This window comes from Podarcis raffonei, chromosome 12, assembly GCF_027172205.1.
Source record: "Podarcis raffonei isolate rPodRaf1 chromosome 12, rPodRaf1.pri, whole genome shotgun sequence".
Lineage (NCBI taxonomy): Eukaryota > Metazoa > Chordata > Lepidosauria > Squamata > Lacertidae > Podarcis > Podarcis raffonei.
Window position 1 is genome coordinate 60421347 of NC_070613.1, and position 71691 is coordinate 60493037.

Consider the following 71691-nt stretch of genomic DNA (forward strand, 5'->3'; position numbering starts at 1 on the left):
CTGATAATCTGAGGAATATAATTGACATTTTGGAAAAGCTAGAAGTGAATATAAACACTAAAGCAGTTCTGATATTTGTGGATGCGGAGAAAGCCTTTGACAATATTTCTTGGAGCTTTATGAAAAAGAATTTACAGGGTATGGGGGTAGGCCATGGCTTTGAGAATGGTATAGGTGCAATATATTCTGAACAAACGGCCAAATTAATTGTAAATAATGTGGTTATGGAACAATTTAAGATAGAAAAAGGGACACGACAGGGATGCCCAATTTCCCCTTTGCTTTTTATATCGGTCCTGGAGGTCTTGCTGAATATGATCATAAGGGACCGGATGGTTAAAGGTATATAGGTCGGAGCTAAACAGTATAAATTGAGAGCATTTGCAGATGACCTAGTCTTGACACTACAGGAGCCAGAATCTAGTACTAAAAGAGTTTTAGAATTAATTCAAGAATTTGGTCAGGTTGCAGGGTTCAAATTGAATAAGTTAAAAACTAAGGTTCTTGAGAAAAATTTAACACCGATTGAAAGAGAGAAGTTTCAGAATGAAACAGGATTGACTGTGGTTAAGAAAGTGAAATACTTGGGGATTAACATGACAGCAAAAAATGGGAACTTATTTAAAGATAATTATGAAAAATGTTGGACGGAAGTGAAAAAAGACTTAGAAATTTGGTCAAATTTGAAGCTTTCCTTGTTGGGTCGAATTGCAGCTATAAAGATGAATGTACTGCCTAGAATGCTGTTTTTGTTTCAAACACTGCAAATTTTGGACAAAATGGATTGTTTCAAGAAGTGGCAGAAAGACATTTCTAAATTCGTCTGGCAGGGCAAGAAGCCCAGAATAAAATTCAAGATATTAACTGATGTAAAGGAAAGGGGTGGATTTGCCCTGCCAGACCTTAAACTTTACTATGAATCAGCAGCATTCTGCTGGCTGAAAGAGTGGCTGCTTTTTGAGAACACAGACATTTTGGATTTAGAAGGTTTCAATAATGTGTTTGGGTGGCATGCATATTTGTGGTACGACAAGGTTAAAGCACATAAGGCATTTAAAAACCATATTGTCAGGAAAGCATTGTTTAACGTTTGGATAAGATACAGGGATTTACTAGAAAATAAAACCCCAAGGTGGTTGTCACCAATGGAGGCTAAGGCTCAGAAAAAACTTAACATGGAGGCCGAATGGCCAAAATATTGGGAAATTTTGGAGCAAGAAGGGGACAGATTGAAATTACAGAGTTTTGAGAAATTAAAAGATAAAGTGCGAGACTGGCTTCATTATTATCAGATAATGGAAGCTTACAATTTGGATAAGAAAGTTGGCTTCCAGGTGGAAAAATCTAAATTGGAAACAGAACTGTTAGAACCCAAAACCAAGACTTTGTCAAAAATGTACAATTTGTTGTTGAAATGGAATACTCAGGATGAGACGGTTAAATCTGTTATGATTAAATGGGCACAAGACGTTGGACATAATATTATTATTGCTGACTGGGAACAGTTATGGACCACAGGTATGAAGTTTACGGCATGTAATGCCTTAAGAGAGAATATTATGAAAATGATATACAGGTGGTACATGACCCCAGTCAAGCTTGCAAAAATCTATCATTTGCCCGATAATAAATGTTGGAAATGTAAGGAAACAGAAGGTACATTCTTTCACCTTTGGTGGACGTGCCCTAAGATTAAGGCATTCTGGGAAATGATATATAATGAATTGAAAAAGGTATTTAAATATACCTTCTTGAAGAAACCAGAGGCCTTTCTCTTGGGCATGGTCGGCCAATTGGTGTCAAAGAAGGACAGAACGTTTTTTATGTATGCTACAACAGCAGCAAGAATACTTATTGCAAAGTATTGGAAGACGCAAGATTTACCCACTCTGGAAGAATGGCAGATGAAGATGATCGACTGTATGGGATTGGCAGAAATGACTGGCAGAATCCGTGACCAGGGAGAAGAGCCGGTGGAAGAAGATTGGAAGAAATTTAAGGACTATTTACAGAAATATTGTAAAATTAAAGAATGTTGAATGATGTTGGATTGAAATTAAGGGGTTTCCAGCTGTAATGTTATGAGATAAGGATTTGCTGAGTAAATAATTTGAATTGGAATACAAGAAGGGGAGGTATGAGGAGGTCAGGGAAATATGTCATAGAAAATTAAGTATTCAGAATTGTATGTGTTTTTCTTTTGCTTTTTGCTTTTTGTTTGTATAAAATTGGAAACTTAATAAATATCTTTATTAAAAAAAAGAAACCTTGTTGCAGATGTTTCCACACTTTATGCTGCAAAGGGATGGCAATTTTAAATTCTGCTAACTAAATGTTAATCTCACACAAGTAAGAGGAATGATAAATAATAAATAATATTCTAGCCTACCCTCCAGATCTAAACAACAATATGCAGTCCAGTCTTTGGCAAATCCAATTAAATGGCTTTCAGAAACAGGCCCATCTCTCTACCTGTCTTTTTAGAGCTGCTGTCAGCACTGAGCTAAATAACCCAGGTTCATATGGAACATGACTAGAGTTTTTCCAAATGAAAAATCTACATGTAAACAAAATGGAAATTAACATATTTGCTCCCTCTCATGTTTGCATCTTAAATTTTGTTGTGCAACTTTTGGTTCTGGACCCAGTGGGATACACAACTCACCTTCATTCAATTGAGAGAAAAGTGAATTCATTGTCGCATGGAAGGAAATTGCACTTTTGCTGTGGCTTTCGTGCTGCAGTTTTAATGTGACTCTTCTTACAACCTCTGTTTGTTCTCTGGGAACTCTTTCTTCGCCTTGGGACAAAACTCCCTTTCTCAGAGTCTTCTAGTTTTCCCAAGAACAATATAGGTCAAGGGTACCCGTGAGACCTCAGAGGTGGTTTTTTCCCCCACACTGAAGCCTGACAATATCTCTCTGACATGTCCCTCCTCCCAGTTTTATTTCTTCATTGCTCTGTAGTTTTGCTGTTTATGAGAGAGAGATGTTGTGGTTAAAGGGTTTCTATTCTCTCCAAAACTTGTTTGACAGGCACTATTTGGGTCACTCCAGGTGAGTACAGTTTTACCTGAAACACCAAGGTCATTGCATTATCTTGCTTAAAAGTGGTGTTTTCCCCCCCTGTAACATTCTGACAAATTTGCAAGGATGCACAAACACCCTGGCAGCCTTCTCAAGTCTCTTTATTGATAAGAGAGACCTAAGGTAACATATGTTTGAAATACCATGTAATAGCATGAAATATAATAATGGAGTCAGAAATATGTCTTCTGGCAATGAACCCTGAATTTCTGACATTCCAATAAAGATGTTTAGTCTTTTAGCAAAAGCAAAGGTAAACAACTTGGCATCAAAGTTATTCAATGAAATGGGGTGATATGAGCCCATGTGTAAAGAAGGAGGCTTATATGGCTTCCATAAGAGCACTATCTGAGATTCACTCTACATATGTGGTCTGTTATCCCCATACACAAGCTGGTGTAAATAGGGCACTAGTTGTTGTTTTAGCCTTATGAAATTATCTGCATGATTAACTTTTGTGCATTTTGCCATTCAGCTCACAATACTAAATAAACTTGTTGCATCCTTTACCTTTTTACCTCAATATATAAAACATTTAGCACTTCAGCTTGAGGTCTGACTATCCAATATCACATTTCTGGTTTCAGGCCATTTCTCACACATCTGGGAAATGTAGAACATTCCAAAGTCCTGTAAGGAAAGGCTCACTGAGACCACTTTATTGAGCATTCATCCTTATGCATGCCAATTGCACAGAGCTTATGCAGTGGTTAGACTATGTCCTGTCTTTATTGCACATTTGTTTTGGTTTCTTTATGGGGTGATTATTCCACAATGAGCATTCATTCTGAATCCCTCCTGATTTGTTTCTGTGGTTTTATACCTCTTCCTGTTAGTGACCCAGGCATGGTCAAACTTGGCCCTCCATTGCTGGTTGAAAGACTGGCTGCTTCTTGAGAACACAGACATTTTGGATCTTGAAGGTTTTAACAATGTTTTTGGGTGGCATGCATATTTGTGGTACGACAAGGTGAAAGCACACAAAGCTTTTAAAAATCATATTGTCAGGAGAGCACTGTTTAATGTTTGGACTAGATATAAAGATCAATTGGAAAATAAAACTCCAAGGTGGTTGTCACCAATGGAGGCTAAGGCTCAGAGAAAACTTAACATGGAGGCCAAATGGCCAAAATACTGGGAAATTTTGGAACAAGAAGGGGACAGACTGAAATTGCAGAGTTTGGAGAAACTGAAAGATAAAGTGCGAGATTGGCTTCATTATTACCAGATAATGGAGGTTTATAATTTGGACAAGAAAGTTGGTTTCCAGGTGGAAAAATCTAAATTGGAAACAGAATTGCTAGAATCCAAAACTAAGACTTTGTCAAAAATGTATAACTTGCTGCTGAAATGGAATACTCAGGATGAGACGGTTAAATCTGTAATGATTAAATGGGCACAAGACGTTGGACATAATATCATGTTTGCTGACTGGGAACAGTTGTGGACCACCGGGATTAAATTTACGGCATGTAATGCCTTAAGAGAGAATATTATGAAAATGATATACAGGTGGTACATGACCCCAGTCAAGCTTGCAAAAATCTATCATTTGCCCGACAACAAATGTTGGAAATGTAAGGAAAATGAAGGTACATTCTTTCACCTTTGGTGGACGTTCCCTCAGGATTAAGGCTTTCTGGGAAATGATATATAATGAATTGAAAAAGGTATTTAAATATACCTTCTTGAAGAAACCAGAGGCCTTTCTCTTGGGCATGGTTGGCCAAGTGGTGGCAAAGAAGGACAGAACTTTTTTTATGTATGCTACAACAGCTGTTCTCCTTGCTGCCACCCACGTTCTTCCTGTAGTCAGTTGTACATACATTTGTGCATTTCCTTTCTTTTCCTCTCTCCCTTGACTTTGTCTTTTGCTGCTAATGTTGCTCTGCAAAGGCTTGGGGAAGTACAGCAGTGGCGTGTCTGCCTGGCCAGCAGAAGGTCTCTGGTTTAGTCCCCACTGGCAGCATCTCCAGGCAGAGCTTGGAGAGGCTCCTTTGCTGCTGGTCAGTGCCGACAATGCTGAGCTAGATGGACCCAAGCTCTGACTCAGTAGATGGCAGCTTCCTAGAAGGGCTTGTGCTCCCCACTCTGGGGGTGCTGCCTGCCAAGGGGACCAGGAAGCGCCTTGCCCAAGAGCCAGCAGGGAGCAGCTCCTGTGAGGAGCCAAGGGGCACAGGGAGCCCCCTCCTGGCAGCACAGTCCCCTCCCTTCTCTTGCCTTTACCGCATATGTATAGCAACAACATGCCCAATATCTCGAATGGGGTGTGCAAGGGCTGTTACTGTGCAAGCATTTTGGACTGACGCTCACTGGAACATTTGCTTTTTAAAAATAAACAAACTGCACCCCAAAATAGTTCAGTTAGCAAAGGACCCAGCCTCTGCTCCAGTCTATGAAGCTTGACAGTGTTTTGAGTATGTGGGACATGTGAAACGTAACAATTTCTAAAGCAGCCATTGCAGTCAAGTGATATTTTGAGTGGCGGCAGATACACCCCCTTCCCAGGGCGCAAAGGAACCTAGGTAGGGTGAGCTTGCTGCTGTGACAAATTCCCTTTGACCTGGGAGTCTTGCCACTATCAGGGATGGATTTTGGTAATGTGCAGCCCTCAGAGAGGACAAAATCTGCCCCCGCCCCCATTTCTCATTTTTACAATAATTCCTTATTTATTCCTTATTATTTTATAATTATTATTTTGTGTCCCCTTGGGTTAGTGTCCTGTGCGGGGAGCTGCCTGCACCGCCCTAAACCTGGTGCTACCACCATCCTCCACCCATCCCATTTTATTTTGTGCATATAAAATGTGCGCTTTAAAAATAATATTGATGACCTTTAGAATGATGTGGGGGTTCTTGTTGCTGTTTCATGATAGAGAGGCAAGGGAAAGCTGACTGTAGTTGGACATGCATTCTGGTTGCATTCTCATGGAACCCAAGATCATAGAATCATAGAATCATAGAGTTGGAAGAGACCACAAGGGCCATCGAGTCCAACCCCCTGCCAAGCAGGAAACACCATCAGAGCACTCCTGACATATGGTTGTCAAGCCTCTGCTTAAAGACTTCCAAAGAAGGAGACTCCACCACACTCCTTGGCAGCAAATTCCACTGTCGAACAGCTCTTACTGTCAGGAAGTTCTTCCTAATGTTTAGGTGGAATCTTCTTTCCTGCAGTTTGGATCCATTGCTCCGTGTCCGCTTCTCTGGAGCAGCAGAAAACAACCTTTCTCCATCCTCTATGTGACATCCTTTTATATATTTGAACATGGCTATCATATCACCCCTTAACCTCCTCTTCTCCAGGCTAAACATGCCCAGCTCCCTTAGCTGTTCCTCATAAGGCATCGTTTCCAGGCCTCAAAGGCTTTTTTTTTTTTTTGGTTGCCCTCCTCTGGACACGTTCCAGTTTGTCAGTGTCCTTCTTGAACTGATGGATGGGAGAGGCTCATTTGCTGCTGGTCAGTGCCGACAATGTGCTCCCCACTCTGGGAGATGGATGGGAGTGGGGAGATGGATGGGAGTTTCTTGAAGGTGGAATATTGAAGGCCCAAATGCACACAATTCCAGCACAAAGAAAAGTGGAAGGCATCTGGGGAAACCGGTGTGGCTGCATAAGAAGCCGGTGCAGGGGAAACCGGTGTGGCTGCATAAGAAGCTTACAGATGAGCTGAGAAGTAAGAAGGGCATTTACAAGAAATGGAAGAAATGGGAAATGCCAAAGAAGGAGTATACATGAGTAGCCAACAGTTGCAAGGAGAATGTCAGGCAGCTCAAAGCTCAGAATGAGCTCAGGCTTGCAAGAGAGCCTAAAAATAATAATAAATGTTTATTTGGCAATGTTCAAAACAACAAGAAGAAAAAGCAAGTGGTTGGTCCTCTGCATGGAGAAGATGGACAGAGAAATGCTATTGGGTTACAGAGAAAAGGCGGAACTGCTCAACACATACTTTGCCTCTGTCTTCACCCATAAGGAAAGTGATGCCCAACCTGGTGATAACAGAATAAATGATGTAAGGAGGGAGCTGAAGCCCAAGATATAAAAAGAGGTAGTAAGGGAACAACTGGCTACTTGAAATGAATTCAAATCTCCAGGGTCTGGTGAGCTGCATCCAAGGGTACTAAAGGAGTTTGCAGATGTAACCTCAGAACATCTGTCTCTGCTCTTTGTGAATTCTTGGAGAACAGGTGAGATCCCTGCAGAGCGGAGGTGGGCAAATGTTGTCCCCATCTTCAAAAGGGGGGGGGGGGAGAAGACCCAGGTAACTGCCAACAGGCGAACTGGACATCAATTCCAGGAAAGGTGCTAGAACAGAGAATTCAACAGCCGGTCTGTGAGCACTTAGAAAAGGATGCTATGATTACTAAGACCCAGCATGGGTTCCTCAAAAATAAGTCATGCCAGACAAATTTCAATTTTTTCCCGGATGGAGTAAAGTACAAGCTTGATGGATCAGGGGAATACCGTGGACATACCATATATTGATTTCAGTAAGGCTTTTGACAAAATCCCCCATGATATTATTGTAAGGAGGCTAGTAAAATATTGGCTAAGTGAGGTAAATGTTAAGTATAGTAATTTAATTCACTGAAATTATAAACGCTTGTATGCATCACTATGTATTTAAATATGATTGGTTGGTAACTGGATTCTATAGAGTTCTCTAGTGGTTCTCATGTGATTGGCTAACTTTGGTCATATGGGAGGTATCTAGTGAAGCTGAGACTCCATCTTATGTAAGCAAGATGGCTGTGTGTTTGAATCCACTGTGAACACTGCAAGGCTGAATAGAGTTTTGGAGTGCTTTTCTCTGCTTGAAAGAAAGAGCAAAGCTGCAGGAAAAGGTGAAAGTGGAAATCTCTCCTAGCAGCTGCAAGGCATGGCCTAATGGAGACACAGAAGGCTGAGTGCTGAGCTCTGGAAAGAGAGGAAAATATAATAGGACACTGCAAGCCCATGCTTCTATAAGCATGTGATGATAAATATTGCATTTTAATTCATCTATAAGTTTCTGTGAGTAAAGTTTTTGAATGTTAAAGTTTTTGAATGTTAAAGTCTGGACATTGATTTAATTTCCAAAGACGGGCGTCAGTCCTATATATGATTTGAGCTTTTTGCTGCAATTTTGCTACTCTGACTTCAACAGTAACTGTTAGGTGGATTTGTAGCTGGTTGACTGACAGAACAATTAATGGTTCATTGGCCAGAATTTTTTTTTGCAGAGTTCCAAATGAAACATTGCTGTAAGTTTGACACCTGCCCATGAAACATAGGCTCTTTATGTACATTGCCATAGATGGAAAAATTGATTCATACTTTTAGAGGAAGCACTTATCCAACTTACAGATAAGTTCTTGAGATTGTAAAAGTGTTACACAGGTCACATCTTTTAAAATCCAATAAAAAGAAAGCATTTAAACTACCTGTGGCATGCTTCTTGGTTATTTTTGTAGGGAAGATTGAGGCAATTAATAAACAATTAATTAATTAATTAATTGAGGCAATTAATAAACAAATAGTTTAATGTTAATTGAGGTTAAATAATGTTAACTGAAACATAAAATATTATGTGAAGGAGTTTACAACCCTGGAGCAAAATCTGAAGATGAGTCAATAATCCTGTATAAGATTGATATACAATGAATTAGAAAAAAATAATGTTTAAAATATGGTTGCATTTTCTAAAAAAACCTGAAGCTTTTCTTTTAGGAATTCTAGGTGCCAAAATCCCAACAGAGCAGAAAAGACTATTTATGTATGCAACCACAGCTGCCCAGATGTTAATGGTCCAGAGATGGAAAGAAGACAAAGTCTCTACCAGAGAAGAATGGCAGATGAAGTTGATGGATTATGCTGAAATGGCAAAAATGACCAGAAGAATTAGAAATCAGGAAGACCAAAATGTTAATAAAGAATGGGGGAAATACATAATTTACCTTAAAAAGCATTGTAAACAACTAAAATCATTAGCAGGATTGGAATAACACTTGTAGTTTAATGTTGGAATTTTGGATATAATGAAGATGTTAAAGATTTGGATCAATATAAAAGATGCAGGAGGAAATGATTAACAATAGGACCCACAAAGGGGAGGAGGGAAGTTCAGGAGGTTCTTTGAAATCTTGTTTTTATGATGGCGGTTGGATAATTGAATGTAAAATTTTAAAATCTGAAAAACTAAATAATTTTAATAAAACAACAACAACAAACAACAACAATCCTGCATAAGATTGTATTACCAGGAGTATTGTCAGAAGTACTCAGAGATATTTAGAGGCCTAGGATGAATCTCACCTGCGCTAAGGGGCAAAGTAAGTGCTCTAAGTATAGCAGGGATGGGAAATCTATGGTCTTCTAGATGTTGCTGACTTGTAGCTCTCAGCAACCCTGACCATCACTGACAAGGAGAACCACAAATTCCCCTCGTGTATCGAATCTTGATATTGGAAGCCCAGCTGGTTTACAAAGCCCGGACGTACACTCTCAACAGGATGTGCCTTCTCTAGGGTATGGTGTGCTTTTGACTGCCTTTGTTGTTGTTTAGTCGTCTAGTCATGTCCGACTCTTCGTGACCCCATGGACCAGAGCACGCCAGGCACTTCTGTCTTCCACTTACTATCAGTGAAATCTAACTGGTGAGGGTTCTAAAGAGAGCAACCAAGATACATATCTGGTATGGAGAACTGAACGAGTTTGTATAGAAAACATACTAAGGGCAACCATAGTAGCAGCTTTTAAAATATCAAAAGGATCTCCATAATAATGGTGAGCGCAAAGACTTGTTTATGGCAGCCAAGCCCAACTACAAGAGGCCAAGAGTGGAGAAGCGTGTCAACGCCCAGCAGGCATGAGGGCTGCCTGCCGCCCCAAGGCAGCTGATACCTGGACAGCTATTGTTGGGCCAAAGCAAACTGGTCCCACCTCCGGTGGAGGGGAAGGGTCACAGAGAAGTCTGGCTGAGAGGTTCAGAGGGAAGGAGAAGATCCACTGTATGGCTCTTACTCAAAGTGTACTTTCAAATGAGTGGCATATGGCAATCTATACTAGAGAGAGCTAGATTGAATATGCAGATTGGTGGCTTACATGGGATTGTGGTAGAACTTAAATATTTATTTAACTGGGTGTAAACTTGGCGCTTGCAAATTTAAAAAAATGATTAACTCCTTATTTTGCAATGGAACAGAAAAGGTGCAATAAAAATCAGTCCCAGTTACAATGGAAGGAAGATGCAGACATCAATGGCTCAAATGCTCTTTATTTTGCCATTGGATCTTGGACACAATCTACATAATCATCCCAAAGCTTTTCAGACCCCAAAAAGGCTATGAGGGTTTTAAAACAGAACAGAAAACTTTCTTTCTCCATTTGGAGTCAGTACCCAGTGCCTTCTTTGCAAATCTGCTCATTTATTCAATCCCCCAACTCAATACTGGGCACCCAGCGACCTCTGCTGGTGTGTTTTTAGGATGAAGGGAGAGACAAAGAAAGGGAAGGGAGAGACATCAGATGATTAAAACACAGAGACAAATAATTTCCCATCGCTTAAAGCCTCAATAAACGGAAGCCTCCTTGCCCTGTTCTTTTATATGATGATGATATATGATGATATTAGATCTCAATTTTGCTTGGGATTCTGAGATACAGAGGTGTCAACCTAAATAAAATATTGGGGGGGGGGCACAGGTAAGCCCCGCCCCGCATAATTGATGACGAGACGCGGCGCTTGCCCGCAGTTTGAACGGCAATGCCATTCAAGTGATTGAAACGGGAGTCTTGTTGCATATTAATACACTTGCTTCCTGAATAATTGTTTCGGTGCAACTGCATTATGGATATAGACGGCAAGACTGCGAATAACGCCTTAATGAAAGCTCTGCCCAAGCAGGTGGGTATCTTTCCATAAGGCAGACAACACACATTGCTAGATTTAAAAATACTGTACAGGTTAGCAACTCCCCCCCCAAAAAAAAGTATACTTATATTTTATTAAGTTACGGCGGGTGCTGAATAGGAAGCCGGGGGCAATCCCAAAGGGCACGAGCTTCAGCCGCGCGCGGGTCCGGCGAGCGGGCGCTTCCTCGGCCGCCGCGCTGCCCCCCCCAGCCCCGCCCCTCGGGCGGGTCCTGCCAGGGCGCTATATAGGCGGCGCCGGAGGCGGGCGGGCAGCAGATGGACGAGCCGCGCTGTTCGGCGGCAGGGAGCTCTCTGCGGGCGCGCCTGGCTGCCTCTCGCGCTGCCTCGGCGCTCCTTCCGTCCAGCTCCGGCCGCGCCTGACGGTTGGGCCGCCCGAGAGGGAGCCTTGCGGGGCCCCGCCGCGTCGCCCGGGCGCCGGAGAGCCTCGCTCCCCGCGTCCTCCGCCGCGCCGGGTCCCGCGGTCCGTGGGACGGCGATGGTGCGCCGCCTGTGCGCGCTGCTGTGGGCGCCGCTGTGGGCTCTGGCGGCGGCGTCGGGGGCTCCTCCGGGCCCGGTGGTGCGCTGCGAGCCGTGCGACTCCCGGGCGCGGGCGCAGTGCCAGGCGCCGACGGCCCCGTGCGCCGAGTTGGTGCCCGAGCCGGGCTGCGGCTGCTGCCAGACGTGCGCGCTGCCCGAGGGCCGCCCGTGCGGCGTCTACACGGAGCTGTGCGGCGCCGGGCTGCGCTGCCGGCCGCGCCGGGGCGAGCAGAAGCCGCTCCACGCGCTGCTCGACGGCAAGGGGCTCTGCACCAACGTCAGCGGCGCCCCCCAGGAGCCCGCGCCCGGAGCAGGCGGCGGCGAAGTGCGAGCCTTGCTGCTGCGAGGGACCCGCGGGCCAGGTGAGCGGCGGCGCCCAGGGAGCGAGGGAGGGAGGAGCCGCCCGCCCGCCCTCAGCGCGGCTGGCGGGACAGGCGGGCGCTCGTCGGCTTCCCCCGGGGCAGCTTCCCGCGGCGCAGGAATGGAAGGTCCCGTGCGCCGCTCCGGTTCCTCCTCGTGCCGTCAGTTCGTGCTGTGCGCAGCTTCTCGCCGCGGGTCATTTCCTTAGAAATCTGTCTTCTCAGATTCTGCTGATTTCCAGCGGTCTTTCTGGCGCATCGGACGTCGCGTCTGGTCTTGTTTCCTTATTCATTCTAAGCCAGCCGGAGACCTTCATGTTACCGGGTGGCATACAAATGCTATAAATCAAGCCCGCTCCCCTTCAGTCGCATTTTGAAATGCCCCGGCGTCCGGCCTGCCCCGCTCCGGGTGCGGAAACTGCTCGCTGGGAGCGGAGTTGGCGCTTGGCTGGGCGAATTTGGTGCGGACCATTTTCTGCGCAATTTTGGCTCGGCTGTTCGGAGAGCAAGTGAAGTTTGCTTTGCTGTATCGCCCCCTGGCGTTTGATTTGTGCTTGTGTCCACAACAACTCAGTTTCTGATGTATCACCTGTGACCAAAATGCTTGACTTTAAGACAGAAAAGGGCATGATGATGTAATATGACCTTTGACCTTCTCACTTGACACATTTTTTCCTTTGCGAACACTTAGCTCCCAAATGAGAAAAATGTTTAGGTGTTGAATTGCTCTATATTCTGGTCACAATTGTGACTGTATTCTGTTGCAAAATATATATATTACTGAACTGAGCCAGAGCTGACACATTTTTGCAACAGAATACAGTTGCAAAACTGTGTATATATATATATATATATATATATATATATATATATATATATATGTTATCTATGTCTCAAAACCATTCTTTGCACACGCAAAAGATGGAGGGAGGGGACACTGATGGACTGCGTAAGAGCCTTCCCAATTCCCAAATGAACGAATGAATGGTCAGTCTCCTCAACCTCAGGAGACTAAAGCAAGCATAGTCAAGTGTCTTATTTGCAGCCTTCCTAGAAAGTGGAGGGGAGGAGGGAAACGCTGCCTGGAGCAAAAACTGTGCTGTGCAACCCTGTTCATATTCACTTGGAAGTGCAGCTTAATGCTCAACAGACACTTGTGCCCTTGTGAGTTTGCCTAGAATTGCAACTGTTCAGTTCAGTCCTACGTGTTTCCTGTCAGAAATAAGTTCCATTGTTTTCAGTGGGACATACTCTCAGCGGGTTTCGGATTTGCTATAGTAATAATGTATGATACAAATGATGGTGTAAATTGTCATTTTCAAACTAAATTTGGGGGCTTCCAGTGACTTCCTAAGGGGTCAAAAAAGGAGGATTCTCAATTTACAGTTGTTTTGTTTTTTAACAAAACAACTGTAAATTGCCAGAAAAACTTGCAGAAGAAAACCAGTGACTCCAATTACAGTGGTGCCTATAACTGAGCACAGGTGGTCAAGTCATACACAGTTTTTCTCAGAACACAAGGTTGGGATTCAGGATTGGAAAAGTTGCATAGGCTTTAAAAAAAAAAGCATTATAAGAGACTGGTTTGCTGATGATGAAGATCATTTGAGGATTTGTTGCTTGATAGCAGATCGTCTTTGGCTGACCTTTCCTAAATTAAGAAGCTGTTTTTCTGTCTACACTTGAGTTGACTAAGTCCCCAGAGTGTCTTAGCCTTGCATGCAAGGAAGGACTTTAGGCCAAACCATAGCTGAGTGGGAATGTGTGGGCACTCACTGTAGAAATCAAGGCTGCTTTGCTCCTGTGGGGCTACCCTACTTGGAGTTAAGGCCTTTGTGTTGCATGCACAGGTGGCCTTTCAAACCCGAAGACATAGCCAAGGCTCATTCTTGGCTTACTGCATATGGTTTGTCTGGGAGAGGAAAACCACAAGGCTGGGTTTGGACATCACACGGTTTAGCTCTGGGTAGGGTGACAGCAGGATGACCAGGGAGGAGCAAAGTGGCCATTAAAAAAATATATTATATTTTAATTTTACTGTGCATACCTGCACATTTGTGGTATTGTCATGGTTCACGGTTTGGCTAAGCATCACATGCAGACTGGGCCATAAAAACAAAAGTCCATTAGAAAAAAAACCTCCCGAGTCCACAACTGGGCCAAAATATCATGAAAGTGTGGCAAGCTTTAGAGCCCTTCATCAGGTGAGATGTTACACAAAGCAAGGGATGGGGTCAGGAAAAATTAACAAAAATAAACAAAAATTAGAGTGGGTGTTAACAGCCAAGAGGTCATCTTGTATCCTCAGTTCCAAGGTTGAGATGGCAGCATTCCCAACTGCAGCAGAGATTACATATCTAGGATTCTGGGATAAAGAATCAGTGGCTGCTTCTTATCCAAAACAACCCATTCAAGGCAGAATCTACAACCGAGAAAGATAATTTTTCACCATCCAGAGATGGGTGTTGCACTTTGAGGGTTATATATCTTCCAATCAGTTGTTTCGATTGACTTTTTAAAACTTGGTATGCCACCCAACGTTCATTCCTGCCTTTCCTCAAATAAAGACTGTCATGTGCTCGCTTTGGCAGCACATATACTAAAATTGGAACGATACAGAGAAGATTAGCATGGCCCCTGCGCAAGGATGACATGCAAATTCGTTTATTTAATAAATAAATAAAGACTGTCATGCTTCTCTTTACTTCATAGAATCATAGAGTTGGAAGAGACCACAAGGGCCATCGAGTCCAACCCCCTGCCAAGCAGGAAACACCATCAGAGCACTCCTGACATATGGTTGTCAAGCCTTTGCTTAAAGACCTCCAAAGAAGGAGACTCCACCACACTCCTTGGCAGCAAATTCCACTGTCAAACAGCTCTTACTGTCAGGAAGTTCTTCCTAATGTTTAGGTGGAATCTTCTTTCTTGTAGTTTGGATCCATTGCTCCGTGTCCGCTTCTCTGGAGCAGCAGAAAACAACCTTTCGCCCTCCTCTATGTGACATCCTTTTATATATTTGAACATGGCTATCATATCACCCCTTAACCTCCTCTTCTCCAGGCTAATCATGCCCAGCTCCCTTAGCCGTTCCTCATAAGGCATCGTTTCCAGGCCTTTGACCATTTTGGTTGCCCTCCTCTGGACACGTTCCAGTTTGTCCATGTCCTTCTTGAACTGTGGTGCCCAGAACTGGACACAGTACCCCTGGTGAGGTCTGACCAGAGCAGAATACAGTGGCACTCTGACTTCCCTTGATCTAGATGCTATACTCCTATTGATGCAGCCCAGAATTGCATTGGCTTTTTTAGCTGCCGCGTCACACTGTTAGCTCATGTCTAGTTTGTGGTCAACCAAGACTCCTAGATCCTTTTCACATGTAGTGCTCTCAAGCCAGGTGTCACCCATCTTGTATTTGTGCCTCTCATTTTTTTTGCCCAAGTGCAATACTTTACATTTCTCCCTGTTAAAATTCATCTTGTTTGTTTTGGCCCAGTTCTCTAATCTGTCAAGGTCGTTTTGAAGTGTGATCCTGTCCTCTGGGGTGTTAGCCACCGCTCCCAGTTTGGTGTCATCTGCAAATTTGATCAGGATGCCCTTGAGTCCATCATCCAAGTCGTTGATAAAGATGTTGAATAAGACAGAGACAGAACCCTGTGGCACCCCACTAGTCACTCTTCTCCAGGATGAAGAGGAACCCTTTGGGTTCGGTCAGTCAGCCAGTTACAAATCCACTGAGTGGTAGCAAAGTCAAGACCGCATTTTACCAGCTTCTTTACAAGAATATCATGGGGCACCTTGTCAAATGCCTTGCTGAAATCAAGGTAGGCTACATCCACTGTGTTCCCTTCATCTACCAGGCTTGTAATTCTGTCAAAAAACGAGATCAGGTTAGTCTGACATGACTTATTTTTCAGAAATCCATGCTGACTATTGGTGATCACAGCATTCCTTTCTAGGTGCTCACAGACTGTTTGCTTAATGATCTGCTCCAGAATCTTCCCTGGTATTGATGTCAGATTGACTGGGCGGTAATTATTTGGGTCCTCTCTTTCCCCCTTTTTGAAAATAGGGACAACATTTGCCCTCCTCCAGTCTGCCGGGACTTTGCCTGTTCTCCAGGAATTCTCAAAGATGACTGCCAGTGGTTCTGAAATCACATCTGCCAGTTCTCTTAATACTCTTGGATGCAGTTCATCTGGCCCTGGAGACTTGAATACATCTAGATTAGCCAAGTATTCTTGTACTATCTCCTTAGTTATTCTGGGCTGCGTTTCCTCTGCTGAATCATTTGCTCCAAATTCTTCAGGTCGGGCATTGTTTTCTTTATCGGAGAAGACTGAGGCAAAGAAGGCATTGAGGAGTTCAGCCCTTTCTGTGTCCCCTGTTTGCATTTCACCATCTTCTCCTCTGAGTGACCCCACTGTTTCTTTGTTCTTCCTTTTGCTACGAACATACCCATAAAAGCCTTTTTTGTTGCTTTTAACCTCTCTAGCAAGCCTGAGTTCATTCTGTGCTTTAGCTTTTCTGACTTTGTGTCTACACGTGCTGGCTATTTGTTTCAATTCCTCTTTGGTGGTTTCCCCCCTTTTCCATTTTTTGTACACATCCTTTTTTAATCTTAACTCAGTTAAAAGTTCTTTAGATAGCCACCCTGGCTTCTTGAGGCACCTTCCATGTTTCCGTCTCATTGGTATTGCCTGAAGTTGTGCTTTTACTATCTCCCTCTTAACAAGCTCCCAGCCATCATGAACTCCCTTTCCTTTTAGTATTACTGTCCATGGGATCTCACCCAGCACTTCCCTAAGTTTTATGAAGTCGGCTTTCTAAAAGTCGAGAAATTGAGTCCTAGTATGCTTGGCTGCTCCTTTCCGCTGTATAGTAAACTTCAGAAGAGCATGATCACTCGCGCCTAATGATCCTTCCACTTCTACCCCACTAACCGGGTCATCAACATTAGTTAGGACCAGATCTAAAATGGCTTTTCCTCTTGTTGCTTCTCCCACTTTCTGGACAATGAAGTTGTCTGCAAGGCCAGTCAGGAATCTCCCAGGAACCTGTGTCTATCTGACTTTTAGAAGACATCTGAAGGCAGCCCTGTTTAGGGAAGTTTTTAATGTTTGACGTTTTGTTGTGCTTTTAAAATTTTGTTGTGAGCTGCTCAGAGAGGCTGAGGAAACCCAGCCAGATGGGTGGAGTATAAATAATACCGTAAATTATTGTTGTTGTTATTTAAGATTTGGATTACTACCAGACTTTAATTTCTCACAGATGATGAGTAGAAATTGCTTCTTTATCCCAGGATCTAGGTGTTTAACCTGATGCCTGTAGCACCTACCACGGATTTGTTTAGCTTGCAATATCTACCCTGGAACTGAACCTACAAGCAAACCTCATGGCTTACAAGTATCAGCCCAGTTTTTGTACTCTACTTCCATGCCCCTTGCCCGTCCTTTTGAACATCTCACCTGATATGAAGAGTTACAGAAAGGTAGCCGTGTTGGTCTGCCATAGTCAAAACAAAATTTTTTTTTCCTTCCAGTAGCACCTTAAAGACCAACTAAGTTAGTTCTTGGTATGAGCTTTCGTGTGCATGCACACTTCTTCAGATACACTTGTATCTGAAGAAGTGTGCATGCACACGAAAGCTCATACCAAGAACTAACTTAGTTGGTCTTTAAGGTGCTACTGGAAGGTGTATCTGAAGAAGTGTGCCTGAAGAAGTGTGCATGCACACGAAAGCTCATACCAAGAACTAACTTAGTTGGTCTTTAAGGTGCTACTGGAAGGTGTATCTGAAGAAGTGTGCCTGAAGAAGTGTGCATGCACACGAAAGCTCATACCAAGAACTAACTTAGTTGGTCTTTAAGGTGCTACTGGAAGGAAAAAAAATTTTTGTTCTGATATGAAGAGTTCTGGAGAACTCTAAAGCAGGCCATGCATTCTGATTGGGCCTGAGGAAGGTATCACTCCAATGTGGATTTTGGAATTCAACATGACCCATTAACAATTGCACATTTCTGACTCTCACCTTGTGACAATTGAATGAGGAAAATCTTTAAATATGCCACGCTTGCAAACAGCATTGCGCTACATCAGTTTCTTTCATTTCTTGGAGTCCACTCAGGATAATAGGCAGCTATTATTTAATCAGATGTACAAATCAAACCTGAGCCTATTTGTCGGTTAAGAAGAGGAAAAGGTGGATTTTGTGGCCTCATATATCAGCCGTGGGAATGGGCAGGCCGGGCTGGCTCCTTTTTCCACGTTAGGGATACTACTTGCCCTGATTCTTTCACCTTTGATTTCCCTAACGGTGAATAAAAGCAAGACCCCGTCTCTCTGCAGTGGGGCATAGAGGACTCTCACAGTGCAGTGCTACAGACATGGGACTTCATATATGTGGGATTGCAGTTTCAGTGGCCAGAAGTGAGTGGAAAGATTCAGCTCAATAAGTGCAGCTGATGTGATGTGCAGCCTTCCTTCTCAATGGGGCTTATTGGGGGCTGCCATGGTGATCCCTGCAGAAGCAGACTGACTCTCAGGAATGGAATCCCCCCCCCTTTATTCAGGAAGCACTAAGCAAAGGGGGGTCGTTTCTGATACTTAGCGAAAACTCACCTGTTTGCTTGGACTTTCCTGAACCCCTGTCGCTGAGTTGTTCTGGCCTATGTGTGCTGCAATATGTATGACTTTTTAAAAAATGGTTTTATCTTTCTGAACTGCTATGAGATATCTTTGTAATAAAATACTAAGAAATGAAAATACTTACTGAAATGAAAGAAAAATGCAGCACTGAACCATTTTTTTAAATTAAAAAATCAGCAATCAAGCTGAGATTTGCCTAAAGTAAATAGGACCCTCACTGTTCCAGAACCCCTGGGGTTCCTTGGAAGCTTCTCAGAGCTTCCTCCCTGTAAAGGATCCATAATGACAGGCAAGTCTCTCAGGGTGCCAATTTCCCACTGCAATGTTCAGCTTAAGAGAGTATGCATTATCTTCTAGGTCTGGGGTTCCTAAACTCCCCCACCCCCCAGAGCACTTGAAAAGCATAGAGGGTCTGGGTGGATCACTTTAATACTGTTTTCAGTTTGCAATGCATTGTGCTAGATGCTGTATGCTTATTTTTTTAAAGAGTGTGTGGTGGGGGGCTTCTTTTATTGTCTTCCATCACAATGTGGATTTCACAGTGTACGTGTTCTTAACAGACATGTTGTGGACTCCCCAAATGGAGCTCATGTACCATTGTTGTCTTGGGTCACACTGGCTAGTAGCATGGGGCAGCGGTGTGGCTCCGCAAGACTTGCCCTTGTGCCACATAAACTGTGCGCAGCTTGGAATGTGCTGCAGACTCTTTGACACATGCTGGCATATGCTGGGCAGAGCTGGCTAGTGAGGTGGGGGGGTAGCATTTGCCTCAGGTGGCAGAAGTGCAAGAGGGGGCCCCCTGCCCACCCTACCGCTTTGGCTGCCAGAGCACCCTCCTCTCACCGACTTTCTGCAAGGCTGGCATTCTAGTGAGTGGCACAGCCTGGCAGGACACCGCCCCCTCTCCACCAGTGGCAGAAGTGGGGCAGCACGTTATTATTTCACCTCAGGTGGCCCCACAGGACAGCCCATCCCTGCTGCTGGGGGTCTTTGACAGACCATTCCCTGAAAGCAGGAAGTTTGAAACGGCTGCACTAGGACAAGAAAGCTGCATCCTCCTTTTCTGGAGATGAGTGGGGAGAGAGGAAGCATAAAAATTAAACAAATTTATAGTTGGCTTCACAGCATAAACCTCCTGAAGCAGAGTACAGAGTATAAACAAAACAAAACACAAGCTCTAAGAACCATCAGATCTATTTAACTAACTCCAAAACAGCAAAACCATCCGTCCTAACTCCAAAAAGCAAATAAATCATTGTATAAATATATGCATATATTTTGGGGGGCTTTGCTATGGGAGAACCTGGGCAAAGCAATCAGCTCAGCCCCTCGGCAAGTCCCTAGCAGAGCTTCCATCTCAAGGGAGCCAGGAGTCCAAAGAGGAAAGCCTGGCTCCCTCGGGGGGGGGGGGCTCTCCTCTTTTGAGGGCCACCTGCCGTGGGGGCTTCAGCTGAGAGTCCAGCATTGCAGGGGGTGGAACTAGAGGAGCTTCAGGGTCCCTTCCAGCTCTGCAGTTCTAGGATTGTATGGTAACATGCTCAGCAAAAAACTACAGACCAATGTTGTGCCTGTCGAAGGGGAAGCATTCCTCCATCACAACTGGGGGTTTCATGGGTGGATGTTTAGCAAAGCAAGATAGTCATCTGAAGGCAGCCCTCTTTAGGGAAGTGACCTTTTAATGTATTTTTGATCTTTGTTGGAAGCCTCCCAGAGTGGCTGGGGAAACCCAGCCAGATGGGCGGGGTACAAAAAATAAATTATTATTATTATTATTATTATTGTTATTATTATTATTATGCTTGCTGTGTGACGTATTCTTATTTTGGAAATGATGTAGGTGGCACAATTGCCCTCTTCCATTGCCTTGGCCAGAGCCTTCTGGCATTCAGAGATTCCAAAGACAGGGCGAAACATCTCCACCCCACCCCCAAATAAAAGGCTACGTTGCTTAGACAACCCCTTTTTTCCTTTCCAGAGTGATTCTGAGGCAACTATAAAAGGAGATGAAGCTAACTTGGCAACTGTTGCGTAAAATAACAGGGTCTTTTCTCATTCAGTCTCTTCCAAACTTTGGAAAGGCCTATATATGCCTGGGCAGTGGGACATAATTATTTCTAATTATGCTCAAAGTTCAAAGGGGGAGGGGAAATCAGGTTGCTATTTTTATGAATAGTTCATTGCCAGATCACATAAATAAGTTAGTCATGATCCGGTAATAGATATGCAAACTATTTTCTAAAGCGCTCTCTCTCTCTCTCTCTCTCTCTCTCTCTCTCTCTCTCTCTCTCTCTCTATATGTATGCAGATGGGAAATGATAAAGTAACATGGAATGCTTGAAAAAAAATCTAAAAACAAAAATAAGGTTTTTCAACAGAAAATTTGTGCAGACTTTATTAACATACTTTCTGTGTGTATGTTTTAAATTGAATTGTGCAAAATACCCAAATTAACAAACCCCAAACAGCGTGAAGTTTAAACATTGCTGAGGCTTTGAATAAAACCCATAGAAAACAGAATACTCTGCTTCCTCAAATCCGGTTTCTTAAACGTTTATGTTTTGTGTGTGCAGAGTATCAGTAGTAGCTGTGCCAAAACCACCTGCCAGAAGGTGATGCCTTGGCCCCCCTTTTGCCAACCGGCCACATTTTCTGCTGCTCAGGCCTTCAGCTCCACTGCAGAACTTCTTGCCTTGTGTCATTTTGAATAAAGATGTCAGTACACATTTGCTGTGGTTGGTTCTAAAGCCAGGCAGTTCTCTGCTCTTCATTTAATAGTTGTGCATTCCCAGTGTAATTGCCACAGGTGACAGCTGAAATGGAAGCCTGAAGCAAGCTTGAGAGATGCTCCCTTTAAAAACATCCAAGACCAAATGCAACCCGCTGCAGTCACACGAAGACGAAATATTGTGCAGACCTGGAAGCATTGTATCTGTCCCATATTTGAAAGCAATTCTTTGTAATGCTTAGCAAAAGCCAAATCAGCATAATGTCTAAGGATCATAGCAGAACAATGTTCACAGCTTTCAAATACAGTGGTACCTCGGGTTACAGATGCTCCAGGTTACAGACGCTTCAGGTTACAGACTCCACTAACCCAGAAATAGTACCTCAGGTTAAGAACTTTGCTTCAGGATGAGAACAGAAATCGTGCGGCGGCAGCAGGAGGCCCTATTAGTTAAAGTGGTATCTCAGGTTAAGAACAGTTTCAGGTTAAGAACGGACCTCCGGAACGAATTAAGTTCTTAACCCAAGGTACCACTGTAGATTCTAGGTTTATTTAAAGAGAATTAAATATGAAATAATTTAGAACATGGAATAAAGCCCAATGACAGCAGCTGTATAAGCAATTGGTCAGAATATCCATTTAAATAAATATCAACCCATTTGTCATAGATGGTGGGTCACCTTTCGTTATTAGTTTCCTCCTCATTCAGAGGAAAACACATTGTTTTTCATGTTAATCATAAATATAAGCACTCTCACAGTGCATTTTATGCACCATGAATATATGCCTGCAAGGCATGCAAATTTGACAAATTACCTGTATATGCATGCCTTGCAGGGCATAAGCTGCTGACAAACTTCTCATTGGGGTCCAGACTTCAGAAATAATCAAGTCATGACAAAATACGCCCTCTCCTGGTAAGAAGTGGAAATGCTTCAAATTCAGGCAAGGTGATTTGCTAGATGTTAGTGGTTTAAAAATTATGACTGTGAAAACAAATCAATTTAGAGCTTATAGGACAGGTTTCAAACATCTAAATATAAATGAAAGACACACAACTCCTGCAGCCCAATAATAACACTGGCATGATTGGTTGCAAAGTCACTAGGTTCCTTCAGTCATGAAAATACTGAACTCTTTCTGTTCAGGAAATAGATTCTGCCGTCTCTATGATATTGAGGCTGCTGTCTTCAAACCACTTACTCCAAAATAGCTCCACTGACTTCAGCGGAGCCCTCCTGGATAAGTGCCTGGTTTTTAAGCATGGTGGCCTGAGTAGCTGAAACCTTTTTATGTTTATGAAAGCCTCCATAAGCGCAGCTTCGAACGTTCACTTTCACCCCCTTTTTCCTATTGTTTGCCCTCCCCTGTTTTGCCTCCCCCATTGTAAAAAAGTAGGTTGCAGTTTCTTATTTTTGCTATCCTGAATGCTCCGTGCACCATCCTAATGTACCGTGATAATAACCTTCAGAGACATTATCATGTGGAAGTTCTTCCGCTACAATTAATAAACAATGGGCTAACTTTTGAACATTTGTTTTTGTTTAAAGGGAATGCCAGCAATTCGGAAGAAGACCAGAACATCAGCAGCACAGAGAATCAGTCTGTCTCCAACACACAGAGACTGTTGGAACCCAAGTCACATGCTCACCACACCAAAATAGATGTCATTAGGAAAGAGCACGCCAAAAATACCCAACGCTACAAATACGATTCACAAAGCACAGACACACTGAATTTCTCTTCTGAGTCCAAGCAGGAGACTGAATATGTAAGTAATTTTTATTTAACAGAAAAAGCAACATACATGTGTTCCGTAAATATCACTTTAAATGGATGCAGACTCTAGATATTGTTGGTTGTCTGAGCTTGTGTTGTTGCCAGAATTACTAGAACTGAGCCTGACAGCTGCAAGATTTCTGAATTATACAGAACCATTGCAATCACATTTAATCTGTCAACCAGCAGTCACTTCACAGGCAGGTTAGAGTCCCTGTGCCTCTTTTGATCATTGCATACAGCTCCGAACCAGAGGTGACATCAGGTTTTGCCTCGAATGAAATTTTGAGGCAGATGTGGAAGCTTGTTTGGGAGAAATATCAGAGGAATTTTGAGAGCAGAAAAGTGAATTTCATTGGTTGGTTTCCCAAGGGAGTTTTAAATATCCCACAACAAATATTCCTGGAGGTTGTTAGTCATGTGATGCTGAGGGTCTTCCTCCATCTCTCTCACCAGCAGCTGAGGGTTCTGTTGGGAATCCACGGCTGGTGGAGGATATCTCTGCCCAGTAAGCAAAGCTGGTGTAAATCATGGCTTGTCTCATTCCTAACGCAAAACATTAAGGTAAATGAGGTTTGTGTTTAGCCGAAACATCTGAGTCATCCTGAAGGAAGGAAAAGTTTGAGGAAGACAAGTGACGTTTCAAAGAGGATTCTCCACACCACTCCATACTTAAGCTGCCTGGCTAGACAAGATTTTATGGTGGCAATGTCCTGTTCCCCTTACATACACAACAGATTGGCTAATAAATAAAAATTCCTTGCTTTCTGTCTATGTCTGCGAGCCTGTAATCCCAAGCAGCCAGTCATAGCAAGTGCTGTGAATGCAGGACTCAGTATCAACTTTTGGCTAGCTATCAGAAGTTTTCTTCTGCACACAAAGCAGTGTCTAGGTTCGCTAGTGATTGCTCTGCCATGCTGAAAATGCCTCTGGGTGAAAAAAAACCACACATGGAGGATGAAGTGGTCACTGTTTCTTGTTCCTTATGTGTAGGATATGAACAAAGTCTGCAGACCTGCCGGACTGGAGGAAACGGGAGCAGAGAATACCCTGGTTCATGTACTGCTCTTGGCAGGCAAGCGGCAGATCCCCATGCCAACAGCACACAAAATGTTGCTGTGTTTTTCTTGGCTGTGCATCAAAACACTCATGGCTGATCCAGACACAACTTTGTGCTGTTGAAAAGGAAAAAAAATAGGGAGGGACCACTGCAAAAACCTACATAAATGGAAAATGTAGAGAGTCTGATGAAAGTGAAAAGTGGCCTTGCCTGGTTCATTTGTCACAAAATGTAGAAATGTTCCAGTGGGAGCCCAAGGGTGCCTGGCTTTTCGGAGAGCGCTGCTTCTCTTCCACAAGGAGGAAGGAAACACAAAGGTTTGTGTTCACAGGGTAATAGACAGGTTGACTTTATTTCCATGCTATCCCCTTCCGACCAATTCTGAAACTGGGGAACTTCAAGTTCTGACATTGCAATAACTCGTATTTAGAGATGCTGATTTAATTTCGCAATCTATTCTGAGTGCAAACGGCACAAAGGCCATCTTCTGAGCATTTTTCTTTAAAATAAAAAGGGAAACAGCAATAGTGGAAGCAGCAGAAATATTGTTGACAGTATGTCAATGAACAGACCTGGTTTCATTGAGAGATGACAGCCAGGATTTCAAAAACTTGGCCAGTAGGATATAGTCCATCCAGACAGTGGGTGAGAAAAGAGGAAAGTGGTGATTACAAAAGCAAGATCTCATTCATGATGGCTGCTTCCCAGTAACTGCTCCTGCTGTCTGCTGTACAGCTCTGCAGTCCAGCTATGTGACCAGAAGGAAAAGGGCTTGAAGATTTAGAAACTCCTTTGCCTTACTACAGTGGTGCCTCGCAAGACGAAATTAATTCGTTCTGCAAGTTTTTTCTTCTTGCGAGTTTTTCGTCTTGCGAAGCACGGTTTCCCATAGGAATGCATTGAAAATCAATTAATGCGTTCCTATGGAGACCGCCTTCAGACCAGGTCCGGGGACAGTCTGTCACCGGACCTCTTCTGAAGGCTGGCGGGGGGAGAAGGACTTTTCTCCCCACTGCCAGCCTTCAGAACAGCCTTCTGAAGGTTGGCGGTGGGAAGAAAAGCCCTTCTCCCGCCGCCAGCCTTCAGAAGAGTTCCCCAGGGCTGCCTAGGCTGAGGATAGCAGCCTGCTGCCCGGCGCGAGGGGCGCTCTGCTTCAGAGTGCCCCTCGCGCGGGGCAGACATTCGCAGCTTGGGGAGCCCTGCAGGACTTCCCCGCAGGGCTCTCCAAGCTGCGGATAGCAGCCTGCTGCCCCGCACGAGGGGCGCTCTTAAGCAGAGCGCCCCTCGCGTGGGGCAGACATCTGCAGCTTGGGGAGCCCTGCAGGACTTCCCCGCAGGGCTCTCCAAGCTGCGGATAGGGGTAGCTGTTCTGAATGTTGGCGATGGGGAGGAAAAACCCTCCTCCCACCGCAAGCCCCGGGAACAGAGGAGAAGCGCTGCGCTCCTTCTCCTCTGTTCCCGGACCTCCCACCGCAAGCCTTCAGGACAGGTCCGGGAACAGAGGAGAATGCGCGCTGCGCTTCCCCGCTGTCCCCGGAGATTTCCCTATGGGCTTTCGTCTTGCGAAGCAAGCCCATAGGGAAATTCGTCTTGCGAAGCCGCTAAAAATCGGAAAACCCTTCGTCTTGCGGGTTTTTCATTGAGCGAGGCATTCGTCTTGCGGGGCACCACTGTATGTGGTTAAATTCAGATTAATTGAGAAATTGGAATATTTAATTAATAAAGCAACTAATTTTGACCATTTGAAAATAAATTTTTCATGCATTTTACCTCAGAAAAAAGTTACCTGTAAAAAGCTTGTAACGTGACCTACAGTCAATGCCCCTGAATTGCTTTATTTGTAAGGAATTGACGATGTAAAGAATTTTAAAAACATATTCAAAGTTGGGCCAATTGCCTCTTGGAGGCTAATTTGTGAGAAATGTTAAAAGAGTTGATTGATCAGTTGATTGATCCGTTAAGCTGCCAAGTGAAAGCCCAAGTGAGATCTGCTGGAGCACGAACCTCTCAATGCGCTTTCTGCTGGCAACTGCTTTGCCATCATTTCACTACTTCTCCTGAGCATTAATGAGAAAATCTTCATTGAAAGTTTACTGCACTGTGCTACAAAATGTACTAACGAAGTATGTCACAACTTTTCAGCAATCTTATTGCTCCACAATGGATCTTTTGTGAATAGGGGCCCTTTCTGACCTCATCCTAGCAGGGCAGGAACTAGGATGATGCTGTAAGTCAGGATGTAGAACCTGGGATCCTCCTGATGTTGTTGGCCTATGGCTTTGTGATAGTCAACCTTTTGCTGTGTTGCCTGGGGCTGATGGCAGTTGGAGTCGGGCAGTCTCCAGAGAGCCATGAGTTCCCCATTCCTGGGAAACCGTCCCATTGGAAACCCTTCCCACGCAACTCAGGCATTTGACATTATCGTCTCTGTGGCATGAGACAACTAGGCTGCTGCAGGTCCCACATAGCTGAGGGGGTGTCCTGGTCAGAAGGACCCTAAATATGCTGCTAAATAGCCTCAGATGTGCTTGGAGTTCTGGCAAGCGTGCTGACTCGGGTAGGAGATGGGGGGCCCCATCTCCTTGGGGTTGAGACCCCAAGTTCTGTCACTGACCCTGTGTAAGTTGCAGGCTTGCTGTAAATTTTTGGAATATAGCCAGAAGCATTGGATTCCTTGGGAGATGTTCTCTTTGGTCTCCCAGTATAGCTGTTTAATTGATAGTCATAACCCAAGCCCTGCCTGCTCACCTTAGCTTAAAAAGGGATTCTGTCTCATAATCTCCTAAAGCTGCTCTGGAGGTTAGAGCTATCTGCGGGTTGCAAATATCAATGTGGCTCTCCTTGCCACCACTCCCCCCACTCCTCGCAGCATGTTCAGAGGCCTTCCATAAGAGACCAGGGCTTGGCTTGTGCTGCAGGATGGAGAAAGTGTGAAAATCTAGGAGTCTCTTGCAGTTTTGCCTCCTTTGTTACCTTTCCCCGACTGCTTCAGGAGTGGCAAGACACAGGGCTTGGGAGAGAGGTAGAGGGTTTGTGCCTGCCATTCTTTTTTATTCAAACATGGCTACAATAAAGGGGGAGGGAGCAGTGATTTCTTTCAAAGCCAGTGGTCTCCTTTGCCCACAACGTGGTGCCTAGAGCAAATCTGAGAGCCTCTTTGCTCCTCTTCCAGTCATAGAATCATAGAGTTGAAAGAGACCACCAGGGCCATCGAGTCCAACCCCCTGTCAAGCAGGAAACACCATCAGAGCACTCCTGACATATGGTTGTCAAGCCTCTGCTTAAAGATCTCCAAAGAAGGAGACTCCACCACACTCCTTGGCAGCAAATTCCACTGTCAAACAGCTCTTACTGTCAGGAAGTTCTTCCTAATGTTTAGGTGGAATCTTCTTTCTTGTAGTTTGGATCCATTGCTCCGTGTCCGCTTCTCTGGAGCAGCAGAAAACAACCTTTCTCCCTCCTCTATGTGACATCCTTTTATATATTTGAACATGGCTATCATATCACCCCTTAACCTCCTCTTCTCCAGGCTAATCATGCCCAGCTCCCTTAGCCGTTCCTCATAAGGCATCGTTTCCAGGCCTTTGACCATTTTGGTTGCCCTCCTCTGGACACGTTCCAGTTTGTCCATGTCCTTCTTGAACTGTGGTGCCCAGAACTGGACACAGTACCCCTGGTGAGGTCTGACCAGAGCAGAATACAGTGGCACTCTGACTTCCCTTGATCTAGATGCTATACTCCTATTGATGCAGCCCAGAATTGCATTGGCTTTTTTAGCTGCCGCGTCACACTGTTAGCTCATGTCTAGTTTGTGGTCAACCAAGACTCCTAGATCCTTTTCACATGTAGTGCTCTCAAGCCAGGTGTCACCCATCTTGTATTTGTGCCTCTCATTTTTTTTGCCCAAGTGCAATACTTTACATTTCTCCCTGTTAAAATTCATCTTGTTTGTTTTGGCCCAGTTCTCTAATCTGTCAAGGTCGTTTTGAAGTGTGATCCTGTCCTCTGGGGTGTTAGCCACCGCTCCCAGTTTGGTGTCATCTGCAAATTTGATCAGGATGCCCTTGAGTCCATCATCCAAGTCGTTGATAAAGATGTTGAATAAGACAGAGACAGAACCCTGTGGCACCCCACTAGTCACTCTTCTCCAGGATGAAGAGGAACCCTTTGGGTTCGGTCAGTCAGCCAGTTACAAATCCACTGAGTGGTAGCAAAGTCAAGACCGCATTTTACCAGCTTCTTTACAAGAATATCATGGGGCACCTTGTCAAATGCCTTGCTGAAATCAAGTCCTTGAGAGCCAGTGTGGTGTAGTGGTTAAGAGCGGTGGACTCGTAATCTGGTGAACTGGATTCGCATCTCCGCTCCTCCACCTGCAGCTGCTTGGTGACCTTGGGCCAGTCACACTTCTCTGAAGTCTCTCAGCCCCACTCACCTCACAGAGTGTTTGTTTTGGGGGAGAAGGGGAAAGGAGCCGCTTTGAGACTCTTTAAGAGCGGGATATCAAGTCCAAACTCCTCCTCCTCTTCTTCTTCTTCCTCTTCCTCTGCGCTGCCCAAAGCGAAGCTGTGGTTTGGTTTGGTTTGGTTTGGTTTGGTTTGGTTTAGTGTTGTGTCTGAGTCCAGGGTTGGGCTTTTTCTCCCCTGAACAAGCTGTGAGCTGTTAATGAAGAACAGACTCACAGCAGCTTGTGGTTTGTTGGGAGTGAGACGACCACAGCCCCAGGTTCCTACATGATCCTCTGCTCCATCACAACTTAGCTCTTGGGAGTGTGGCAGCAACAGGATGGGAGAGGGAAGCAGCTGAGATTTTGCCTCCAGGTACCTGTGCACTTGCTTATCCTCACTAAGCCGTAGTTTGGCCTGCTTCCATGTAACACTATGCCAATGTGAGAAAGTTTTCACCTGAGCATGTATTCCTTGTTCAGAAAAGTCTGTCAACCTGGATGAAGTTATAGTTGTAGTTCTGGATGAAGTTATAGTTGTAGTTCTGAACCAGATAGTCTCTTGTTCAGATCTGTCAGCCTCGAGCTCATGAGGCAGCCTTAAGCTCAGCACACACAGAGCCCGCCTGCAGGAGATCTACCTCCCAGGGGATTTTGCAGGGTTGATATAACGATCATTGAGACAATGTATCTGAAGCCCTATGCACCATCCAAAGGCACTGGAAATAATCAGTGTTTAATCTGCATTTTACACAAATATTTTTCCTAAAATGAAGAAGCCCCAAAGAGCAAACAAAGGTGTTTTTGTGCCCCCACTAAAGAAGAAAGAAGATGCCTTTTGTGTGTTGTTAAACTAGCATGTGGTGAAACTGCGCTGCAAAATCCCAGGGCAACTTGATCTTAAGTTTCAACCATGATGTGGTATTTTGAATCTTGGCTCAGTGAACTTAATGGGTGTCAGGGACTGGCTGGGTGGCAGCCGGTGGTCCAGGAGGCACCTGAGGAGAAGGGGACTTTGAGCCAGGGAGGAATAGAGGGAGGAGGAAGGGGAGAGGCTTGAGGGAGCCACAGACACTGAAAGAGAAGGAGCAGGGGAGGTTTCTCCTGCCTGCAATACAGTCCTGATTCAGCTCCTTCTCCTCCCCACTCTCAGTGCAGGAAAGAAGAGTCAAGAAAAGTTTAGAACAATTAAGAAAAGCCGAGTCACAGTGAAAAAGCACAGAGGGAGGTATAAATAAGGGGGAAGAGAGGACGGAACTTTAGCTTCTGCAACTGACTTGCTTAGCTGATGGATGTGCTGTGTCTCCTTGGTTACTGGGCAAAAAAGTTAATTACAGTGGTACCTCGGTTTTCACATGTAATCAGTTCTGGAATACCGTTTGAGTTCTGAAACGTTCAAAAACCGAAAACTCAATACGGAAGCCGCGTCGCATGTTTGATTTCTGAGGCATGTTCGAAAACCAAAGCGTTTACTTCTGGGTTTATGGCGTGCGAAAACCGAAATGTTTGTCAACGGAGACGTTCAAAAACTGAGGTACCACTGTACTGTGAAGCCATGCCTGTTTCTGCTTACAGATGGAAGGGCTTTTCTGGCAGCCTGGCAATAGGCAAACATATATTACACTGCAATTAGAATCATGCTAAACATCTTTAAAATATTTGCAGTTGTATATGATAAAACAATAAACACATGTAAAATAAAAAGAAACACCAAAAAGTGAATAACAGCCCCAAATTAAAAAATTGTCCAGTAGCACCCTAGAGACCAACTAAGCTTTTGTGTGCATTATGGGATAGCCACTCGCAGCCTCTCCTGGGCAAGGGGAGCCCTCATCCCCCTGCCCGGGAGAGACTGCCCATGGCTAAGGCTCCCCCAAGAGCCGCACTCCCTTTAAAGAGCGCATGGAAAAAGCCTCGGGAAAAAGCCCCACGCTCCATGCGGCTCTTTAAAGGGAGTGCTGAGCAGAGCCTCCTGCCTGCATTCGCTCCATAAGATGCACACACATTTCCCCTTACTTTTTAGGAGGGGAAAAGTGCAGCTTATAGAGCGAAAAATACGGTAATCTTAGGATTCAAGCAATTGCCCTAAATGTGTAGAACATTTGTTCAGTTTAGATGTAGTGTGGTGTGGTGCAATAGGTGAGTGTGGATCAGGTTTTAATCAGCTACTCTGAAGGGGGCGGAAGCTGGATTTAGATGTCCCCTTCTCCCCACTAAATGTCTTCACAGTGAGGTGGCAGTTTATTTGATTTCTAAATGCAGTTCTCTATGTGGGTACAGTTAGCTTGGGAGCATTTAAATTTTTTTTTTAATACAAGCCTAATTACAATCTGCTGTGTAAAATAGTAGTTAAAGCAGCCAAATTCTTGATAGGCAGATGTGTGAGTCCAGCTGCCTTTATGCGAAGACAAAGTTGGCTCTCTAATATTCTAGAAACCTTCAGCTAAGATGGAGTGGAACTAGGCTTTATTTCACCCGGGTCAAAAACCCACAGTGACACCCCTCTGGAGGCTTCACCCAGGGCTAAGGAAATGTCCTTCCTTAACCCTTTAGTGTTCTTTTGCTATTTTAGTCAAAATTTCATTCTCCATCTTAATACAACACTTAATACCAGTGTTTACCATAGTGTCAAATAGAACGCTAAGAGTATTGGCATATAAGGATTTTCTGATTTGTAAGAATAAATAAGTGATCATTATATTTGTCAGGGTCCTTGTCGCAGAGAAATGGAAGACACATTAAACAACCTAAAGATTCTGAATGTCTTAAGCCCGAGAGGATTGCATATTCCGAATTGTGACAAGAAGGGATTCTACAAGAAAAAACAGGTGAGTGAAATTTCTCAGCCATTTATGTTTTTCCTTCCTTCATCTGTTATAGTCAGTAATTCCAGTAAAATATCACTGAACAATAAATAATTAATCTTCAACCCATGCCATTTTTATCAAATACAGCAGTTTGGGGCACCTGCTGGCATGGCTCCAATGCTACTTGTCAGATGCATGATGTCAATAACAACAGATCAAATTGGAGAAACCTCTGCCAAGTCACAGATGAGCTTGACGCTGGCCCTAGTTTCCAGTACCTTTTCTTTGAAAAAAAGAAGCAGCTCTCTGAAAAAGAAGGGGATGGACAGCAGAATGAGCATATGGCTGTAATAGATCAATGCTTTGAATAGTAATTAGCTGCTTGAGGGTTCCTAGAAAAATTGAGTTGGGTCATGTTACAGACAACAACCTGAGCAACTTCACATATGTATCCTTTACATGCTGCTGAGGAATGCTTCCAAAATCTAGGTCATGTGATCAAGAAAGTGATATGCACTCAGAACATTTACTTCTAAGTAATGCTGGCATCTCAGGCAGTCTGGATTTTGGGCACCTGCCTCATGAGATTATGACCTTTCTTGACAATTGCAGACCACCAGACCTACCCACACCTTGGTTAGTTCAGACATAAACATGCACCACCAAAGAGCCCACCTTGCAGACTTTGTGTCTTGTTTTCTCTTTCAGTTTTGCACTTTTGCCTCTATTTTTTTCTCTGTATGCATGCTGACCCTCACTTACTTGAATTAGGATAGTGCAGAATTTTCATTTAATCAGAACTGTGTTGCAATACTTGAAGGTGCCTTTTGTCCCATATTAACATACCTATTTGTTAAGATCCGCCTGAGAGGCTCTCTTGACTTCTGCAGATTGAAGTGCTTGAGTGACTGCACACAGAGTAAAGCTACCCTTCATTTATACTGGCACCAAACTATTGAGGGTTTTACAGTGGTACCTTGGTTTAAGAACTTAATTCGTTCTGGAGGTCTGTTCTTAACCTGAAACTGTTCTTAACCTGAAGCACCACTTTTGCTAATGGGGCCTCCTGCGCCACTGCTGCACAATTTCTATTCTCATCCTGAAGCAAAGTTCTTAATCCGAGGTACTATTTCTGGGTTAGCGGAGTCTGTAATCTGAAGCATCTGTAACCTGAAGCGTATGTAACCCGAGGTACCACTGTACCTTGAATTTGACCCAATAACAAACTGAAGCTATTGAGGATCTTTGAGGAGGAGTGTAATATACTGAATTTTACTTCTGTCGGCAATCACAGAATCATAAAATCCGCATTGGGGGTCATCTAGTCCAACCCCCTGCAATGTATGAATCTCAGCTAAAGCATCCATGACAGGCGGCCATCAAACCTCTGCTCACAAACATCCAAGGAAGGAGAGTCTACCACCTCTCATGGGAGTTTGTTCCACTGCCAAACAGCTCTTACTGTCAGAAAGTTTTCCCAAACGTTTAGTAGAAATCTCTTTTCTTGTAAATTGAAGCCATTGGTTTGCATCCTACTATCCAGAGCAGGAGAAAACAAGCATGCTCCCTCTTCCATGTGATAGTCCTTAAGATATTTGAAAATGGCTATACTATCTCCTCTCAGTCTCCTCTTCCAGGCTAAACATACCCAACTCTCTTAACCATTCCTCATAAGACTTAGTTTCTAGACCCTTGGTCACCCTTCCTTTGCACATGTTCCAGCTTGCCAATAACCTTCTTAAATAGTGGTGCCCAGAACTGGACACAGTATTCCAGGTGTGGTCTGATCAAGGCAGAATATAGCAGGACTGTGATTTCCCTCAATCTGGATACAAGACTTCTGTTGCTGTAGCCTAGTTGTCCCCAATCTTATATCTGTGCAACTGGTTATTCCTTCCTAAGTGTAGAACCTTAAATTTATCTCTATTAAAATTCATTTTGTTCAATCTGTTAAAGTATCTTCAATCTCAATTCTGTTTTCTGTGGCATTAGCTACCCCTCCCAGTTTGGTGTCGTTTGCAAATTGGATGAGCACCTTCTCAATTTCTTCATCCGAGTCATTTATAAAGATGTTGAGCAGCTATGCATCCAGGACATAACCCTTCAGCACTCCACTTGTCACTTTTTTCCAGGATGGTGAGGAAGCATTAGTAAGCACTCTTTGGGTTTGGTCTGCCAGCCAGCTGCAAATCCACCTAATGGTTATCTCTTCCAGCTCACGTTACCAACTTCTCTGAAAGTGCATCATGGGGAACTTTGTCAAAAGCCTTACTGAAATAAAATACACTATATCCACTGCCTGCTCCTGATCCATCAAGCTTGTAACTCCTTCAAAAAAAGAAAAGAGGTTCACGTGGCTTGATTTATTTTTGAGAAACCCATGCTGGGTCTTGGTAATCACAGCATCCTTTTGTAGGTGCTTTCGTTTAATAATCTGCCCTTTCCTGGTATTGATATCAAGCTGACCAGTCTAGGTCTCCCCCCCCCCCCCCCGGATTTGGAGATGGAGACAACATTTGCCCACCTTCATTCCACAGGGACCTCACCTGTTCTCCAAGAATTCTCAAATATTAGACAGAAGCTCTGAGATTATATCCGCAAGCTCCTTTAGTACCCTTTAAATATTGGAACAGCTGAAGTCTGTCATGACTAATATATCTCTCCTATTTGAATGTTTGATGATCTGATCTAGGAAGACATCGTCCAAGTTTTCAGTCTGGCTTCAAGGTCTATGGCAGGCCCACACAGTAAGGTCATTGTTGTTTCCCTTTCCTATAGTTTTTTACCCAGATACTCTCAATCTGTCTTCCATGCTCCAAGTCATAGATCTCTTCACAAGTTGTATACATCATTTGTGTATAATGCTACTCCTTCCTTCCTGTTTGGTAAATCCTTTTTGAATAGGTTAAACCACTCAATTTCTACATTCCAGTCATGACTCTCATACCAGATTTCAGTAATGCCTATTAGGTCATATTCATCATCCTGTATTAAGAGCTCAAATTTGTCCTGCTTGTTTCCTTTACACTGTGCATTAGTATAGAAATAACTGAAAGCACAAGTTATTCCCTCCAACTGCTAGCTTCTTGTGGTTTTCTGCAGGTTTCTGTAGGATGATCTCAGTTTCCTGTGCATCAGTATAACCATTATCCCCAGTACCAGGTGTTCCCCTGTTGTTGTGCTGCAGCATTCTGGACCATTGTCCAGCTGAAGGGTTGCAGTAATTTAGTCTTGAAGTTACCAATGCTTGGACCATTGTGGTCAAGCTATTCTTCTCCAGCAGACTATGTCTTTCCCCTAAAAAATAATGTCAAAAATTAGGGGGTGTCTTATACATGGGGCCATCTCCCCCCATTTTCTTAAATCTGAGTCCCCCAAAATGGGGGGCATCTTATACATGGGGGCATCTTATAGATGGAAAAATATGGTACTTTGTGATGTGTGACACAGTGATGTCCCAAATCCCTAACCTGTTTTCAGTGTCAAGGTCAGTTCTGAAACGTGTCAGGCAACCATTAGAGAATGAGAATTTTATATGATGATTTCCAAGTTAGGAGACATGGCTTCATGACAGGTGATTCCTAATACCTCCTGTTTTTAGAAATGTAAGTGCTTAAAGCTGATATTGCACGAGGCTTCCTTGCTATTTTGCATGACGCATTGCATTTTAAAAGATAGTTTTGCCACATGAACCGCTGTCTTTCCCATAAATGGTTTCCGAGGCCACACCTCCTGCTTCCAGTTGCCATTTTGCAGCAATGATGCAAATGTGCGATGTCTGCTGTGCTTTCATTAGAAAATATTATTAGTAAAGCATTCTCTGTATGTTTTAGTTGGCCTTTTATGTGGTTTGGGAGTTGGAAATGAAGAAAGTCAACATCAAGCGACCAGCCAACCTGCTGTACCTTCCAAAGAATACGCAGACTTCTATGTTAAAGAACTGCTTCCCCATATGTTGCTCACATGGCTCTGTATTGACTTTCTCTCTGTGTGTGACATCTTTAAAGGCAGTTTCAATCGTCCAAGGCATAAATGCATTTGTGGGGCCTTGATTTCACTTTTCTTCATTGTCCAAGTAGAAGGAGTGCAACACTTGCTTTATATTTACCCCTACAGCTTATCTTGAACAGCTGAGGATTTTCCTCCATTTATATTTGGGGCTGTAGTTCAGGTTTCAAGTACTTAATCTAGATCTTGTTCCTTTTACAGTAACCATGTTCTCCCCTAGCTCTGCTATCTTCTTACAGTAGACCAATATTAGGGCCAGAAATGGATTCTAATAACTGCTGACTTTTAGATTTTCTGAGAAAGCAGTCTTTATTACCAGGCGCAATCTGCCTTAATCACTCTGGGGAGAGAAGTCTGGGCTTCCACTTAAAACATCTTAATCTCCCCCCTCCCTTTTTTTTGTTTCACGGCCATCCTGAAGAAGAGTTTTCTTTAAATCAAAAGTGTTTGTGCTACTTTGTGAATTTTTGTTGGTCCTTGTAAAAAAATTGTTGTTGCTGTTTAGTCGTTTAGTCGTGTCCGACTCTTTGTGACCCCATGGACCAGATGTAAGAAATTAGAACCATATTTTCAGATAGTTCACATTGTCTTCTAATTCTTTACAATGGTCATGATATCATTTTGCAGGGTCTTCTTTCTGGCTTTTAGCAATTTGGAATTGTGCATTTAGCTTCTTTTTATCCAGAAATGAAGAAGCGGGGATGGGATTCCTGCTAGATAGGCAAGGGGCTCGCTCTCTTCGGGGCAGAGGGGACTGGAGAGGTTGGCAAGCAGCTTTCGAAGCCACATGCAAGTGAACTTGAAGATGCTCCAGATTCTTTGCCAAGGGGTGGGAGGTGGGGGCTTACCAAGCAAACAGGGGCCCTTTTCTGCAGTGGTAACTAATGCTGCAGAAGAGCTTCCACAGCTCACAAGCAGAGACTTTTAGTTGCATTTTAAACTAACATTTGACTGTTATAATTTTAATCTGGGCTGTAAACTATGCAGTTTATGTGGTTGCTAGGAAATTTTTGTTTAAAAAATAGTTTTTAAATTTTTATACATTATATTTTTAATATTGCTTTGGTCTTGTTTGTAAGCCACCCAAGAAATATTTCTGGATTGGTGGCCAGATACAACAACTTAACACTATGCAGGCATGCAGTTACCTGTTGATGGTAAAACTCATGGGGTACGAGCTGTGTCCATATGCAGTAGGAGCCCCAGGTGCCCAGGTGCTGACTGACACCCAGGAGGGTGACACCCATCCACCTTCCCTCGTCCCCTTAAAGCATGGGCAGGAGACTGGAAAGCAAGGCAGACAATGGAGATCAGGGTGACAATTGTTGCATTGCAAAACATATTTTTCCAGGGAAAGTCCTTTCAAAAGGAGGCAGATACACTCTTTACAGTGCAATCCTATGCATGTTTCTTTTAAGAAACAGTAAGTTCATCTGCGTCTACTCAGAAGTGAGTTCAGTGTGTTTAAAGTGCCTATATATCAGATGGTAGTCCTGGCCTCTATGCTGTCTACACTTCTCACCCTCTAAAATACAACCTCCTAAAAGATAACAGCATTATTAACAATCTTTTTGCCCACTGCCACAACCAAGGCATAATAAATTAAGAAAAGTTGATCAAATTAATCAACAGTAAGCATAGCTTTTGCCACTTTGGGCTGTTGCCTGATTTATTACCAAGAACAATAACTGAGTACACGTTCCTGGAAATTGGTGCTCGCTGTCTCTCACAGCTATCGTTTGCAGTAACTTCAGACACAGGCTCCATGCAGCAGCAGCTGATGCCTCGCTCCTTATTAGTTTGAACCTTGGATTTATTTCATGGGGTGGGCAGGGGTGGGGGTGGGCATTGAAATTCCAGCAGCTGTGCTGCTCCAGGAGGACTGTTTGCACTCCAGCACTATGGATATGTTCAGATGTCCCCTTGGGGCTCTGTCCTGTCAGACACAGAGCATTTTAAATTTTTTTTGCACAGTCCTCTCCACTGCCAGCTTGTCCACCCCTCCCCCCAATTTCAGTTCATAATTCCTCTGGAACAAGCGTTGTACTGTGTGTTGCTTCATGTCAGGGGGGAGTGTACATCTGTAGCTCTGCCAAAGTCGGGGGTAGAAAAACATTTCAAAAGGGGAGCTGTGGGAGAAAAGCGGCAGGTAGGAAAATGATGCAGCATGTAAAGCAAGCCAGCTTAGAAGGCTTTGCTCTCGCTCAACCTGTTCCTGGGATGTCCCACTTCAGACTGCAAGTAGGGATTTGTATGCTTACATTCCTTCATCCCCCCCAGCACTTCACATGACAAAAACTGTCAGGTAGAGGGCTAAGGTAGAACCCTTCTCCCTGACATGCTAGTTTCCTGTGTGCAGGAAGTTGAATTATATTGTTACAGGCTTGGGGGTCCCTTCCAGACCAGGGAGCCTGTGAATGTAGGATTGTGAGAATCTGTGCGAGGGGAACATGCTGAACCAGTTGGCTGGCTTCTTTATAAGGCATTGACTGGCCTTGCTTGGCCCCTTCAGTGTTCTCATCAGCATCTCCCAGAGTGAGCTGTGTGGCCGTTGTGGCAACGAAGGGATGCTGCTGCTCTCCCAGAAGGAGGTAGGCATTTCCTCACCTGCCCACCCTTGACCTGCCTAGATGCCAGGTCCCTCTAGGATGGGGAGCAATGAGCCAAGGAGTTTTGGTTAATGCTGGAAGTCAAAGACCAAGGGACATGACTTGCTCTGTGCTGGACACAAAGCTGAATTGGGGGCTTCCCTAGAAATCTAATGGAGAAGCAAGACCCACTGAAGTGCTAAAAAGGTGCAAAGAAAACCACATACCCTAAAGACACCACTGGCTCCGCTGAGCTATGTTCCAAGGGAACAACCCCCTGGAGTCGGTCGCCACTTGAGCTTGGAGTGTGAGCAGCAGGACATTGGCCTTCAGGGCAGCCACACAGCAGTCAGAGGTTTCTATAGGCACATCTCCCAGGCGAGCAAGAGGCACCGTTGCAGTTTGAGGAGACTCTGAAAGAGAGGAGATTCCGACTAAACATCAGGAAGAACTTTCTGAGAGGAAGAGCTGTTTTGCAGTGGAAAGGTCTCCCTTGGGAGGTTGCAAACTCTCCTTCCCTGGAGGTTTTTAAGCAGAGGTTGGATGGCCATCTGTCATGGATGCCTTAGTGGAGATTCTTGCATTGCAGGGGTCCCTTCCAGCTCTACAGTTTTGTGATTCTTTGTTGGTGAATCTGCCGAAAATTTAAGTATTCAAGCAATGAATACTTGTTAATCTTGCTTGCTTTAGACACTCTCTGCCCTAACCCTCTGCCCTAGCTACTCATTCTCTGGTGGCAGAAAAACAGGCTCTCTAGTTTGCTCTTTGAGATCACATAGTTTCCTTCCTGCTGTGTTGCCCTATGAGATGCACATCCACAGCAACATAAGATTGCAGAGAAAGCCTTTTGAGCTGATGTACGCAAGTGGTTTCTTCTGTGCTCTGTCCCACCCTGACAATGCCCCTGTCCTTATTTTGGTGCCATGTAGTGGCTTTGCATGCCAGTGATCCACTATGGTCCATTAGGATATCAGTTGCTCCCACACACCCCTCACAAAACACTCACAAATGACAACAGTTATTGAAGAAGTTGTATTTAAACCCACTTGATCCAAAATTCACCTATGTAGCAAAGGGACAAATGAAGAAAAATGGTGACATCTTCTCCCCACCGGCACTCAGCCAATTGTTAACTCTGCCACAGGTTTTCCTCTCGTTCTGGAGCAGGGCTCCATTTCAGCACATAGGATTGTTGCATGCACAGAGTGCCAGCCGGCCAACCCCTTGAGGATCTCTCTGTAGGACAGCCAGCATTGTGCTATTCTAGCATGTGGCATGATGTTTGCTTTTCCTGCCTGAAGGTCTAAGAGAATACACCCTTTATTTTTCTGCTAGAATAAAGCTGTGTTAGTTCATATACTGTAATGATATAAACATGGATAAAGCAAACATTTGGGAGGCAGAGGAGTCTGCCCAGCACAATGTGCAGCTTTTTGATGAACACAAACCCTGGAAGGTTGTGGGTAATGCTGGCTCCATGACAGGAGGCTGCAGCCAGAGAAGGGAAAGAGGGACCCACTGTTGCCAAACTGTCCTTGCTGAGGGATTGTAGACCTAGCAGAAAGTAGGGGTTAAATAGCCCAAAGAGCTCAGCATGCAAATAAACCTCTTGTTTTGTGAGTATCTTCAGGACTTCTTGCAGTTGTCATAGTTCATGTGGATGATGCTTGAGTCTTGCCTCACAACTGGGGGGGGCAGGGCAGCAGTCTCTGCAGGGAAGCTGGTCTCATTTGTGAAATGCATCACTAATTTGGGACACCAGCATATTTTTAAAAGCATCAGTTAGTTTGGTCTCCTTGTCATTCAGTTGCTAGGAGACACCCAGGGACTTTCCTCACTATGCTCCACCTGTGGCCTCATTGGATTTCTGCGTGGACCTTTTCCTTCCCTTTTTTAAAAAAAGTACATACTTGGCTTAAAGTGCACTGCTGGTAAGACCCCAACACTTGCCTTGCCTAGAGGTATCTCTACAGATAAATTAGGCTGTGCAAATTTGTGTCACGAACCTCCATCCCGAGTCCTTTAAGCACCTAGCGGGGCCCCTGAGCAAGAGGCGGCCTACCTCCTTGCTTCTTCCCAGGCACCGTAATACAACTGGCGAAATGGTTGGTTTACCTACCCCTTGACTGTCAGCGCTGAAAGTGTGACTGACATCTGTGAGGAAGAAAGGGAGGCTCTGAGCAGACACTCAGCTTCAGATTCCTTTGCACCTGTAGAGGGCCAATAGGAGACATGCAAAAACTGGAACATCTCATCTGGCTCTCAAAGACCACCATGGTGGGCTTGGCGGAAGCCATAGTCCTTGGTGATGGATAGGTTTTCTTTTTCTTAAGATAATCCTTCTTTGCGAACACCTTTTTGTTTTCTTCATTTTTATTTCTTTAATTTTTAAAAATCTTTTCTGCTTTATTGCTCACAATTGTATCTTTACACCATAACTTTACATCTGTTTCCAAAGTATATTTATATTCATTATTATCATCAACCCTAAATCATCAAATGTTACATACACACGCATAAAAAGAAGGAAAGATGCAATTTTTAAAATCATATTATTCATAAATAAATGACTTCCCGTCCCTTTCCATTTTGTGCTAGTAAACTTATTGCCTATATTTATCTATTTTCTTATTATTTAAGATATTGCCATTTCTATGTGTTTTCCTTTTGATATTTATTATCTACAGAAATTACTCAAAGGCCGCTACCGTTTTCAGATTGGAGCAACTACTTTTTAAATATTCCTTAAAACATTTCCAATTTGAAACAAACTCCTGCTTGGATTTATATTTAATTCTTTCTGATAAATAATCTAACTTCACATATTCTGTCAGTTTCAATGTCCAATCAAATCTGGTGGGCATGTATCCACTTTTCCAAGGTGTAGATATTATAACCCTCGCAGCCGTGGCAGCATACAAAAAGATTTCCCTTTTTCTAACTTATACTTTAATCAACTGTTTTTGTTTAGTTTTTTGTTTTGTTTTTTATATTTTTACTGTATTTATATTCAGTGTTAGCTGCCCTGAGCCTGGGCTGGGCTGGGGAGGGCGGAGTATAAATTATTATTATTATTATTATTATTATTATTATTAATTATCATCATCATCATCATCTCTTTTTTGGAATTTCCAAACCAGTAATGTCCAGTAAAAATGATTCTGGTTTTTTCAGGATATTCACTTTCAATATTCTTTTAAGTTCAAGATAAATATCATTCCAGAATGGTTTAATCTTTTTGCATGTCCACCACATAATGCAATGTAGTTCCATCAGGCTCTCCACATCTCCAGCAATTGTTTGCAAGGTTTTTATACATCTTAGCTAGTTTGCAAGGTGTCAAATGCCAGCGATAGAACATCTTTTGGAGGTTTTCCCTTGTATCTTTATATTGTGGCCAAAATCTTGGGCCCATCTAATCATAGTTGGTTTAACCTCCTTCTCCTTGAATCATAGTTGGTTTAACCTCCTTCTCCTTGACTTCCCAGTCAAGGAGGAGTCGGCATGTTTTCGAGAGAACTTTGGTTTTGGTCTTGATTAAATGTATTTCAAATCTTGAGTTTTCTAGAGCGAAGCCTTTCCCTTTGTCAACTTTAAATCTCTCAAATAATTGGAAATATTGGAACCAGTCAGCAATGTATTCTCTCACTTCTTCAAATTTCTTCAATTTTAACTGGTTCTCCTCTTCTTTCAATAGAACTTGGTATGTCAGCCAATTTCCCTCTGTATTTTTTCTTTTTACCGCTAGTACCTCAGTTGGAGATATCCACCAAGGCACTTTAAGTTCTAAGAGATCTTTATATTTTTCCCAGATCTTGTACAGTGATTTCCTAATAATGTGATTCAGGAAGTATTGGTGTACTTTTACTTTCTCGTATGCTAGGTATGCGTGCCAGCCGTACCTATTGTTGTATCCCTCTAAATCAAGCAGTTCTGGATTTTTGAGTGTACACCATTCTTTTAGCCACGTAAGACAGTTCGCCTCGTAATACAATCTTAAATCTGGCAGAGAAAGGCCCCCTCTGTCTTTAATGTCAATTAAAATCTGATATTTGATTCTGGGCCTCTTCCCCTGCCAGATGAACCTTGAAATAGATATTTGCCATTCCTTGAGGCAGCCCGTCCCACCCAGCACAGGAATCGATTGAAATAGAAAAAGTAATTTAGGTAGTACACTCACTTTTATAACTGAAATTCTTCCTGTAAAAGATAACTTGAGTCCAAATATCCAAGTTTCTTTTGATCTCCTCCCTAGTTTTTACATAATTATCCTGAAACATAAGAGGTTGCTCTTCTTTGGGGTTAGCCAAATACCCAGGCACTTTGCTTTTTGGCAAATTTTCAGGCCAAATGTTTTTTCCAATTCTTCTTTTTCTTGAACTGATATATTTTTAACCAATAATTTTGTTTTTGTTTTGTTCAATTTAAAGCCTGCTACTTCACCAAATTCTTGTATTATTTCAATTATTTTTGATTGACTCTCTTTTGGATTTTCCGTCATTATGAGCAAGTCATCGGTGAAAGCCTTTATTTTATAAGTCCGGTTCCCTAAGGTTATCCCTTTAATTTGACTTCTTATATTTTTTTATTTAAGATTTCCAATACCAAAATAAATAATAGAGGAGATAAAGGGCAGCCTTTGGTTAACCTTTGTTAATTTGGCATTCCTTCATGATATTGCCATTAATGATTATTTTAGCTCACTGTTCAGCATATATAGCACTTATTTCTCTACAAAAAAATTCTCCAAACCTCATTTCTTTCAATAATTCTTTCATTAATTTCCACGAGATATTATCAAACACTTTTCCAGCATCAACTAACATAATCACAGCAGGTTTATCTATTTTAAAGTCCAAGTATTCCAACACATGAATAACACATCTAAGATTTTCCTGCATGTGACGTCCAGGTAGAAATCCAGTCTGATCTCTTAAGTATCAATTCTTGGAGAGTTGTTTTGACCCTGGAGGCTAAGACGTCTGCAAACATTTTGTAGTCATTGTTTAGAAGCGTAATATGATCAGTCTATAATTAGCTATGTTTGTTAAATCAACTTGTTTTGGGATAAGCATAATGTAAATTTCTTCCAGGGACGCGGGTGGTGTTGTGGGTTAAACCACAGAGCCTAGGACTTGCCGATCAGAAGGTCGGCGGTTCGAATCCCTGCGACAGGGTGAGCTCCCATTGCTCGGTCCGAGCTCCTGCCAACCTAGCAGTTCGAAAGTGCAAGTAGATAAATAGGGACCGCTCTGGTGGGAAGGTAAACGGCGTTTCTGTGTGCTGCTCTGGTTTGCCAGAAGCGGCTTAGTCATGCTGGCCACATGACCTGGAAGCTGTACGCTGGCTCCCTTGGCCAAAAAAGCGAGATGAGCGCCGCAACCCCAGAGTCGGTCACGACTGGACCTAATGGTCAGGGGTCCCTTTAGCTTTACCTTTAACTTTCTTCCACGTGTTTGGGAGAGTTCCATTCATCAATATATCATTCATTAAATATTTTAAGGGAAGGAATATAATTTCTTCCATTTTTTTATAATAAATTGCTGGGAGCCTATCTGGGCCAGGAGTTTCCCCTATTTTTGATCTTTGTATTGCTTGTTGAACCTCTAGGGACATGATTGGTGAATTCAATGAAGTAATTTTATCCTCTGGGATCAACGATAATTTGCTTTCTTCTAGGTAATTTTTAATTTTATCTATTCCTTCTGGACCTTCTTTGTATAATTCTTTATAATATTTAACAAATTTATTATTAATTTCATTTTGGTCATCTATCCATTTGTCTTCTATTTTGATTTTGTTGATTATTCTTTCTCTAGCTGCCAAACCAAAAGTTTTCCAGACTTATTCCCAAATTCAAAATGTTTGTGATTCAACCATTTAATTTTCCATTCTAGCTCTTCATTTATCAGCATTGAGAATTGGGTTTGAAGAATTTTGATATTTTGTTTGATATTTTCATCATCTTGATGCTTAAATAATTCTCTTTCTTTTTTCTTCAGTTTCTCCCATACTTCAGGTTTTTTTCCTTCATTTTTCTTTTGTATGCATTCTGTTGGATGAAAAAACCCCTAAACACTGCTTTGCTTGCTTCCCAGACAATTTTCACATTGGTTCCTTGATCGGTTCCTTAAATTCATTTCAAAATACTCTTTTGATGTTTGCTTGGCTTTCTGTAAAATCTTTTCATCTTTTAATAAGCTTTCATTCATGCGCCACCTCCTTAATTTCCTCTCTTTTCCTTTTAACAAAACTTCCACCAAACTGTGATCTGAGATGGTTCTGGGATGAATTTCAGCTTTTTTGACTTCACTCAACATGTTCTTAGTAATCCAGATTCCATCAGTTCTTCCTGCTGAGTTGTTAGGATCAGAAAAGTGGGTGAACTCCTTTTCCATTGGGTGTTTAAACTTCCATGCATCATTCAGACAAATTAAATCTATTAATTGGAAGAAAGTGTTGGGTAATTTATTTCGTTTGCTGTGGTTTTTTTCCTTCTGTCCTAATCCGGTTGGGTAACTCCATTAAAGTTGCCTAAAAGAATAATTTTGTCCTAGATAATCCATTATTTTTTCTTCCATTATTTTCTTCCTTTTTGTTTTCTTTAGAAGAGAAAAAGAGAGAGGATTGTTAGGTCCTGTGGCTTCTGTTCCCTCAAGAGCAGCTTCCTTCTAGTGCAACATGTCTGCCATAGGGCAGGTAGCGCAGGCCGAAGATGCCCACTTTAGGCTGGGCTGTCAGAGTCCGTCAGCATTCCCCAGTGTGGAATAAGGGGGACCGGTGGTCTAACTTCATCTAATGCAGCTTCCTGTGTTCCCAGGTGAAGACTGGCAAAATTCATGCCACGCTCTCTAAATATAACGCTCCTGAACAAACTATGTCAATGCTAAAAAAAACATTTTTTTGGCAGTAAGGTGCTCTCTGAATCCTATGCCATAAAACCTTATCAACATTCAACACAGCCAGATGGGCAGGGTATAAATAAAACAATAATAATGATAATAATAATCAGTTAACATGTGGACAACAACTACAATTTGGCAGAAGGAGGTTTGCCAAGCAACACACGATATGACAGTTCACAGATATTAAAGAGAGAGCTTTCTATCCCCACCTGAGATGCTTCCTAATATGTGTGCTCCAAACATAACCTTTGCTATTTTTAACTTGTAAAGGAGAGTTCAGGAAAATAGTCTTTCTTGCCCACCATCTTTACTAAATTATTATTTCTGAGCAAACCTCTGCTTTTGCTGTTTGGATAAATCATGTCAGGGAATAATGCTTTCTCTAGAAATTATTTTTATTTATTTACAAAGACAGCCCTGTATATTAGGAAAGAGGCATGTAGGCCTTCAATATGAAGTGATAGCTCAGTTGCAGGGGATTATGTATCTGCTCATAAATGTCAGCTGCAAGCCTGGAATTCCTCTGGCAAGCAGATGCAACTAGAGTGGCTTCTGTTGCCACAGTGTCTTGGCCAGGCATGTGCTCCCTTTGTGGCCTATAAAAAAATCGAGTGCCTTTCTTTCCCAAATAAAGGGTCCATATGCAACTCCCTTACTCATGAGGTTACCATAGACTCATTAAAGGTTGATGCAGCTCCATGGTGGTGGACAGCTGTAGTGTGTAATGTTACACACTAATGTGATTTATAAGGCTGCTTCACATTTTAGGGCTGCTATGAATAGCTTTTATGGTGCGATAATTAGAACCTTAACAGTCATTTGGCATTGGAAGTAAACTTTGATTGTATGCCTTCTATGTGGATCATCAAAATTCCACTCATTCCCAGCACTGGCAGCGCTGATAAGATGACAATGTACAACACAGGCTTTGAGTCTCAAACCACATGCTCAGGGGAAATTCTCTGACTTCCTTTGGGCTTGAGGATTCAAACCCTACAGCCCAGTCTTAAAATGCATGACTGTGCCTGTGGCCCCAGGGATCCTTCATCCTCATGCAATGTCCTCAGGGCAATATCCACCCAAAGTTATAACACATTTAAGTTTTGCTGAATTCAAATGGAGCATTGATGACTATCACAAACCTTTCCTACAGAGATCAGTAGGATTTAAAAGTGCATAGACTTGTCTGAATTGTGCCTTCATCATTAAGGTGCCCAGATAAATGGCTCCTCTTATGGGAAATGTGTTTATGCCAGCACACCACTAACAGCACTATCTGCTTTATGAGCAGATTTTGCAAGTGGGACAAGTCTTAAGAGCATAGCTGCCAACATTTTCCTTTTTTTAAGGGAAATTCCCTTATTCCAAATAGGATTCCTCGCAAGAAAATGGAAAAGTTGACAGCTATGCTTAAGAGTGAAGGCAGGCAAAACATTGAAAGAGTACTGGAAGTAGTTAGATATTGCTGATGCCCTCCAGATTCATGCACATTTTTCTGACTTAGGGAAAACACCAAAGAGTTTTTCAAGGTTTTGTGTGTGGGTTAACTGATCTGGGGAAAAGCAGAGCTTTGGTAGGAGCCCAAGGTGCCCCTCACCCAGTAACTGCTTCAGCTTTTTGAAATTGGCCGTCTTAAAGTCCAGAGTGCATGTCTGACTACTATTAAATTTTCCAATTTTTTAAACAAACAAACAAAAACAGAACAAACAAAAACATTAAAAAAAGACATATAGTTCATAAAACATACTTTTCAATAACAAATTTCTCAGACCTCCTCATACTTCTCCTCCTTGTATTCCAATTAAAATTATTTGCTCAGCAAATCCTTCACTTAAAACATTACAGCTTATAATATTACCTTATTTTTCAGACCCTTTTTTCCCATCTATGTTCCTTTATATCATTACAGCTAGAAACCACTCAATTTCAATCCAACACCATTTAGCTTTCCTTAATTTCACAATATTTCTGTAAATAGTCCTTAAATTTTTTCCAATCTTCTTCTGCCGACTCTTCTCCCTGGTCACAGATTCTGCTCGTCATTTCTGCCAATCCCATACAGTCAATCAGTTTCATCTGCCATTCTTCCAGAGTGGGTAGATCTTGCGTCTTCCAATACTTTGCGATGAGTATTCTTGCTGCTGTTGTAGCATACATAAAAAAAGTTCTGTCCTTCTTTGGCACCATTTGGCCGGCCATGCCCAAGAGAAAGGCCTCTGGTTTCTTCAAGAAGGTATATTTAAATACCTTTTTCAATTCATTATATATCATTTCCCAGAAAGCCTTAATCCTGGGACACGTCCACCAAAGGTGAAAGAATGTACCTTCATTTTCCTTACATTTCCAACATTTGTTATCGGGCAGATGATAGATTTTTGCAAGCTTGACTGGGGTCATGTACCACCTATATATCATTTTCATAATATTTTCTCTTAAGGCATTACACGCCGTAAATTTAATCCCGGTGGTCCACAACTGTTCCCAGTCAGCAAACATAATATTATGTCCAATGTCTTGTGCCCACTTAATCATTACAGATTTAACCGTCTCATCCTGAGTATTCCATTTCAGCAGCAAGTTATACATTTTTGACAAAGTCTTAGTTTTGGATTCTAGCAATTCTGTTTCCAATTTTGATTTTTCCACCTGGAAACCAACTTGTCCAAATTGTAAACCTCCATTATCTGGTAATAATGAAGCCAATCTCGCACTTTATCTTTCAGTTTCTCAAAACTCTGCAATTTCAGTCTGTCCCCTTCTTGTTCCAAAATTTCCCAGTATTTTGGCCATTTGGCCTCCATGTTAAGTTTTCTCTGAGCCTTAGCCTCCATTGGTGACAACCACCTTGGAGTTTTATTTTCCAAAAGATCCTTATATCTAGTCCAAACATTAAACTATGCTCTCCTGACAATATGGTTTTTAAAAGCTTTGTGTGCTTTCACCTTGTCGTACCACAAATATGCATGCCACCCAAATACATTGTTAAAACCTTCAAGGTCCAAAATGTCTGTGTTCTCAAGAAGCAGCCAGTCTTTCAACCAGCAGAATGCTGCTGATTCATAATAGAGTTTAAAGTCTGGCAGGGCAAATCCACCTCTTTCCTTTGTATCAGTTAGTATCTTAAATTTTATTCTGGGCTTCTTGCCCTGCCAGACAAATTTAGAAATGTCTTTCTGCCACTTCTTGAAACAGTCCATTTTGTCTAAAATTTGCAAAGTTTGAAACAAAAACAACATTCTGGGCAATACATTCATCTTTATAGCTGCAATTCGACCCAACAAGGAAAGCTTCAAATTCGACCAAATTTCAAAATCTTTTTTCACTTCAGCCCAACATTTTTCATAATTATCTTTAAACAAATTCCCATTTTTAGCTGTCATATTAATCCCCAAATATTTCACTTTCTTAACCACAGTCAGACCTGTTTCATTCTGAAACTTCTCTCTCTCAATCGGTGTTAAGTTTTTCTCAAGAACCTTGGTTTTTAACTTGTTCAATTTAAACCCTGCAACCTGACCAAATTCTTGAATTAATTCTAAAACACTTTTAGTACTAGATTCTGGCTCCTGTAGTGTCAAAACTAGATCATCTGCAAATGCTCTTAATTTGAATTGTTTGGCTCCGACCTGTATCCCTTTAACCATCCGGTCCCTTCTAATCATATTCAGCAGAACCTCCAGGACCGATATAAAGAGCAGAGGGGAAATTGGGCATCCCTGTCGTGTCCCTTTTTCTATCTTGAACTGTTCTGTGACCACATTATTTACAATTAGTTTAGCCGTTTGTTCTGAATATATTGCACCAATACCATTCTCAAAACCATGGCCTACCCCCATACCCTGTAGGTTCTTTTTCATAAAGCTCCAAGAAATGTTGTCAAAGGCTTTCTTCGCGTCCACAAATATCAGAATTGCCTTAGTATTTATGTTCACTTCTAGCTTTTCCAAAATGTCAATTATGTTCCTTAGGTTATCAGAAAGATGTCTACCCGGAAGAAAGCCCGCTTGGTCCTTATGAATCTCCTCAATCAGTACTTTTTCCAGTCTCTTAGCTAAAATGTCAGCAAAGATTTTGTAATCCACATTTAATAGGGATATGGGACGATAGTTCCTAAGTTGAGTCTTTTCAGTGTCTGTTTTTGGTATTAGTGTAATGTAAGCTTCTTTCCACGATTCTGGTGCCCTTTTCCCCTCCAGAATTTCATTGCAAACTTCCTTCAATGGTTGCAATAGCCACTCTTTCAAAAGTCTATAGTAGCAGGAAGACAACCCATCCGGTCCTGGAGATTTGCCTACTTGCATATTTTGAATGGTACCTTCTATCTCCTGGTCAGATATTTTACAGTTTAACATAAGTTTACTTTCTTGTGAATTTTTTTGTAATCCATTTATCTTCAAGAATCGATCTATGTCCATTTCGTTCTGTGGCCCTTGTGCATATAGTTGTTTAAAATACTTCTGGAAGCAGTTTCTAATCTCAATTGGGTTATGTATATCTTTTCCTTCCACTTCCAGATTTGTAATTGTATTTAATTTTTGTCTTTTTTTCAGCTGCCATGCTAGTAGTTTCCCACATTTGTTTGCTGATTCAAATGTCTTCTGTCTCATTTGTTTAATTTCCATTCTATTTCCTGGTTCATCAATTCCATGTATTGTACCTGAAGTAACTTTATTTCTTTCAGGATCTCCGATGACTTTGGCTTTACTCTCAGTTTTTTCTCTCCTTCTTTTATTTTCTCCAGAATTTTATCCTTTTTCTCATTTCGACTTCTCTTCTTTATTGCATTCTGTTGAATCAGAAAGCCTCTCATCACGGCTTTACTGGCATCCCAAATTACTCTTTTTTTCAACATTAGTAGTCAAATTTATTTCAAAATAGTCTCTCAAAGTTTTTTGGGCCTTTTTGTATACTTCTTCATCTCTAAATAGGGTGTCATTCAACCTCCATCTAAAGGAGCCGGGTGTTGTTTGCTTCATCTCCATCTTTACAGCGTTATGGTCTGAGCAGGTTTTAGGGCAGATTTCCACTTTCTTTATCTTTGGTGCCATTCCTCTAGTAATCCAAATTTGGTCAATTCTCGTCCATGTCATCTTGGCTTCAGAGAAGAAAGTTCCCTCTCTCCCCAGGGGGTTCTTAGTTCTCCAAATGTCAATCAAGTCTATATTGTCAGTCAATTCAAAAAAAGTCTTTGGTAATCTACCATCTTTGGTAATTACCTGTCTTTGTGCCTTGTCCATATTTGTAGAGACAACTCCATTCATATCTCCCATTAAGATTATATTATAGTCCATATAGTCCAGAAGAACTTCATGCAACTTCTTAAAAAATTCAGATTTCCCCTCATTCGGTGCATAGACCCCTACAATCAGAAATTTCTCTCCTTGTAGTTGGATTTCAATAGCCAAATATCTTCCTTGTTCATCCTTAAAAATTTGTTTCGGTGTGAGTTTCTCCTTTGCATATATCACAACTCCTCTTTTTTTAACCTTGTCAGATGAAATAAATTCTTGTCCCAATCTCTTATTTATGAGCAACTTCCTGTGGAGCTTCATTACATGTGTTTCCTGTAGGCAAATCAAATCCAATTGTTCTTTTCTTAATATATGAAATACACTTTTCCTCTTTCGGGGGGAATTGAGACCATTACAATTCCAACTTAGAAGTTGCAAAGCCATAGTGAATTACTTACTCCCACCGACTGCACCCAGTTGTTGTTCTTCCTTTGTCGGTAGTGTATCTTTCCCCGGCTCAGAAAGTCCAAATGATAAGTTTGCTATGTCACGAATTTCTTCTGAAACGGTTGGCTCCTCTCCAATCACTCCCTTCTGTAGATTCTCCTCGTGTTCATTCAAAAATTTGTCTTTGTCCTCCACAGTCCTTATTCTTATTTTCCTTCCTTTAAATTTGAAAGATAGGCCTTGGGGAAATTCCCATCTGAAGGGAATTCTATTTCTTTTCAATAGGTCCACCAGATCTCTGTAGTGGGCCCTGACAGCCAGTATAAGTTTAGGTATATCCCTGAAAATTTCCACAAAAGAGTCTTCAATTTCCAGGGTTCTTTGGTACTGTAGATTCAGAATTTTATCTCTTTCTTCTTTTGTTCTTAAAGTAATCAGACAATCCCTTGCTCTGTTCTTTCTTTATTTCCTGCCAATCCTAAAAGCACTCACTATCTTAATTTCTTCCTTCCCTAGGTCTTTTTGCCAAAATTCTGTAAGTTCCTTTGTAAGATAGTCCACCAAATTGTCCTGCTCATTTTCTGGAACTGCCCGGAATCTTAAGTTCCTCTCTTTCCCTTGAAGTTCCAGCATAGACAAGGTCAAATCATGGTCCTCTAGTTTCTTATATACCGGTGGTATCTTCTCCTGAACAGCAGTTGCAATCTCCTTTGCTTCCTCAGCTAATTTCCTGGTCGAAGCTGATTCCTCTAATAGCTTCTCAATAGACTGTGTATTAGAATTCAGTAGTATTCAAATTTATGCTTGTAGTATTCAAATCAATTTTTGCTGAGGCCTCAGCTACTTGCTTATTTGTCTCCGCAACCTGTTTAGCTAGATTTTCCAGTGATGCATTAATTTTGCTAAGTGCCTGAGCAAGTGGATCTTGAGATGACATAGCCTTTAGCCTTTGTTGTGAAACCGTAGCTCCTGACGAACCAACTGCTCCAGATGTTGAGGCCCTTCTCTGCTGAGCAATATCTATTTTGTATTGTTTCCCAGACCTGAGCGTCTTTTCTTCCGTCTGTTCTATCTTGCCCTTCTCATCTGCCATAGCACTCCCATACACAATCCAAGGTCAGTCTCACGCCTAGTCACTTTGTTTTGAAAAGGAATTTTCCAGGCTCAGTTGTTTTGTAGCTTGGTACTTGCTACAACAAATCTCCTCTAGGGGGACACAGTTCCAATTTCAGTTGCAACAAATATAGTCCTAGTAACTCCCCTTTGTTCTTTAGCTATACACACTTTCAATCAAAAGTTACTTTTATATCCAAGTCCGTTTAAAAGGCAATTGTATCTTTTCACAGAGTATCAGTATTCTTTACCCTTAGCACTTTGACAGCTGTCAAATGCAGTCCGTTCCAGGTTTTAGAGGCAGCAGATAAAACTGTACTTCTCGCTGTCTTTGCAGGAAATTAGAGCTCTAAATTTACCCCTCCACCCCTGCTAAGAGGAGGGGGATCCTTCTTTTTCGGTGGTGGATTTAGGATTTTTAAAGAATGTCTTCCAAAGTTACTGCTTTATAATCTCTTTGCTTTGTTCTGTCTACAAGTCGGGAGAAGCAGACTTCCTGTTTATACTTCTCCCGTTTCAGTGCCAAATTTGCTTGAATTTTTTGGTAAAAATTTTTGCTTCTTACCCCTACTCACGGGTAGTTGCTTTCAATCCAAATTTCCAGAAAGGAATCGGCGCTCTCCGACAATGGCTTGCGGCTTCACCCCGCGAAGATGGTTGACGACTCTCAGCTCCGCGCCGCTCACCCCCGCTCCGTTCAGAAGCCTTTAAAAAGGCTCCCTTGCAGTCGGGGGGGGCGCAAATGGAGCCCGCCGAGTCTCCGAGTTCGCAGGCTTCACCGCCTGCGATTTCTTTGGGTCTCCGCTTCGCCGCAGCGGCCAGACCCACGCTTCACGGAGCCGGTTCCCTCCGGAGCTCAGAGGGAACCCGCCATTAATCGCTGGCGCCAACCGGAAGTCCATGTCTGACTACTCTCAGCTTTCCCTTGCCTCTGTATCATGAAACTTCCTCCCAAGTTTCCAGGTACTTCCGCTTCATCTTTCAGTCCCCGTCCCCCCTATTGTTGAGGACTTCTTGGTTCTTCCACCTTCTGGGAAATGAAATTGTCAGTGAGGCAATGGATGAATTTGTTGGACCTTACATTCTTGGCAGAGTTTGAGTTTCAACAGATCAGGGAAGTTGAAGCCTCCCATGACTACTATATCTCTCCTTTTTGAATGTTTGGTAATCTGCTCTCAGAAGGCATCATCCAAGTCTGCAGTCTGGCTTGGCGATCTATGGCAGACTCCCACAGTAAGGTCACTGCTGTTTCCCTCCTACAGTTTTGATCCATGTACTCTCAGTCTGCCTTCCATGCTATACATCAGGCATAATGCCACCAAAAACATTTGGCTTGATTGTTGCCACTAATCAAATCTCATCTTTTGTCTTGCAGTGTCGTCCATCCAGAGGCCGAAAAAGAGGATACTGCTGGTGTGTGGATAAATATGGGCAGCGACTCCCTGGATATGATGGGAAGGGGAAGGGAGATGTCCATTGCTACAATCTAGAAAGCAAATGAGGGATATCCACCACCTTCTGTGGAATCTGCGTGTGGCATTTTAACTATCAGAAGCCTTGGAATGACTGGGCTGCAGCATAGACTGCGCTAGACTTGGGAGCTCAGAGTTTTGTCCCTTCTTATACTGCAGGGAGTCGGTCTCTGTGGTCTCTGCAGCTGCAACCTGCCACTGACACACTTCTGGCTTTTCATCTTGCCACACAAGGAGTTCTGAAATCCCAACTAAATCTGCACTATGGATACCCAGAAAAAATTTAAAGGGCTAAAAGGCACTTCAGAATGGATTCAGGGAGTCTCCACTGACTTTGTGTTTTTTGTGTTTTTTTTAATTAACAGCCTGTGACCAATTTGATCCCGAAAGATAACTCTCCTTCTGTGTTGAAGAATTTATAGACTGTAAGCTTTGTAAAGATATTAAACATACTGGATAAGACCCAATCCAAGCTAAGCACTTTTTAAGTTGCCTGGATTTCAGTTGGGGAGTTAGGCATGAGCTCATTTTTATTCCAGTGAAATTACTTATAAGTAATATAGTGTGGAGTGGATCACACCCAAGGTTTCAAAGTAAAAGCATTTTTATTTTGTCTTTATACAGGTCTGATGAGAAACTTTTATCTTCACGGGTAAAATATTTTATTAAAAAGAAAGCTCAAAGAACTTTTTTTTAAAGAAACATGTTTCTACTTGGCTATTTTTTCTGTATATTTTCTGTAAAATATACTGTATTATGAATATTCTGTTAGTCTGTATTTAATATAATTGTTTTTTAATAAACTATTTAAATATAACATAAATGTTATACAATCATTATAGCGTATGCTTTCAAATTCTCTTCCCCAGAATACTTTCCAAAGCCTGCATCTATATCTCCAAGTGTAGTATTCACCCTTTCGATATGTCATAAGTCCATGGAGCAAAAAATGGCAGGGGTTTTGAAAAGCAAGCAGGGAAGCTTATTTTAAGATGAGAGTTATATTTGCCATACTAAGAATATTATTTTGCATTAAGTGCTCTATATGTCTAACTTCAGTTCAGGAAAGGTGTTCACTCCTAGTCTGGGCTAGTCTGATCAGCTCTATACAAAGTGTTTATAAGATTGATTAAGCCATTAACTAGGTGGATTGGAAAAGGAGGATTTTAGTTACCTCAGAGACAGAGATGAAAATACATGTAAAAAGGTAAAGGGCCCCCTGACAGTTATGTCCAGTCGTGGACGACTCTGGAGTTGCGGCACTCATCTTGCTTTACTGGGCGGCTTCCAACAGAATATTAAAATACAATAGTCTATTAAACATCAAAAGCTTCCTCAAACAGGGCTGCCTTCAGATGTCTTCTAAAAGTCTGGTAGTTTTTCTCTTTGACATCTGGTGGGAGGGCGTTCCACAGGGCGGGCGCCACTGCCGAGAAGGCCCTCTGCGTGGTTCCCTGTAACTTTGCTTCTCGCAATGAGGGAACCGCCAGAAGGCCCTCGGTGCTGGACCTCAGTGTCCGGGCAGAATGATGGGGGTGGAGACGCTCCTTCAGCTATACTGGGCCTTTGAGGCCGTTTAGGGCTTTAAAGGTCAACACCAACACTTTGAATTGTGCTTGGAAACGTACTGGGAGCCAATGTAGGTCTCGGTGGCCGTTCCTAGTCACCAGTCTAGCTGCTGAGTTCTGGATTAGTTCTAGTTTCCAGGTCACCTTCAAAGGTTGCCCCACGTAGAGCGCATTGCAGTAGTCCAAGCGGGAGATAACCAGAGCATGCACCACTCTGGCGAGACAGTCTATGGGCAGGTAGGTTCTCAACTGGTGTGCCAGATGGAGCTGGTAGACGGCTGCCCTGGACACAGAATTGACCTGCACCTCCATGGACACCTGTGAGTCCAAAATAACTCCCAGGCTGCGCACCTGGTCCTTCAGGGGCACAGTTACCCCATTCCAGACCAGGGAGTCCTCCAGACACACCCACCTCCTGTCCCCCAAAAGCAGTACTTCTTGTCAGGATTCAACCTTAACCTGTTAGCCACCATCCATCCTCCAACCACCTCCAGACACTCACACAGGACCTTCACCGCCTTCACTGGTTCTGATGGGTATCATCCACATACTGATGAACACCCAGCCCAAACCCCGTGATGATCTCTCCCAGCGGCTGCATGTAAATGTTGAAAAGCATGGGGGAGAGGACAGAACCCTGAGGCACCCCACAAGTGAGAGCTCAGGGGTCTGAACACTCATCCCTCCCTCCCCACCACTTTCTGAACATGGCCCAGAAGGAAGGAGTGGAACCACTGTATGACAGTGCCACCAGCTCCCAGCCCCTCAAGACGGTCCAGAAGGATGTTATGGTCGATGGTATCGAACGCCGCTGAGATATCGAGCAGAACTAGGAAACAGCTCTCATCTTTGTCCCTAGCCCGCCGGAGATCATCAACCAGTGCGACCAAGGCAGTTTCAGTCCCATGATGAGGCATGAATCCCGACTGGAAGGGATCCAAATAGTCCGCTTCTCCCAGGCATGCCTGGAGTTGTTCAGCAACCACTCACTCAATCACCTTGCCAAAGGATGGAAGATTTGAGACTGGGCGATACTTGACCGTAGTGGCTGCATCTAAAGATGGTTTTTTAAGAAGCGGTTTAATAACCGCCTCTTTCAGCGGGTCTGGGAAGGCTCCCTCACAGAGAGAAGCATTCACCATCCCACGAAGCCCATCGCCCAGCCCTTCCCGACTAGCGTTTATAAGCCAGGATGGGCAAGGATCAAGGAGACAAGTGGTTGGTTTCACTCGTCCAAGCAGCCTGTCCACATCCTCGGGGGTAACAGATTGGAATTGATCCCACACAACAGGACAGGACTCTAGCACTCTCCCGCCCCAGCCCTGCTCCCACAGTGGAGTCTACCTCTTCTTGAATCTGAGTGACTTTATTTGCAAAAAACTTTGCAAAATCATTGCAGGAGATCATTTGGTCCGTACTGGACCCCGGTGGAGCAGGTGGTTCCGCTAAATTGCAAACCACCTGAAAGAGTCTCCTGCTGCTGTTTTCTGCAGATGCAATAGAAGCGATGAAGAAGGTTTTCTTCGCTGTCGCTATCACCACTTGGTAAGGCTCGACATTGAGCTCTAACTTGTGTCCGGTCAGATTCAGAATGAATTATTCACCACCAGCGCTCTAGCCGTCTCAGCGATTGTTTCATTGCCCTCAGATCCATGGAGAACCACGGGGCTGTCCAGGCTCCATGCAATCGGAGAGGGCGCTTCGGTGCCAAACAGCCAATAGCCCTGGTTAACTCAACATTCCAGCGGGCCACCAGGGAATCAGCTGAATGGCCATCAACATGGCATCCCCTACCACTCTCTGGAAACCATTTGGATCCATTAAGTGGCAGGGGTGGACCATCCGAATAGGTCCCACTTCCCTGCAGAGGGGAAGGGTCATGGAGAAGTCCAGTTGTACCAGGAAGTGATCTGACCATGGCACTTCTTTCGTTTCGCTTTTGCTTAGTGTCAGCTTACCAACATCCAGAGGTGAACAGCAGGTCCAAGGCATGTCTGCGGTTATGAGTTGTTGGGATACAGCCAGGGAGATAAAGTCCATCTGAGCCCCCAAGCTCAGTGCCGGACGATCCATCGACCTCCCGTAGTCAGGCAATATCAGCAATCAGCGGCACGAAGCCTCAAGAAAAGATAGCCACATTCTTGGACTTGTGCACACTCTATCAGCAGAATTCACACAGCAAAAGATGCACAGCAGGAGAGCATATTTACAGTTTATTCAGCGTTGGTCAGAACAAAGGAAGACATGACCGTCTGCTCCGGTCTGCTCAGACAACAAGAAGAAAAACGAAAGGAACAGACAACAGAAACATCCTGTGAGACAGGAAATACGCAGGCTGTGACACAAACATCCTGCTCCCTTTTAAGGTGGAACGGAAATATCCTAACATGAGTTGGGCCTGACTTATTTAGGGACAGCCTCAGAACTTCCATGAAGTTCTGAGCGGCTCCTTGTAAGGTCGTGTCAGCATGGATGTTAAAATCCCCTAGGACAGCCAAACTAGGTGTCTCCAGGAGAAGAGCAAATAAGAGGCAAGTGTGTCTCTCTTCCAAATCTCTCCATTACTACAGGAGACTCTTTGAGAGGTCTGAATAAACAGTGTGAAGAGAGCTGATTTGATTACTGTTTGTGAGACAAGGCTGCCACTGGACACAGCCTGTAACTCTCACGTTGTAGAGCCTATTATTAAAACATTTGACCCCAGGGAAGCACATAGCCAAAGAAAAAGGATGACAACTTTTTGTACACCACCTATCTTATTTTTGCAAAAATCTGCCCATCTGATGAGCATCCCCTCAATTCCTTTGTCCAAGCCACTTATAAAGATGTTGAACAAGGGGCTGAGGGCCTTCGCACAGGGAAGAGCACCATGTTGCCATGCATATTGGCCCTTATTTCTGATCTGCTGAAGATGTGGACTAGGCAATGATCAAGAGAGGAGATTGCAGGCAGAAGCCAGCCACATTCTGTCCTAGGAAAAATGTTCTGAAAGGCCTCACAGCCTGGAGCAATGTTTCTAGTTGGCTTGTCATTATTTGAAGGTTTGTGGGGGATGAGCTATCCCTGGACAGCAATAAAAATATATTTAAAATATAAATAAAACACGATGGTTCTCCAAGAAGAAAGTATCTTTTGATTTCTACAAAGGGTGATAGATTCCTGCTCCTGAATCTTGGGGCCATGAGCTAGAAGTTAAGTTGGGCACTTTAAAACTCGTTGATCTCCCTGAGCTTAAGTGCTCTGAGCTACTTTTCCAGTGTTGGCAAAGTTCTTGAATGACTCAGAACATGCTTCCTGATTCATGAAAGGAGACTCCAGAATCACACAGAACTTAAGGAGTCCTTTATGAAAACTGCTTTGAGAGATTCAATAAATATACCACTGTGTTTGTTTGTTTGTTTGTTTGTTTATAAAATGGGATCAATAATTCACTTTCATGGCAAAGACTCTGCTCCTCCCTTAGTGATGTGCAGAACACGCCTCTTTCAGAGGAGAGCAGTCCAGAAAAGCTGGGCCGAAGTCTCACTCTGTTTTCAGGTGAGGATTAGCATTGTTTTAAGTTGTAGGATTCCTAGTGTGGCCTAATGAAGGTTCTAATGGAGCTGCTCCGCAAGCCTGCTCTATGTGGACAGAGCAAGCAGAAAAACAGTCATTGCCTTAAAAAGCAGATAGCCTATCAAATGGCATTGGGTCGGAATACAGTATATCTACAGTATAACTTTGCTATCACAAAGTTAAGGTCACAGAATTTTCTCCATATTTTCTGCTTCAATATGTTACAGTGTTTTAAATTACAGTGTTTTAAATTAAGGCAAGTATTTAATTTTCAAAAAAGACATGACATGAGCATCCAATATCTCCCCACCCTGTCCCCAGAAATCCTGTTCAGAAGCCAAACTGCCTAATGATTTTCCAGGTTATACCTGAAATATTTGTGGGATCCATCTGACCTCCAACAATGTGGACAAGGTCAGGCAACGCAAATACAGTGTGTTACTTCCGGGTTTCGATGCTTGCGCATGCGCAGATGCTCAAAATTACATCACGCGCATGCACAGAAGTGGCGAAAAGTGGCGTGCGCGTGCGCAGACATGCCGTCGCTGGTTATGTTTGCTTCTAGATGTGAACGGGGCTCCGGAACACATCCCGTTCGCATCTAGAGGTACCACTGTATACATATAGGATGATCAAGATGAGCTTGGGGAAGTTTTTCATGCCACCCAAAAAGTTAAAAACCTAGTCCTCCTAGGTGCCAGCTGTAATTAGTGTGGGGCATAATTCAGTAACATGTGTGGAATTAGCTCTGTTATTTTTGGCCCACACAGAACTGAATGGTGTAAAAGTGAATTAATGCCCCTTTTTGTGCTTTCATTGGTCTTTTTTAAAAATTCAGTTCTCAGCTCAATATTTTAATAAGCAAACACTTCACTTGTGATTTAGGATCCCAATGAAAACACAATAAAACAAACTTCAGTATTACACCTGATTATTGCTAATCACTTTCACATAAACCATGGAAAGCATATGTTAAGAACAAAGGGCGTAAGAATCTGCATGTAGCATTTTTCACATCACATGGCCTGGATGTGAGACACATGTACACAGAACAAGGTGGTGAAGGCGGGTAGACTAAAACAGGGCTCACCAGCCTGGCCCTTGAGCCTGCCAGTAGCTGCTGTGGAATCTGCAAAGGGTGCCCTCACAAACGCACAGCGCATGATGGGGGGGGTGCACCATGTTTGTGCCCTTGTCTCTTTGTGAGATGCAGCTGTCATTTTGCAACATGTGGCTTAAGAAAATGGTGGAATCAGCAGGGCTTTCTTCAGTCAGAACTTGCCAGAACTTAGTTTCAGCGCCTCTCAGCCGCTGCCATGATAAGAGTACAAGGAAGGCGTTCATGGTGAGTTCTGGCAGCTCTTTTTCTAGAAAAATAGCACTGGGAATCACATTGCCAAATGCTTCTTTCCATACTTACCCAGTGAGCTGTGTACGTTTTTTAAAAACCTAAGTCTCTGCAAGTCTTTAGACGGAGCAAACCTTGACTCTCACCCTGACAGGGACATTGCTGGGGACCTGTAGTGTGTGCTGAAATTTTTCATAGGGTAACTTTGCGCCTCTCTAAGCCGGGCAGGAGCCTTCTGAGCTTTTGGCACCAGGCTTTAATACTCTAATTCACCAGGAACATTTAGGAGACTAGCCTAGTCCCCCTAGTCCACCGACTGCACATCACTGCTGGGATCAGTTATAACCCCCACACTCATTGGATCTGAGAACTTACCTTTTTGCTCTTTCCTATATTATTCAATTCTAGGGACGTGGGTGGCACTGTGGTCTAAACCACTGAGCCTAGGGCTTGCTGATCAGAATGTTGGTGGTTTGAATCCCTGCGACGGGGTGAGCGCCCGTTGCTTGGTCCTAGCTCCTGCCCATCTAGCAGTTCGAAAGCACGTCAAGTGCAAGTAGATAAATAGGTACCGCTCTGGCAGGAAAGTAAATGGCGTTTCTGTGCACTGCTCTGGTTCGCCAGAAGCGGCTTAGTCATGCTGGCCACATGACCCAGAAGCTGTCTGTGGACAAACACCGGCTCCCTCGGCCTATAGAGCGAGATGAGCGCCGCAACCCCAGAGTCGTCCACGACTGGACCTAACAGTCAGGGGTACCTTTACCTTGACCTTTATATTATGCAATATACCTGAAGGAGCATCTCCACCCCCATCGTTCAACCCAGACACTGAGGTCCAGCTCCAAGGGCCTTCTGGCGGGTCCATCACTGCGAGAAGTGAAGTAACAGGGAACCAGGCAGAGGGCCTTCTCAGTAGTGGCAACCATCCTATAGAACGCCCTCCCACCAGATGTCAAGGAAATAACTATCTGACGGCAGCCCTGTTGAAGGAAGTTTTTAATGACTGATGTTTTAATGTATTTTTAATCTTTTGTTGGAAGCCATGGAAAGTGGCTGGGGAAACCCAGCCAGATGGACAGGATATAAATAAATAAATAAATTATTATTATTATTAAATTGAATATAGGAACAGACCCCACAACAGAGCCCTGCCTTGCCTCCAAGGCACTAAATGTGTTTCCGTGTGCAGACTGTGTGGCATCTTCACTCCCTTCTAGGAACCTGAGGACAGGCAGGCTTTTCCTCCAGACGCACCGTTGTCATCACAGGCATTTCTCTGCTCCAATTCTGCAAAGCTGGTAAATGTGCTGGTCCAGTGCAGACCACCAAGGCATTCAGGGCCAGCCCAAGACATTTTGGCATCGAGGCAGTGAGGCGAGACCAGCAGTGCCTCACTTTGGCCAAGAGGTCTCTGTAGAGGCAGCCTGGGATGGGCTACCCAAGAGACAGCCGATTCCTGCTCCCAGGAGTATGCCACAGATGCCCTGCCAGCATGGTGGCGGCAGCAGCAAGTCATGTGTTCCTTGGATCTGCTGCCCCTGTGGATCCTGCTGCCCAAGGTGGCTGTCTCACCTTGCCTCATGGGTGGGCCAGCGCTGAATGCACTGCAGCCTCCGAGTGCTTGCCCTGCCCCCTTGGCAGTTCCCCACAAGCAGCCAAAGAACTTTCTTGAGGCCTGCTGGGTTGCTCTACATATTTGGGTCAGTATGTTAAGGAGAGTAATAAATAAACTGAATAAATCCCCACATAAGTGACAGAAAATGAAATTAGCATCGCATGTAAGCAGATCTATTATCTCTCAAGCTCCCTCAGAAAATGTCCTTTCCCCCTGGCATACAGTGCAATAGTCTTTGGAGCTTGGAATATCACATTCCACCTCCCTGGCAAGCCCAGCCCAGAGGGCACAATGTTTGCTATTTGTGCATGAGGAGAAGGAAGTTTCAATGCATACCAAAACCTCAGAATTAATTAGTTTTTAGTACAGGCTGAACTTTTTATGACTAAATTCCATAGAAACATTAGCATAGCATAATCCCTTATTGACCCGAGCCCTAAAATTAAGTAATGGTTTTTATAAACCTTTTGGGAAATCATTTTTGGTATCTCTGCTCACACTTTTCCTTTTCCTTTTTTAAACTGAGTAACCATGGATGGCTCCACAGAGATTCCTGTATTAGCCATTCAAATTATATTTAAAGTATGAAAAGTGCTGAGCAATTTTGCTAGATGGCAAGAGCTTAATACTTAAAGGACGTGTTTATGGAGAGCTATTTGGAACAGGCTGTCTGTGCACTGGGAAGAGATCTATGGCTGTCGGGGGAATGCATTGTGTGCCCACTGGCCTGCTCCTGTCCCACCCACTTCTGCAAATCATTGGCTTTTGTTTCACCCAAATCACTTTTCCCTCAGCAAGTCTTCAAAGACACTGCTGCCTCCAAGAGATCCTTGCAAGGGCATGCTGTGTAGTTTTTTGTTTGTTTGTTTGTTTTTGTAGGAGAACAGTTATAGGGGACTTTGCTCAGTGCAGGCAAAACACTAGAGCAGTGGTTTTTGACTTTTTTTGGAGTCCAAGGCTCCCTTGACCAGCCACATTCTTTCTGCAGCTCCCCTGTGGGAGTCACTTTCACTGGGGTCTCCTTACCCTAAGTGGGATCTTCCCCATTCTGCTTCCACCCCGCCCATTTTCTGTGCTATTTTTGGCATGTATGTAAGTGGGAGCACATTTGTCAATGGGAGCCTAAGCAATACCACTGCTGGGCTGATGCTCTCCATGTGGCAGCTCCAGCCTGCCTTTCCCGAAATTAGTGTGCACATGGGTGGGAGTGTGGGGAGGGCAAAACAAGATTAAGATCAGAAGCAGAAATATTTTGTTATTACAGGGAAGGAAAGCGAGAAACAGGGCACACATGCAGACCTGCAACATTCTCCCTGTCCCCATAAAGCTGGGTGACTGTTAAGGAGGAGGGGGTTGCCTGGGGGGAGAGGTGGAGAAGAAGAGTGGGGAGGGGTAGAAGGAGAAAGAAACACTAAAGATACTCCTCACTTTCAAGGTTATTTTTAAATCCCTCCTTACAGAGTACACACACACCCTCAAGCTACTTTGCTGTTTTCTTGCATTTCTCAAGCCCTCTGTGTAAAACTGTCCCTTTGTTCATTCCCTCTCCTCCCCATCCCCCACACGCGTCGGTGTCAGCGAATGAGCAAAGCCGGTTGCCGCATGGTGTAAGCAGAGTGTGCTGGGCAGGCCTCTCCATGGCCCTACGCCAATCCCAGGCATGCAGGAGGGCAGAGCCGGCTGGCCGCCTCAGTGCCTTGTTGGCTCACTTGCCCCCCGAACTCGCAGCACAGAACCGCCCGCAGCAGAAGAGCCCACCACAGAGTTCCAACCGGCCGGCAGGCTCTTCCCCGGACTCCAACTCTCAGGCCCCGGATTCTTGGCCTGGCACCCCTGAGAGCCCAGCGCCAGGTGCCCTGCACCCCTGGTGCCTATGATTAAGACAGCCCTGGCCGCTTATTTGTTTAGAGTACTACACACAGGTCTGGCTGTTTTGATGTGGATAGTGAGTGAATTTTTCATATAATAAGCTTTGACAGGAGTACCTGTGTGTGATGGTAGGTTCAAGGTTACCCAGTGGGCTTCACGACTGATGTGACAAAATGAGCCTATAGGACAGAGAAGCTGCAGACTTTAGGCTAAAAGAGTGCCGGTTGTTTCAGTGTAGCAAGGGAGATGTCCTGTTCAGCTGGGAGCTGTGCATGAAGAGAGGAGGTGGATATATATCTTGATATGCATTTGCATTGTGATGCACAGCCAAGTGGAAACCCTCCAATACTGCAAACCCAGCCACATGCCATGGGGTGGCTGGTGATGCACGATGAACTCCCATCCATCTTGAAATACAGGTGCAAATGTACCTCCCCACCTGCTATCTCTGGCCATTAGTGGCTCATAACAACATTTGTGCTTGTTGCAGCAAGCACTTTGATGAAAGCAAAAGAGAGAGTGTCCAAAGAAAATAGTTTATTTCATAATTCATCTTAAATAACACAAGGTCAACTTGTGAGATTTTACATATGCTAAATGTTATACATTGTAGTCTTATTCATTTATGACACTATAACAGGAGGATGTTCTTTCTTGCATGGCGACCTTCACACTGATGCCCAGTTAGGAGGAACTGTCTTTGTTGAGCTGTGCTTCCACCCTGCCAGGCCACATGGGTGGGAGGCTTTTCCTGTGGCAGCAGCAACTACAGGGTCTATGTGTGAAAGTTACTGCTTTCCCTGGGGAAAACCACTGTTTACTGCTGAATCAGAACCATCTGTAGAAAACCCAATGGATGGTTGTTCCAGTTCAGTGGTAATCAGTGGGTTTTCCTGGGGAAAGCAGTGGGATAAAAGACAGACCTCTTGGCCCCATGACTAGGAGTCACGGGACAAATGCCCAGGGGATGAGCTGCTCCATGGAATTGAACATGGAAATGGAGGAGTGATGTCAGCATGCTATGAAAATGGAATGTGTGCTGCGCTGGCTCGCCAGATGCAGTTTGTCATGCTGGCCACGTGACCCGGAAGTGTCTGCGGACAGCGCTGGCTCCCGGCCTACAGAGTGAGATGAGCGCACAACCCTAGAGTCTGGCAAGACTGGCCCGAACAGGCAGGGGTACCTTTACCTTTACCTTTAGAACTGTGCTCAGTGATAACATATCATGGAAATTCATGAAAAAGCTGGTGTAGAAAATAGGGCTTGGTGAACAATTTTACAAAGGGATTAATGCCATCTATTCCAAACAAAGAGCCAAAATAATTATCAATGGAAACATCACAGAAGAATGTTTAATAAGTAAAGGTACCCGGCAAGGATGTCCATTGTCTCCATTGATCTTCATTTTAGTGTTGGAAGTTCTGAATAATCTAATACGAGAAGATCAAGGCATCAAAGGAATAACACTAGGAGACAAGGCATCCAAGGCATACAAACTTAAAGCATTTGCTGATGACCTACTCAGCATGACCGAAAATCCAAAAGAAAGCTTGATAAGAGCATTCAAGTAAATTAAAATTTTTGGAGAAGCAGCAGGCTTTAAATTGAATCCCTCTAAGACGAAATTGTTGGTCAAAAATGTAACAGTGCAAGAAATGGAAGATTTGGAAAAAACATCTGGCCTAGAGATTAGTAATAAAGTAAAATACCTAGGTATTTGGATTACCACCCAAAATATAAATTTGTTTCAAGATAACTATATGAAAGTCTGGAATGAAACAAAAAGAAACATTGAGATATGGAACAGGGTAAACCTCATTTTAAGGAAAAATTTCCATCATCAAAATGACCATGCTTCCTAAATTACTTTTTCTGTTTCAAACAATCCCGATACTAGGTGGGACAGGCTGCCTCAAAACCTGGCAAAAAGACATCTCGAAATTGATATGGCAGGGGAGGAGACCTAGAATTAAACATCAAATCCTAACTGACATTAAAGAAAGAGGAGGCTTTTCCCAACCTGACCTAAAATGAGGTCGCCTGCCTCACCTGGCTAAAAGAGTGGTGCACGTTTCAGGACCCAGACTTGTTAGATTTAGAGGGGTACAACAACAGTGGCACATGTGGCATGTGTACCTGTGGTACAGGAAAGTTAAAATTCGCAAGAACTTTTTGAATCACATTGTCAGAAAATCCCTATACACAGTCTGGGAGAAATATAAAGATCTTTTAGAGCCCAAAACACCTTGGTAGATATCACCAATTGAAGCAGCTGCGGTAAAGAGGAAAAATACGGGTGGACATTGGCCAATATATAAAACTTTATTAAGGGAAGAAATCAATGATCTAAAGCTGAAAAGCTTTGAAGATATAAGAGAGCAAATAGCAGACTGGTTTCATTATTATCAATTGTTTGAAACATTTAAAACAGATAAAAAAAGCAGGTTTGCACCAGAAATATCCAGATTGGAAGCGGATTTGGTTAATTCAAAAATAAAAACTCTTTCAAAGGTGTACCAGCTCCTCCTTGACTGGGAAGTCAAGGAGGAGGAGGTGAGAGCTGTCATGATTAAATGGGCCCAGGGTTTTGGGTATAATATAGAAATGAAAGAGTGGGAAAATTTATGGAAAGTTAATTGGAAATTCACAGCATGTTATAAAGGTAAAGGTAAAGGGACCCCTAACCATTAGGTCCAGTCACGGCGCTCATCTCGCTTTATTGGCCAAGGCCAGCGTGTTATACTTTGAGGGAAAACTTCTAAAAAATGCAATATTGTTGGTACTTGACGCCATGGAAGCTTTCCAAAATGTAAAAAAAATGTATCTAGTACTTGTTGGAGATGCGGTGTAGAAACTGGCACTATGTTCCACATGTGGTGGCTATGTTAAAAAAATTAAGATCTTCTGGGACATCATCTATGTAGAACTTAAAAAAATGTTTAGGGTTTCATTTTTTAAAAAACCAGAAGCTTTTCAACTCGGAATAACAGGGCCAGACATTCCTAGGAATGTAAAATAAGTTTTTTTTATACGCTACAGTCGCAGTGAGAATCTTAATAGTGACTAATTGGAAAAGGGATAAAATCCCTTCCAGGTCAGAATGGTTACAAAAACTAGCCGAATATGGAGAGTTAGCCCAATTGTCCAAAAAAATGAAAGATAAGTCAAAACAAGTATTTATTGCAAAATGGGAGGTTTTCAAAACACATCTTAAGAAGAATTGTTGCAGTATGAACTAGGTCGCTGCCTTTGAATAACTTCTGCAGTTGTACGAAATAAGAAACAAGATCATAGGAGAATAATACTTTATTATAAAATGAACAGACAGGTTTATGCAATAAGTTTGTAAATATTAAATGAAGTATGGAGAAGACGGGAAGTTAGATGTACTTGAAGAAGATCTACTGTCAGAATATATGGTTTTATTCTTTTGTTTATTTTGTATTTGGTGTAACAATTGGCATAGATGTATGGTTTTTCTTTTTGATTTTTGGTGGTGTTTATAATAAAGCATAATAAAAAGAAAGAAAGAAAAAGAAAATGGAATAGGCTTTTAAATAAATACTAGAACTGTACTCGGTGTCGTTCTCATATCTACACTACACTTTCAAATGGCATAAATACATGATACAAAAGTAATCATTGACAAAACTATTTTCTCCATAATTTTTGCACTCTATTAACTGATCTACAGTGCTCTTTGAAAACAGAAAAAGTGCATATTTTCAGAGAAACAATATTAAAAGTATCATATATTAAGTATCAAAGTGTTGAAGAATACAGATTTATAAGTTAATAATGCAGACAAATAAAATATATAAAAAATTTAAAATAAATAATCCAGCACTGTTTATGAATCATGAAATATGATCAGGCTACAAAAGTAGTCCTGCTACTGTTATTTCTACATTTGAAGGTGTGAAGGTCCAGCATCTCCACTGTCCAATTTTCTTTAAGATTACAAGATCACACAATATTGGTGATTTCCCCTGCAACACTAGGTCACAGTGTGCACTGACAGGCAGCGCATCCTGGGATCATGGGGGCTTTGCCTCTGAGAAATCATGCCTAGGACTAGGCTGTGTGACCAGTCTGTGCTGAAAGACCTGCTGCCTGAGGGTTTCCTTGACTGTGGAAAAATTGGAGTCTACTTGCATAAACTTTGTTGTATATTTGCTCTTATTCTTGTGAGTCAAAATACTGTTCACATTCAGGGTTGCCAGTCACTTCGATGGATCCAGGAATTCTGCTCCCATCTTTTGGATAGACACACCAGCATTTTGCAGGACTTCGATCAAGTGAAGTTTCACACTAGTTGGGGTAAATGACTAAGTTTATTTCAAAGTAATTGAAATGGAACAGATTCTTCATGAGATGAGGTTATTTGAGGGAGTCATTCAATTTTGAAACACATTGGAGGGATGCTGGCTACTCAATGTGGGTAGAAATAAAATTAGTAATTCAAGCAAACAGCAATTGTCACTCAGCCATATGTTTGCATTGCTCAATCAATTATATATGCTCAATCAATTATAATGTTGGATATGGAGTGTCTCTACTGAGGCAATATTACTAAAATGTGTGGAGACTGGGGACCTACACTTCAGATTGTTCAGACAATGTAATGGAATGATTTGCTGTTGTGGGAGCAAGGCCTCCCACTCTCTGCACCCAATATCCATGCCTACGGAAGAACGTTTGTACATGGACTGATGTTTGAGTATCCTCCAAATGTGCAGAAGGCATGAACTGCACAGCATACAGATCACCCCCATAGTAGCTGCGTCTGTAGGTCCCATACATATCTTTCACATGGATATCAATGTTGTGATGGAGTGGGATCTTCACACTTGTACTCATAATGAGGAGTCTGCATAGAGCTAATTCCAAAGCACTTTCTCCCACTCTTCCTTTTTTATTCTAAGCCTGTACAACTGAAAACCATTTTCTACCATAGGAAGTTGCTGTGCAACTGTCTTGTTGCAGACAGAGGCCTTCTTCCAAAGAAAGCATTTATTTCAGCAACATGGGAATAATTGACTCTAGCTATTGACTCCAGGGATGTGGAAGAAATTTGTTTCATGTTTGGATGAAATGTACCTAATTTCCACTTCTCAAAACAACATATGAACAGAAACATAGCTATCCTTCAAAACTGGCCTTTCTCCATATTTTGTGATGCTGTTCTCCAACCGCAACATGGTAACAAAAATGTGTGCATGAGATAAAAGTGTGCATGAAAATATCAGCATGTATGCCTCAGGAGATAGACACAATAAAATATTGCTGGATTCTCATGAGGGCCCTAAAATTATTTAATAAACCACAAACTGATGCAAACTGAATTAAAGAAAGAAAAAATGTGTATCTGAGAGAAACCAGCAGTTATCCATTCCTACCCCCAAAACAAGATTACCTGCTTGCTGTGGTAAAATCCATTCCGATTACAGTTGGGCAAATAGAATCTGTATATCTCTCCTCCGATTCTTTGTTGATCTTTGGTTAACTTCTCCAGCGCCTTGTAGAGTTCTTTTTTACATGGTGCCTGAAAGAATATTGTAAATATTAAAGTGTTAAATAATAACATATAAGAACTGATATATAAACAACTTTTTATAATGAAATCTGGAGCAAACTACTTATTAATGCATTTTAAAGTCTGTAGTCCTTGAGCCCAAGGGACCTTCCTCGTGGCTGGATAGCACAAAATCACAGAGTGAGAAGGGACCCTGAGGATTGTCTAGTCCAACCCCCTCCAATGCAGGAATAGGCAGCTGTCCCACGCGGGGATTGAACCCGAAACCTTGGCATTATATAACCAGACGATGTTTATATGACTCTTGCTATCTAACAACACAAGTTGTTGTTTCAGACAAATAATAATAATAATAATAATAATAATAATAATAATAATAATAATTTATTATTTATACCCCGCCCATCTGGCTGAGTTTCCCCAGCCACTCTGGGCGGCTCCCAATCAGTGTTAAAAACAGTACAGCGTTACATATTAAAAACTTCCCTGAACAGGGCTGCCTTAAGATGTCTTCTGAATGTCAGGTAATTATTTATCTCTTTGACATCTGATGGGAGGGCGTTCCACAGGGCGGGCGCCACTACCGAGAAGGCCCTCTGTCTGGTTCCCTGTAGCCTCACTTCTCGCAATGAGGGAACCGCCAGAAGGCCCTCGGCGCTGGATCTCAGTGTCCGGGCTGAACGATGGGGGTGGAGACGCTCCTTCAGGTATACAGGACCGAGGCCGTTTAGGGCTTTAAAGGTCAGCACCAACACTTTGAATCGTGCTCGGAAACGTACTGGGAGCCAATGCAAATAAGAGAATCTACTGCATCCAAGGGTCATTGTCAAAGGTATTCATAATACTCATGCTCTTAAGTCTGTGACAGCTCAGCCAGCAGGAGACTTTTAATCAAGGGCCATGGGTTTGAGCCCCCCATTGGTGAAAGATGCCTACGTTCCAGGGGGTTGGCCTCAATGACCCTCATGGTCTCTTCCAGCTCTATGATTCTATGACAAACCACATGGACTGAGCTCCATCACGCCATGCTGTTCTGCTTAAGCAGCTCACTTTCTGTTCTTTGGTGCTCTCAAGTGGCACTTCTTTGTAGGTACAGGACACTCAGCAAACCCTCCCATCCTAATTCATAACATTACTGCTATGACTGCTTCTCTGCTTATTACTTTATTTATTAGTAAATAAATAGTAAATATAGTTCCTTACAGTTTTCAGAGTTTTGATTACATTCCTTTCACAACAGCTTTGTAAGAGTATTATAATCCTACAACAAGTAACTTTGTAATTAAGATACCAAATGCAAATGTTTATTGGCATTACAGTGCTATGTGAGTATATTGTTATATGTGAGCATTGAACATAGGATAAATATGGAACATGGTGAAAGATCAGCTGGCTGGGCCTAGTGTCTGGGAGTATTTTCCAGCTGTAAACTGCTGAAATCCAGTATCCTAACTTCAGAGTAGGCTAGAACCTACATTTCTTGTCCTTGTTTTCCTCTGTGGGGTGTAATATACATGATGGCTCTGATGCTTCTAATGACTTGGATGAAGGTATTGAGGGGATGCTCATCTAATTTGCAGAAGACACCAAATGGAAGGGGTTGCATGTAACTGGGAACTGCTAAATATGTGATATGATGAAATCCAGATTGGAGGGTGTCGAGGAAGTCTTTTAGCAATGTAAATACACCAGGGAACAAGAAGAAAAAATTCTTATTTTATTTTGTGTGTTTTTATTGTTCTTAAGTTTTTATGTTGTGTCAAATGTAATGTTTTCTTTTGTGTTTTTGTCTGTGTGTTATAAAAGAAAACCAATTTTTTTAAAAAAACAAACAAAACAAATGGGAGGGGTTGCTAATGCTACAAAATACAGAATCGGGATACAAGATTACCTTAACAGATTTGAGAAAGGGGCAAAAACTAACAGAATAAAATTCAATAGGGACAAGTGTCAGGTTCTGCACTTAGGCAGGAAGAACCAGATGCACAAATATAGGATGGGGGATACCTGGTTTACTAGCAGTACATGTGAAAAGGATCTAGCTTAACATGAGTCCACAATGTGATGCAGCAGCTAAAAAAGCTAATGCTATTCTAGGCTGCATCAACAGAAGTATAGTGTCCCAATCAAGGGAAGCCATGGTACAGTAGTACCTCGGATTACATACGCTTCAGGTTACAGACTCCACTAACCCAGAAATAGTGCTTCAGGTTAAGAACTTTGCTTCAGGATGAGAACAGAAATCGTGCTCCAGCGGCACGGCAGCAGCGGGAGGCCCCATTAGCTAAAGTGGTGCTTCAGGTTAAGAACAGTTTCAGGTTAAGAACGGACCTCTGGAATGAATTAAGTACTTAACCTGAGGTACCACTGTATCACTCTATTCTGCCTTGGTCAAACCACATAAGTACTGTGTCCAGTTCTGTGCACCACAATTTAAGAAGGAAATTGACAAGCTGGAATGCGTGCAGAAGAGGGAACCAAGATGATCAAGGGTTTGTAATCCAAGCCTTATGAGGAATGGTGGAGAGAGCTGGGTATGTTTAGCCTGGAAAAGAGGAAACTGAGAAGAGACATGATTTGTTGTTGTTGTTTAGTCGTTTAGTCGTGTCTGACTCTTCGTGACCCCATGGACCAGAGCACGCCAGGCACTCCGGTCTTCCACTGCCTCCCGAAGTTTGGTCAAACTCATGCTGGTAGCTTCGAGAACACTATCCAACCATCTCGTCCTCTGTTGTCCCCTTCTCCTTGTGCCCTCCATCTTTCCCAACATCAAGGTCTTTTCCAAAGAGTCTTCTCTTCTCATGAGGTGGCCAAAGTATTGGAGCCTCAGCTTCACGATCTGTCCTTCCAGTGAGCACTCAAGGCTGATTTCCTTAAGAATGGATAGGTTTGATCTTCTTGCAGTCCATGGGACTCTCAAGAGTCTCCTCCAGCACCATGATTCAAAAGCATCAATTCTTTGGTGATCAGCCTTCTTTATGGTCCAGCTCTCACTTCCATACATCACTATTGGGAAAACCATAGCTTTAACTATACGGACCTTTGTTGGCAAGGTGATGTCGCTACTTTTTAAGGTGCTGTCTAGGTTTGTCATTGCT

General features: G+C 43.0%; 2 protein-coding genes and 1 non-coding gene across 4 annotated transcripts in view; 2 read left to right on the forward strand and 1 right to left on the reverse strand.

Moving 5' to 3' along the window:
* The first annotated feature begins 11446 nt into the window (after nt 1-11446).
* On the forward strand, nt 11447-53880 carry IGFBP3 (insulin like growth factor binding protein 3). Of its 2 annotated transcripts, XM_053359765.1 has the most exons (4): nt 11447-11878; nt 22799-23019; nt 31240-31359; nt 53006-53864. In XM_053359765.1, the coding sequence occupies exons 1-4, from the start codon at nt 11476-11478 to the stop codon at nt 53129-53131; spliced, it is 870 nt and encodes a 289-aa protein (XP_053215740.1). In that variant the 5' UTR covers nt 11447-11475; the 3' UTR covers nt 53132-53864. The 2 variants fall into 2 exon arrangements, with proteins under 2 accessions (XP_053215740.1, XP_053215741.1); XM_053359766.1 differs by lacking the exon at nt 31240-31359 and having other exon boundaries at nt 53006-53880.
* On the forward strand, nt 14451-14556 carry LOC128398580 (U6 spliceosomal RNA). The gene has a single exon (XR_008327167.1). It is a non-coding gene; the product is annotated as a U6 spliceosomal RNA (small nuclear RNA).
* A 12467-nt stretch (nt 53881-66347) lies between the features above and the next one.
* The window catches only part of IGFBP1 (insulin like growth factor binding protein 1), a 10075-nt gene continuing 4731 nt past the window's right edge, over nt 66348-71691 (reverse strand). Inside the window, exons 3-4 of the mRNA XM_053359767.1 lie at nt 68474-68602; nt 66348-67368 (exon numbers count right to left, since the gene is read on the reverse strand). Of these exons, the coding sequence (XP_053215742.1) occupies nt 67237-67368; nt 68474-68602 (261 nt within the window). The 3' untranslated portion in view covers nt 66348-67236. The remainder of the gene's footprint in view (nt 67369-68473; nt 68603-71691) is intronic.

Coding starts and splice junctions, on each gene's coding strand:
- IGFBP3 (XM_053359765.1), top strand. CDS start 11,476: ATGGTGCGCCGCCTGTGCGCGCTGCTGTGGGCGCCGCTGTGGGCTCTG. Junction 23,020..31,239: donor CCAAGCAGGAGACTGAATAT/GTAAGTAATTTT, acceptor TATATTTGTCAG/GGTCCTTGTCGCAGAGAAAT. Junction 31,360..53,005: donor GATTCTACAAGAAAAAACAG/GTGAGTGAAATT, acceptor TTTGTCTTGCAG/TGTCGTCCATCCAGAGGCCG.